General features: G+C 40.2%; 2 protein-coding genes across 2 annotated transcripts in view; one reads left to right on the forward strand and one right to left on the reverse strand.

The window, feature by feature from the left end:
• Window positions 1–2,654: 2,654 nt before the first annotated feature.
• On the reverse strand, window positions 2,655–58,399 carry LOC114360856 (alpha-1,6-mannosyl-glycoprotein 2-beta-N-acetylglucosaminyltransferase-like; the record flags this gene model as incomplete). The annotated part of the gene is made up of 2 exons (XM_028315688.1): window positions 57,318–58,399; window positions 2,655–2,825 (listed from the first exon to the last, which is right to left on the reverse strand). Coding segments are annotated over exons 1-2 (1,253 nt in total), but the record flags the coding sequence as incomplete, so codon positions are not given.
• Window positions 58,400–62,244: 3,845 nt separating this feature from the next.
• Window positions 62,245–72,089, forward strand: part of LOC114360857 (uncharacterized) — a gene marked incomplete at its 3' end in the record, with an annotated part of 46,472 nt that continues 36,627 nt past the window's right edge. Inside the window, exons 1-9 of the mRNA XM_028315689.1 lie at window positions 62,245–62,490; window positions 62,567–62,703; window positions 63,100–63,357; window positions 63,795–63,931; window positions 67,385–67,559; window positions 68,480–68,710; window positions 69,058–69,199; window positions 69,450–69,595; window positions 70,734–70,876. Coding sequence (XP_028171490.1) covers window positions 62,418–62,490; window positions 62,567–62,703; window positions 63,100–63,357; window positions 63,795–63,931; window positions 67,385–67,559; window positions 68,480–68,710; window positions 69,058–69,199; window positions 69,450–69,595; window positions 70,734–70,876 — 1,442 coding nt within the window. The remainder of the gene's footprint in view (window positions 62,491–62,566; window positions 62,704–63,099; window positions 63,358–63,794; window positions 63,932–67,384; window positions 67,560–68,479; window positions 68,711–69,057; window positions 69,200–69,449; window positions 69,596–70,733; window positions 70,877–72,089) is intronic.

Raw genomic sequence — 72,089 nt, forward strand, 5'->3', positions numbered from 1 at the left:
TGGTCTAATTGATCCCAGAGGTGAGCCCAAAGTAAGGTATTTTTTCAAGTTTTTCAAGTCACATTGATTGTATATGTTAATCGTTTATTAAGAAATTAAATGTGTTTTTCTTTAAGGATATTTATTGGGCTTTCAAATAACACCAATATTGTTGGGGCACCATGATTGTGTCAGTAGAAACGAGTTTTCCTGTAAAACGTAGGTGGGCCGATTTTTGTGATGACCAGTGTAAGTAGGTAAGTAAATAATTTTACAAGGTGGTAAAACAAATAAACTTGAGTGCCCGTGCAAACTTTATAGTTTTGTTCGAACGAATCAAGGAATACTTGAAGGAGATGCAGGAGTAGCGCAGCTGTGTCGCCTTTCACTGCAGCTGGAGGCGCGTTAAACATGCTTGCGGCCGGCCGCGTCCGCGTCCTGCCCTCGGGCGCCGCCCGCATAACAATGCAGCCGCGCGATGCGCTCTTGAAACAAATGAATCAAGAAACAATTTTACATTACAATATCGATATATTTCATTCAGGTTACCTATAAGTGATCACTCACACACATTGCGTTCAATCGATATTCCAGAATTTGCGCGTGCGCATCTCCGTTACAAACTGGTTTATAGCCCCGTCTGCCGCGGGTCTTAGGGTATAGCTGATTTTTTTCCGCACTAGCCTTAAGCACTGATATTGTGCTGTGTGCTATCCCTAAAAAATGAATAATAATAAATAAATGTTATTAATAAAATAACTAACTCAAAAATCGGTAAAGAAGCTATTTTATTTCTTTTTATTTAATTTTGATAGTGTTTACCTACTGCCTACTAGGATAAATAGTTGAATACAGAAAAGGTTTTTACAAGAAATATTTATTCAAAGCAGCGATATTGTTTACATAATTTTAATGGAAGTTGTACTAAAGAAAGCATTGCGTCACCGGGCCCGCGCGGCCGCGGCGGAAGCGGCGGATTACCCGCGACACCTCAATATCCGCCCGTTAATTTATTCCGCCGTATTTCACTTCCGATAGGGTTTCTTTTCATTTCGCGTAATTTATGCCCGAGCCGCCTTATTGAGCCGGCTCTAACCGCCGCGCGGCACGCGACCGCGAATGACTAACGTGTCTGCTGTGTTATAGTTTATGCTCGCTCGAGCGATACTATCATATCCTGGCAGAAAGTCTTCGAGGCGCGTGTGCGCTTTCCACAGTAAGCACTGCTATCATTTCGAATTCGAGTTCCGAATAGCATGCTTAAACCAATAGCCAACTTTCATGTTTTATTCACAACGAGGAAGCTCTTGAACTGCATCTCACCTGATGAGAAGCGATGATCTGGCCTAAGATAGACGCGAGCTTCACCCAGAATTGTTGCTATGGCCATAGACCTAGAAGATAGTGGTAGCAGCCATGTGGATCTAGAACAAGCCCAAACACTAACCGAACTGTGTAGAAAAATACCCCGTGGGAACCGAACCCGGGACCTGAATTTGAATTTCACTACAAAATAGAGACGGTTAATTTATAACCAGCGGCTGTAATATTAAATGAGCCAAACATAATAAGGTCCTTTGATTCCTGTCATTTGATTTTTCAAGGAGTATTCAAGACATTTTGTTAATTTTCCTAGTTTTGAGGACTATATAATGTTCAAAATACTGTATATTTTTATATTAGCAATGCAACGATACCTGAATGCAAAAATAGCAGAATCGGCAGCTGAGAAGGAAGTAAAAAGAGAGTATGCCAACCACCGGCCGCCCGCCCGCGCCCCGCGCAAATGAAGGGACCGGCATTTCACAGCTCGCCGCCTCCAATATCGTCACCGAATGAGCTGTTACACTGATATTGAAATTTCCAGGAAAATGCAATTTCTAATGTCGCTACCTTGTGCCCTTGTCATTTCACCCTGAAATTCTTATCCTATATTTTTTTCAATTTCGGAATTAACGTATTTTTACAAAGGCAATAACGAAGATGACAAGATTAAACTTTTTCTTACTTTTTCCTCGGCAAAGTACCTAAATGTATTTTACCTAATGTTTACCTGTAATATATGTATCCTTATGATACGTTCTAGAAAAGGAAATGTTTTAATCAGTACCTAATAAGTTAATTTACAAAACTGAACTAATAACTTTACGTTTAATAAATAAATAGACAAGTCCTACACCTAATTTGTACGCTATTAACGCTTAATGTAGGCGACAGTGCTACGGCTACTACGAGCAGTAGTTAACTTCAACTACCGAACGACTAGTAGGTAGTGCTACGTTGCTACGGCGCGTAGCAACTACGAATGGCTACGGGAATGATGCAATTTTACGATACCAATACCATTGATAGCTATCGTAGCTACGTATGCGTACAGCGTTGTTACATTTGGCATTAATTATTAAGTTTATCGTAATAATACAGTTATATTATCATTACATTATTTTTACATTGTAATAATAAAGTTATGTTTGCCAAATATTTTTTGTTTTTCTTTACTAGATAATTTAGTATGTACCTACGTAATTCATGTGAATTTTTGTAATAAACAGAACACATTTCAAAGGCTTAAAAATACTTCCTAAGAATATATAAGACGAAGAAATGACCTTAAAACTTTCAAAGTAACAAACATAACTCACAACTAGAAACCTAATTCGTCAGACAATGTTTACCTAACCACAGTTTCATCCGCAGCGTGGCTCTCAGCATCATCAATTTGCACACAATCTAAAACAATTCCATTATTCAGGCGTCGCTGGCGACCGGCGGCGGGGACTGGCAACCGCGGCCCGGCGGCCCGGCGGCCCGGCGTGCACGGGCCATGAACTCCGCCGCCGCCGAAACTAGATTCAAATGCAAAAAATAATCATTGTGGGTTCAGAATCCACAATTGGTCCGGTCGTCTGATAGAAAATAGTTCGGCCTCCGCCCCCTGCGCTCTCGCGGGGCACCAATGCAAATGGTCTGGTTTGTAAGCGCCATAAAAGACCGAAGGATATTTAATATTTTATTGAAACATAAAAGCGAACAAGGAAGCCGTTTTCTGTGTGAACATTGGGCATACAAATGCTCACAGGTTGGCTCCAAATGTTGCAATTTGATACGCCGCTTCAGAATTAGGGTTTCTGATTTCTCGACTTATTTTTTTTCTCGAGTTTCGAGAATTCTCGAGGCCAAAGTCTCGAGTTTTCTCGGGTCTCGAGTCTTTTAATGAAAAATGCTGAAATCGGTTGAAATTTAATAAAAACACAGGTTTTTTAAATCTAATATTACCTACTTTTATGCACAACAATCAATATTAGAATTTAGTACCACTTATTTTGGTAAGGAAAGAAACAAAAAATAAAATCTTCTTTCATAATTAATATTTACTAATAATCATAACAAAAGTCATAAAGTCTCGTGTACTTTAAGGATAAATAACAATAAAAATCTGGAGCTACAATTGAATCACTTGTTTTCTAAAGAACACAAGTCCAAATAGCAAAATTACGATAAATAGTTTTTTTTATGAACAAAAAAACACTTTTTAATAAATTTCTTACAGATATTTACTTGAATAAATTTTACGAGGAGACACGAGTACCTAACCTAACGTCTGTTAGGTAAGGTAACTGTCTAGTTAACAAGTTTTTCAGTCTTTAAATCAGTCAGAGTTAGTCAAACATACTTAATAAATATATTATTCATACTCGTTGGTGAACATTATTATTACTTAGTTTCGATTGAGATCATTACTTGCAAATCAAATCAGTTAAAAAAGGAATGACTAGGCCAGTCTTAAAGCAACATTGACCTATTAAATAATTTAAACCTTACTTTTGTATAAGATAATAGGCTTTCAAGAATATTAAAGCTTCAAAATCGAAACTCGAGAATTCTCGAGCTCCGGTAATTTTTTTCTCGTCTCGAATGAAGCCAAATTTCTCGAGTTTTCTCGAAGCTCGAGCAGAAACCCTATTCAGAATGCAATGTACTGTAACTTATTAATAATTGAAGAAACACCTATTTTTACTAAAGCTTTGGCCAACCCTGCTAATACAACGGGCGGCTTAGCTCGCATTATTGTATAGCTGCACCCACAAGACCGTATTGGATACAAATGATTATAGGCACGAGTGCGAAGTCGATAGAGCCCTTTATATCGAAGCCTGTTATTACGCCTACAAACAAGTTAATTCACTGTAATCCGTGCCATTTTGTTATGAAGCGAGGATGTTTGTAATGACTCACGATAATTATCGATAAGACTATAACAATAAAACCATGAGCGAGCATAGATTAAAATCATATTATAGGTATAGATATGGGAAAATTTAAGCCAATACTGAATAGCCTGAACAGCGCTTAACAGTAGCGATTCGGCTAACGGCGGCGATTGTCCCGACTAGGGCCCGCGCTCACTGCAAACATTTAAACTTATTTAAGTTTACTTCTACATTAAATGCTAAATGCTGTTGTGAGCAAACTTTATCCGAACGTCCGGCTCATTCCCACGGCAATCCAGTATTGCAGGATCGAGTAGTACTGCATAATCCCGCAAACGGGATTCGATTATAACACGCAATAGCAAAGCTTACCTCGATTTTAAGCTGTTGACATAAGAGATTCCATAATATGTGGAAATGTGGTGCAGAGCTCAGATGCAGAATACTAGTAAGGCCAACGCGCACGTCGTAAGACTTGACTGCGAGCAGGGCTGCCATGCCCATTGTCTTATTGATTAGTAGTGGAAATGACATTAAGTTCGTCTTATTGGCATTAATTTTTCATGCAAAAATATGGATAAGTACAGCTTAATCTTACTTTAATTTTAATATTTATAATTTTAAGTGAAATAGGATTATCTTCATGTCCACAGTAACATGCTAATATAAAGAAATCTCAAAATAATATTACCCCAAACATACATCACATAATTACATATCTGTATAATGAATAGTTTTACCAGGCCTGTTCATCTCCGCGAGTTTACATCGAAAACAAAACACGCACGATGGCCCACCTACAGGATACTATTCGACAAGGCCTCACATACGAGCGAACATTGACTCACGCACGCGTATTCTTGTGTATGATGGAAGAAAATAAAGAAAATGGTGTACTAAATACTGTGCAGTATTTAACTGCCTAAATAATAATAAAAACACAGAATGTACTTTTTTAAGTTGCGTCAAGACACTGAGAGGTAAATAAGTAGGTAATATTATTCATGATAATTCATGCTCATGTATTTCCTCCGCCATTTTCCGCAGTTGGGCACCTCATGTCACATCATTTTACCGAAGTCAGCCCTATAGCTTCGGCGCAGTGCCGATCACTGACGTTTGTCAACAAAATGGTGCTTGACTCTTGAGACAGGCTAAATTACATCATATTGTTAATGACATTGAGCATACATTTTTTTAAATACCTTCGCGAAGTATAACTTCTGTACGTAGTACTTATTATTATTCTGTGGTTTTACACACAGTTGCAGAACTAACCTGTGAAACGAACCCCGATAAACCATTTGAAAAATAATTGAAAAATGCGGGAAAACATTCCCTCTACAAGTCGCTTTCCGGAATGTCATTCAGGGGCGCATGTTTTGTTTTTGTCCGGGATTCATCAGCAGCCCTGCGCGGCAGACGGACTCGTAATTGTGTTTCGGCGCGGTCCGCCCGCTGGAGGCGCAATTGCAGCGCCTTTGTCAATTTGAAGGCGATTGCAGCGCTCGCCCGCACACGCCCGCGTGTGTCCGCACTCGTCCGTTTGTCCTCTTATTCAGCGATAGCCATATCAAGCAAAAACTGATTACCGGACTGTATAGGAAATAATGTAGTGTGACTCACATTCAATAAAATTAATTGAATTTTCTTTTAGATTCTTGTGTTATGTGGAGGATTTAGATTCTTGTGTTAGACTCTAATGCTAAATAATATTGCTATGATTTTGATTCCGATCACTAATACAATAGTGCACTCTGCAATTTGTTGGTTATTAGTTTACTTCAATATTTCATATGTATTTAAAATCAATCAAATCAAATCAATAATTTATTTTGCATGAAATATAAATGACATAACAATAACGTTTTGATGAACAAGTGCTCTTTAGAAAGTGGTACCCGCCAGTGCACCGCGGGGCGCGCCCGTGACCGCGCTCGTTACGAACTTCGCGCAGACATGAGTGCCGCGCGGCGAGCCTTCCTCCGGGACCATGTTGCAACTTGTTCTGATTGTTCCATTAATGGACTATGTTGTCCTTTGACATAGTTCCACGATATATCCATTAAAATAAAGGTTCAGCTTTGAGCTTTGTAAGCATAATAGGAATATGAAATCCACTTTGAAAACTTTAATGCTTAGGTGGCACGACTAACTACAACTAGAAACAAACAAGTCACATTACATTGCTGTTGTCTTGTTCGTGAACGGACAAAATATCATAAACATAGTACATTAGTGTTATGATATTGTTATTTTGTTAATAGTTAGCAATCGGATTATCTTTTAAGTTGTAGCGTACCTATTTTAAGAACGCAATAAAAGGATCTGCTTTCTTAGTGAAGTTGAAATATGAAATAATACGTAAATAAGATTTCCAATAAAACTAATATGGTTAAAGTCAATTTCCACGAAATGAAACCTACTTCAGAGCTTAGTGAGAACAAGAACAATATAATAGGTATAAAAGATTAAATGCGCAAAGTGACCTTCCTTGCTAATTTATTTAAACTAGGGCTAGAAGTTTAATACAAGAATTAAAAGCAAGGAAGGCGGATAAAGTAGGAAATTAATAAAACACCGAAGTTACGGGGGTAACGGCTAGTAAAGCTAATAAAGTTATTGGCAATTAAACGACGAGTGTCCACGCCCGCCCGCTGCGCTCGCCGCGCCCGCCCGTGCCAGAGCGGCGGGCTAAATTTTATGAAACGAACATGTTTTTGCAACTAAAAATTTATTATTCGGAATAAGTAACAATTAAAATCCCTGAAAAACAAATATATTTACTTACTGTGTTTTGAGGTAAAGTACCTATTGCATGATTATTTGTTGTTTTAGTATCCAATTAAAAGTAATATGGTTTTCGTAGCAGGTACATGTTCTGATCGACATGACTATTAATTATTTTATTAAGGTCACATTGGTAAGGGTTGACAGTACCTAAGGCTACTGACAATCGAGCTACAATTTTTCAATGAATATGTTATAAATATCAATTCGTATGTCAGCATCCTGTAAACGACATTATGGGTTCACTTTCATATTTACGTTAGCAATAAAAATACAACTGCCTCGTTTACAATTTTATTAGTTCAACATAACATTCTTTATCAATAAAATCTCCACTGCAGAAGCAAGACCTTCTCTAATTGACCAGAGGTAAATGACAAAATTAACAATGGGGAGAATAATCTACAAAGAACGGTGACTCACCTAGCCCAATGTTTAGACCTGTCGTTAAATCATTAGTTGTTCCAAATATGATAAAGGAGTTGTAAACTTGCAAATGAGTTTCCGTGGGAATTGGTGCCATTAAGCGCTGCGCCGCGCAGGTTTATGTTGTGAATCATTAACGAACCAACTGTGGATTACTTGCCGGCGGCGGATAACTCGTCAAACTGTTTATGCTGCTTAGGGACACCAATCCATCTAGTTATATTGCGGGAGTGATAGCGACATGACAACTCTATTATGTGTGCAAATATTATAACGTATATAAAAGTCAATAAATAAATGAAGACAGATGTTGATTAGTTAATAAAAACCCAATCATGTATTGTAGTGAATCCTATCGTATAAAATAAGAATAGCATAATCTTTTATTTGGGTCCATTATAACAATTACATAAAAATATTTATGTTTAAGTTAAGTTTAGCTTAAAATAGAACCAAAAAAACCTTGCCACGAGGCTGGTCTTAAGTGGAAACCATCAAGTTGGGTGAGCACTATAGGTACACAAGATTCAGAAATCTTATAACAGAACATACATAGATGTATAAATTATTTATGAGTAGGTATATTATATTGTATTTAATCTAATAGTGATCAATTTAATTAATCAATAGGTACTTTTCATTTGTAACTAGCTGACCCGGCGAACTTTGTTCCACCTTAATGGCAATAAATAAGCAGACTTGTTTTAAAATTTCGAACGGGATAAAAAGTATCCTATGTCCTTCTCCTGGCTCTAAACTACCTCCCTGACAATTTTCAGCTAAATCGGTTCAGCCGTTCTTGAGTTATAAGCGAAGTAACTAANATGGCAATAAATAAGCAGACTTTTTTTTTATTTCGAACGGGATAAAAAGTATCCTATGTCCTTCTCCTGGCTCTAAACTACCTCCCTGACAATTTTCAGCTAAATCGGTTCAGCCGTTCTTGAGTTATAAGCGAAGTAACTAACACGACTTTCTTTTATATATATAGATATAGATATAGATAGTGCTCCGAACATTCATACCAATATTCAGCTGTATACGAATTATTGCAGAGTTCATGTCTAATTATACCGGACTATAAGTTAATTATTCGTTGGGTTAAACGATACGATACGATATTTCTATCCTAATTTGTAGGTCCCGTTAAAATGATAAACGATGGGCACCCCAAGCCATTCGCAGCCGGCTGTAACGAAGTTTGTGTGGAAATCCATTTCATAAGCCATTCGCCACCGTTCGCGCCCAAACGAGCCAAAGAGCAAGTTAAATGCGCGCTGTGACCGCGCGGCTCCGTCCGGCGCCGCGCTCCGGCGAGCGCGACAGCCCAGTGGCATTCAACGCCCAAACTTTCACTCTATTACAATTTTCCGGACTCTATGCTACACCACGCACGATTTTGACACAAACGACGCAAATCCAATCTGCTTATACATGCTAACTGGCCGGAAAACTTCGTATCGCTTTTCATAAGAAATAATGTAGAATTCTAATGGTGAAAGAATTTCGAAATCGGTCCTGCGGTTCCGAAGCCTATTCAAATCTTTTCTCTTTTGGGGTGTTTCTGAAAATCCCTTCTTATCCGATGCCTACGCCATAACAAATAACATACCATATAGATACCCTCAAAGTTTCAGAATTCTTCGATCAACAGTTTAGACTGTGCGAAGTCAGTCATTCAGGACAAAGCATGTGTAGAAGATAGATTATACGGAATGTAGCGTAATGGAATCCCATCTTATTTTATGACTATTTATTTATTTACATACAAATAATAACAATATATTTAACACAACAACTTAGTACAATATTAAGTCTTGTTATCTACTAGAGTAAAACTGATTCTTTTAAGCGTATCCGATTCGATTCTCCATTCCAGGCTGCATAATCATTACCATTAAGTGAGATTTAGATTAAACGGAGACTCAGTTTGATTGAGGTAAAATAACAAACTTTTAACAAGTGTATCTAATATGTCATGTAGTATATATCTAGGATGCTACGAACATAATTTCTATATTTAAGCAGGTTAATTAACATAGGTGGCATAACTTTAAAGATTGTAATGTTTCCATTTATAATAATGATTAGGTACGTTAGAGATAAGGCCTCAAAGAAAAATGATGACAATATTAGGTAGGTATATTCGCAATCTTAATAAGAGCAAAATACTATACGACAGAGAAGATATCAAAGTCTGCAATCAGGATTCGCAGTCTTACGAAGAGCGATTGTCTCGAAAGGACGATGTATTTTCGGCTCATGTAAATGTTGGCTCGGAGACGTTCCCTTGTCCGCGATGTTGGCGGAATGTTTTTGGTCCATTTTTTGCATATCTCCATCCCTCGGGACCCCGATAAAAATGTTGAGGGCAGCGTTATCATTTTCTTTTGTTTTATCGGTACGTAATTTACAACGGTGATATTGTGTAATGGCTTTGAAATTTTATAATTATATTTCATTTTAGTGAAAAAATTACTTTTCCTAAAGGTACTAAGGACAACATTGTGGTTAATGTTAGTAAATATTCGTCCATATTATGCAACGTACACGAGTTGCTCAATGCGGTCAACTCGCCGCCAAAGGACATTAATGCAGTAGTCTTGATGTACTCACCTGATTAAAATCTCTCCGCCTTCAATGTGATGTGTAAAGCAGAAAAAAATAAGCAGCGTTTGCTTAATGTTAAAATGTTAAAAACGCAAGAAAAAAAAACGTTCGATGCAAACAGCACACAAGGTGACCGGTAATCCGATACATTCTTGTACGGAAAACTCATTTCAAAAAAATATTACTTTACAAGTTGTGGTCGGAAATCATAGGTATTCAGTTGACTGGAATATAGGTATTTTAGCGAATCTTAGCTAAGCGATTCTACTGGTCCTGCTTCTATCATACACTGCAATGGATTTACTAACGAGCTCATTGGCGCGGGCGGCCGGAGCCGGCGCGCGTGATGACGGATCGCGAGGGCAGCGCTAGCGCAGCCCATTCATGCTGCCGCACGGTGGTCCCGATTTAATAAAACATGGACATTGATGCTAGAAGAACGAAATTTTTTTTGATGGTTACTGCTATGATAACTAATAAGGCAAAAAAATATTACAATCCTACGACGTCTATTTCGTAGTAAAAAAAAATATGTAGATATTTTTTGTATGGAAGAAATTAATAATATATAATATAATAATAATATAAGCCTTTATTCAGACATACAGAGTTTAAAATTGATTGAGTTTAATATTATTCTAATTGACACTTGTCTGTGTGCCTTTTTTGGCAAAGGCCTCCTCCAACTGTTTCCACTCTCCTCTATCTCCTGCAACTGTTGCCCATCCACCTCCAGCTGTGGCCTTTATTTCATCTACCCATCTTCTTGGTGGCCTTCCCCGTTTTCGCTTAAAATGCCTTGTGAACCAGTTCATTGTAGATTTAGACCATTTCTCTTTTCCTCTAATTGTGTGTCCTGTCCATCTCCATTTCAACTTTCTGATAGTTACTGTTACATCTTTTGTTCTTGTACAATTCTTTATGGTGGTGGTTCTTACTCTATCAGAAAGTCTTTTCCCCATCATGCTTCGTTCCATTGCGTTTTGGCATGTTTCAAGTTTATGGATATGAGTTTTATTCAGCGCCCAGGTTTGGCAGCCATATGTAAGGACAGGCAGTACACAAGTATCGAAAAGTTTTCGTTTGACAGTCATGCTCATTACAGGGTTTTTCATCACTTCTTTTAAACTCCAGTATTGTTTCCATGCATTACCTATTCGCCTGTTGATTTCCTTAGATGTAAGATCCATTGGCGAGATTGTTTGACCGAGATAGATGTATTCGTCTACATAATCAATTATGTTGTTGTTCACGTTGATAGGTTCCTGGTTNTGTGTGCCGGCACAATAGCGTCAATAGCGCAGCAGTTTACACGCCGCATTATAATCAGCACTCAGGCGCTAAAGCTAAGGAATTGCACTGTCGAAAGCTTTGATGCCCGAATTGGAATTAAGCTCCACAAATTGATCATACAGAGAGTAAGTAGGTATAATACCAGATATGGTTTCTTGTAAATCTTGTGGATTGTCTACATCTGGAGGGAATATAAAAAAAAATTAACTTACCTTATTGACCGGAAATGTTTCCTGCAACAAAAAAACATATTTTATTGAATTACGAAATCCATAGCTCTTTTCAGATTATAAATGTACCTACTTTTATACGAAGTGTGTTTAAAAATAAAATAAAAACCTAAATCGTTGGCCTTCAGTTTCTAATAATTATAGTATGGTACACTTTCTACTAAGAAAATAGGTACATATTTAGGTTATTTGTAAAAGAACGGAAATCATGATTAATTTGGTATACCTACAAATCAAATTCTGTATAATGAAAAATACAATCTATAAGTACCTACATACGAGAACTTATGTCATTTTCATATACCCAAATATAGAAGAGCAAGTTAAGAAAAGCGCTTCGAGCGCTTCCAAATGTGAGGGCACGTTTCCACACCGACAACGCCTTTGTACTTATCAATATTTAGTTAGTTAGCATTCCGCCGCTTGCGATGCGTTCTCGCTGTCACGAGTGCTTGATGAGTGCAATTAGCGCGGCGCAACACCCGTCTAGGTACTCTTGGACCTGGACGCCAGCGCAATTTCAATTTAAAAATAACTAGTTCCCTGGAATGAAAGCTTCCACGAACAAAAGGTGGGTCAGCCGTGTTTTTTGCTAATTGAACGTCTCGCAAAGGCGCAGCCTGTAATTATCCCCGGCACTAGCGGAGCTGTCGTCCACAAAAATTAATTAAAAGACAAAACAAGACATAATTACGCACGCGCTCGGAGCAGCTGCGAATTAGGCCTTTATAGCGACCCACAAATGCTCCAAATTAATTTAAATTCTGACTTTTAACAGATCTTTAATTTTAGTTATTTATGACGGCCTGAAACACAATTAATTGTAAGTTTAAAAAGAGCTATTTACCTATTTTATAATAAAGTAAAGAATGACTAGAGGTTTGGAGGATTAGGGTTTATTATAACCGCAACCAACGAAGTGGAGACGGATTTGTATAAATAAATATCGTGTCTTTGGGTAGGTATGTACGTACATAGGTAAGTGAATGCTATAACGAATACGTGATTTATGTAGAACAGAAAACGTCACAACGACGTAAATCCAGTTGATGAATGTAATGAATAACTAAAAATTTCCGCCGCGCACACACGAGCTCGGAGGGAAGGCGGTCTGAGGCTGCGGCTGGTGGCGCTGTCACTCCGCGTTAAAGTTCGCGCGGACATTGATCTATGACTACCAGCCAGGGTTCAATTGCGGACCAGCCAATAGTTGAACTAACTAAAAAGGCAGTCGTCATTTGTTTAATACCTAACAATTCATTTGGGTACTAAATTCATTTAAAAATCAACGAGTCTGTATTTAATGATGATAATAATGAAAAGCTTGCGTGAAGCATTTGGAACATATGCATGGCTGATGCAAAGAATCTATTAGGTGTAGGCTTACTTTCATTTCGTCGTATTTGAAGTTGCTGCCAAATGAAAGCCTGGCATCATCCTCTCTGAGCATTTCGCATTCCGAAGTGGAGCATTTATATCTGTTCCGGTATAAAATAGAGGAAATGATAAGGGAAGCGATTTCCATGTTCCTTTGCTGTCGCCGCCGGTGCAGCGCCCGAGGAGTGAAGTTATTTCGTCGGGTGGCTTCTACAACTACTTCTAGCCAATAAGCTTCGTCAGCTCTGTAACACACTTTAGTACCTTTAAATGTAAAACTGGCCAATATGGGCTTTATCGTGATCATACTTATGAGGTAAGCCGCTTGCTTTATAATTAGGAAGAAAATGTAACAAGGATATAATTACATATGCAAATTGCAAGAAACGGATATTACGTAAAAAAAACCCTACGGAATCTATTGCAGGGATGTTATGGATATCTGTAACCGTAACCGAAACTTTCGGATATCCGAAAAAAAAAATATCCGTAACCGTAACAGAAACTGGTATAATATTATTCATATATCCGTAACCGTATCCATAACCGAAACTACATTATCCATAACATCCCTAATCTATTGCACCAGTCATCAATTCGTAAAGCTGACACAATCGTCATTATGTGTGACACATAATGGACAAAATGTAATCACTACATATTCGGCTTCTATTAAACTAGAGGTGTGTTTATTCTCTTAATGAGCTGCACTCATGGGAGGTGTCGGTGCAGGTGGCGTAACGCGCGGGTGGCGTGAGTGCGCCGCCACAGCTGCGCGCTCCCACGCTAATGCCCTTCGGATGCACGCTCGCGCGGCTCACGGCTGCTGCTTCGCGCAGGCAACACGCTAAACACTACATTACAATTTACAGCAAACTTCTGAGAAACACGTACTTGTGTTGCAAGCTTATTATTCGACTTATTCGTTACTTTTGACCCAGGAAACGTAGTAATTCCTGTAAGCAACCCACAATATTAAAGCATGGATGCAGGCTGCCACCAACCGGCCATTGTGGAAATCATTGGGGGAGACCTATGTTCAGCAGAGGACGTCCTATGGCTAAAATGATGATGATGATGATGATGAATTAAAGCATCTTCGTGCTTTAAAAGCTCCCGTTAATATGGATCACATTTTTAATGGTTTTTTACTCTTTTTATTCATAAGTTATAACTTTTGGCTGTAGTTTATGAATTCGGAAAAATTGACACATTAAATTAATATCCTTAGTAGACCGTAACTTTACAACATAGGTACTCTAGCATGTAAATTAAGTAGGTAAATAGTTTTGTTTGTCATCTGAGCTGAGAATACCTACTTCGTAGCTCAACTGTAAGGTCGGGATCTTTCACGGAAGTTGTTCTTTCGAACAGCTCCGACGCCAAAGTCGGCGACATGTCAGAACAATTCCGAGACGGGCCCGCGCGGCCCGGCCGGCCCGCTCACTCCGATATTTTACAACTTTGAATATAGAATCTAACTCGAAGCGGGCAAGTTTGAAAGTTGTAGCACACGAGCTGCTTTGATAGTCTGCGTTACAAAACAGTTTTATTTTTTAAATTATTGGTTTAGGTACAAAACACAATAAATAAATAAGAGTAAGTATGAGTAGTAGGTATACGAGTAATAGAAATAATTTTAATATAATAGAACTTTCAGATGAGAGCACGTTACGACATTACGAGTATAGTTCATGTTATAGTCATGCAATGGAGGTGAAAATGGCAGCCGCCCTCTAGTCATGTTGCCGCAGAGTTCTAATGACCACACAGTGCATGCGAAACAGATAATTTCACCATCATCAAAATAGATGCTGACTTTTATCTTTCTATTGTATCAAAGTAACTTAGTGCACAAATAAAAGCTTGTAATAAAAAACAGTTATGTACAAAAAAGTTAATTTACTTCCTGATTATTTGTAAATTTTTTAAGGAACACGGAGGATTGAATTTGCATCGTGCTTTATCGAGCAAGTCAGATCGATTTATGACAGATGCCTGTGCAATGAAATTGAATATGAAAGTTTTTACGTTAAGTACTTAAATAATATTGATATTGCAGTAGGTCCTGAAACGCGCTAGAGCGGGTACAGTTGTGAGCGGGAAGCTGCGGAGATGAATATCGCTTGAGCGCCTGCAGTCCTGCGGCGCATGGCGGCGTCGGGCGCGAACGTCTTCACTGCCACGTTTCAATGTCTCAGAGTACAACACTAGCGGGAAAGTACTGAATGTTAGGCTTTGACGCTCAAGTTGCACAGTAGAGCTCGTATGTACCTATTGCTTAGAAAACAATTAATTTAATTCAAAGCACATCGTTCAAAGACAATCATTCTTGGTCTTTGGCTGGGTACACAATCAAAACGCTCATCTTAAAGCTTACAAAAGTAATCGAATTCTCGTTATTTCAGATTTCAATCAATATCAATTTAGTAATTTATGCTTCATGTATCATTCAATGTTGCCATTACTGGCACATGTCTCCTACATTACTCTCCTATTTATTGCAATTATGCTAAAACTAAATGTTAACGACCACACACAGAATGAAACATAGAGTGCTTGGGTGTGCGGCGCCGCTGCATTAGAGCGCCTCCGGCCGATACAAAGTTTCCGGATCATTGGCGCAGGCCGTTCCAGACTACGGTAATAGGCACGCCGCTCGCTCCGCCTGCATCGCTCCGCTTATTTAGAGGCCGCCTAAAGCCGGCGAGTAAATTTGTTTAAGCGGCGCGGGCGCTGGAGCGCCGCCAGCGCCCGCCCTCGCCCGCTCGCTCGAGGCCCGAATAAAGAAATATTCACCTTAATCCGCGCACAGAATCTGTTTAAAACAAGCGATAGCTGGCGCGCGGCCAACCGTCGCCGTTCCGACGAAACAGAATACTTTTAAGCGGCCACGAAATACCACCGAATTATAATACGGATTCAAATACTACTTAATATTCGAGCTCTAAATCATGGCAGAGCGAGCGTCTGAAATTATTGAATGATCAAACGAACTTGCCAAGTGAAGTTCGATCTAAATTGTCCTGTTTTCGCCGAAGAGATTTATTTTACCATGTAGTACCCCTGTACAACAAGCCAATCCGCACACAATATTCAGCGCAGTAGTAGTAAAAAACAAAAGAGCGGGCAACCCCACCCCTACCACGCTGTGGGCTCGGTGTCCGAGCGGTCTCATTATATTTAGAGAAGAGATGACATTGACGTTTAACTCCAGGGAAGAAGATATAGAAATCTTCGGGTTGGGAGGGACCTTAAATCTCTTCGGCGAAAACAGGACAATTTAGATCGAACTTCACTTGGCAAGTTCGTTTGATCATTCAAAAAAAATGGCTACTGGGTAACATCTCGCATTACCTCGGAGCAAAAGAATGGCTACTGGGTAACATCTCGCATTACCTCGGAGCAAAAAAATGGCTACTGGTTAACATCGCGCGTTAACTTGGAGCTAAAAATGGGTCAAAGTTACGCGTCGTGTCACAACGCTTATAATAAAAATGTACGAGCACTTGCACAAAATAGTTGTTACAACCAACCTTGTGTTGGGTCTAATTCTCGTCACTACACTGCACAACTTAAAATAATTACGTTTTTTGTCGGTAAAAACGTCCTGGTGACGTCACTTAAGCATTTTTCTTATACTGCGTGCGGTCGTTGCGCGTGCGCACAAAGGAATGAGACCGCTCGGACACCGAGCCCACAGCGTGGTAGGGGTGGGGTTGCCCGCTCTTTTGTTTTTTACTACTACTGCGCTGAATATTGTGTGCGGATTGGCTTGTTGTACAGGGGTACTACATGGTAAAATAAATCTCGGAGGCGAAAGCAGGATAATTTACATTGCGCGGCTGTTTCTTTAATTCATTATTAGATGATTTTTTTTTTATTAAAGGGATCACCAAATAGGTTTTATTAAATTTTAAAGCTTTGTGTTTCAACAATCTTACTTGTTCCGGAGAGGAATACACTAGATAGACAGACATTGGCAAGACAAAACTATAACACAAGTTTTGAGTTGCTGATCCATGGCCGAAAACAATCTCGGTGCACTTTTTGTTCAAATCATTATCATTATCAGAAGACTCAGCCAAAACACATTTGTAATTAAAAATACCCTGTGCACAAAAGCACAACTTACTATACTCGTAATACTGTGCTATCTTCATAGTCGTGTTTATCCGAGAACTCTAGCTAGGTAATCTGCGCTGTTCGCTCGCTGTAGCGCCGCACAAAGCAGGAGGTGCAGCGCGGCTTAGCGCGCGGCAGGATTAGCGCGACAGTAGCGCCGGCTCGTTAACGACGCTGCCAGCGGCTTGGGGGCTATTCCGCACAATATTATAGAAATAGAGGTTCCATACTTCACTCTTACTCGTACCGACATCCACTGGGAGTGAGTGAGACGAGATTCATATAAGACAGCTGATCGTATAGCCATCGCCTTGCAGAATGGAGCCTCTACAACTACTCGACATAAGCTTAGACCTCGCAATAACATCCGTTTTAGAACGCACTCAAACGTAAAAAGAGAAACTCTATAGCCGGTGTGAGCGGTTTGCTTTCAGATCGTGTTTGCGGAGATTCTCTTTCTGGACACATTCAGTACTAATGTAGTGAGCTGCGCTAGCCTTCACACGTCGAGGTGACAATGAACTCAAAAGTATCTTATTCGCTTTGACACTAGCTGACCAATATTTTTCCAGAAACTTTGCCCTGGATTGTTTCAATTTACAGTCTTCTTTTCATCGCGTTAGGTGTACTGTTTAACGCGGTGCAAATAAGTAGCAAATGTATTACGTAAAAACAAAATGTAACGCTCGGGCATGCGCTCGCGAGCCAGCTCGGCGCGACTTAGCGCTTAATTAAAACATAACTTTAAATACAATCTTACGCCTTCATTTTCTCTCCGGTACTGTAATATTTATTTCACAGTATTACGCTTTTCCAGTGTGAAATCCTTTGCAATTACTTTACGTAGGTACATTATGTATCTTCTAAACTCCTATCGTCCATCCGTGACTCAGGGATCTTTTGACCCACGTTAGTCAAACACCCACGTTGCTAAAAAAGGAAAGTATATGCCTAGGAAAACAATATTTGCACTGATACAATTTTAAAGTTAAATATAAGTATACCCAGTTTAAATTTTATATGATCATGCATTGAATATAAACTGCTATAAGCAATTTTCTCTGCCAATTTTAAATTCGGGGAGTGCATTGCGAAGGCCGAGCTTGGTATGGCGGACATACAGTAGTTACGCGCAGAAAGCCCATATTGTATAAATTAAAGTAAATTAAACTTATCCAAATCGTTGGCAGTTGCGCCACATCAGTAACGAAACTAAAAGAGCTGCCCCGCTATACTAGGGAATTATACATAATTAATTTAGCCGAATGGTGTTGGTGTTGGACTGCCGCGATGCTGATTCGAGAGTCTGTAGTTTGATTCCAACCAAGATAGAGTTTATTTATTTATTTATTAGGTACACCAACAAAGTCACATACATAATACAGTTCATACATTATATTATATTATATTGTATTATAGAGTTGTAAATATGTTTAACTTGTCTAGAAGGGTTAACAAGAATTTTACTTATTTGTGCACTGCAAATATTACTAATACATCTCTTAATGCTGGGCGCCATATAATGGGTATATGTTACATATTTCTTTATACGCGGCGTCTAGGTGTCCTTGTTTGGTGCAAAGTGTCGGGAGCGGACGCACTGCGCGCGGCCACACTGCGCGGGGACACCCGATGCAGTCAGCTTATTTATATTGCAACAAGAGTCGAGCTCGACTGCGCCCCGCTGTTCAAAGAATCTTCGTTTCTGTCGTTCAAATTAGTTTATAATTTGCTTTCCTTGAGAAAAAATTACTACCTTTTCAGTTGGTTTCATTAAAAGTTAGAAACTCTTCAAATCAAATTTATTCATTCATAAACATTGGTAAAAAACCGGCCAAGTGCGTGTCATTTCTGGATGCCTTCAATTTAACCTACGCAACATTCTTATGTGTGAAAATAGAAATCGAAGGTAAAAATTTCGTTATCACGTTAATTAATTCACAGTCCATTTCACACACGGACTAATCCGGACCGAGTTCCGCAATTGTCGGAGCGACTCAAAAGATTTAGAACAAGTCCCTCTTTCCTGTTCTCGGTGCAATTAAAAGTTTGATCGCCGCGTCCGCCGTGTGAGCTCGCTCGCTCAGCAGTTCCGCGCTACTTCGCCGGCGATTTCGCTCTCGAGATACCTCCGCCAATATTAACTATTAGTTCCATTCGCAAAGTTAATTTTTAAGTCAACATTGGAAATCTTTCAGAAATTCAATTCAGTTAACTAAATTGATCTTCGATATTTGATTTAGTTTTCAGTACACGAGTATTTTAGTTGAGAAAACCGGAGTAAGTTTGAGGAGATGAAATCAAATACCTGTTCAAATTATTATTTGTTCCTTGACGAATGGATAGTTAAACATTATGAATAATGGTACGCCACTCAAACGTCCAGCTCTATGTAAAACTCAGTCATAGGTCCTTGCTAGCCCTTTTCCACTAGCAAATGAACACAAGTATGTGACAGCTGCGGATCTGCCACGGACGTGTCCCCGAGGCATATATTGCCACGCGGGTCTCCGTGGACCGGCGCTATCGGCCGCACACTGCAGCTCTGACGGTTATTTGTCACGTGACACGCTGCACCATAGGCTGCCTTAATTACGCGATCGCTGCATGACATTTGAAATTTCAAAATTGGGTTATCGAAAGCTTATTTTCAGAATCTCTGGTATTGATATGGCTATTTCTCATCGTCACGGTTCTCATCGTCACCTTCGTGGCGAATTTTATTTCTAACTTATTTCAACTTTTTGTAAACAAAAATTGTAGCGCTTGATGTGAAGATTGTATTCTCAGTAAATCAGTAAAATAGTGAGTCTCGTTTGGAAGATTTAACGTTTTGAATTTTTTGATGCCACGAAAGTGATTCTGTACTTCACAGCAATAATTTTTTCAAACTTTACTACTGTAAATGACTCTTATAAAACATATATTTTGTCTTATTTTCATAGATAAATAGCAATAACATAATATAAATAGGTACCTACTTAAATACAAGATAAAATTTTACCGATTAGGTCACCTACTAAGTTACAAGATTCTACGCAATTGGTTTTAAGGGTGACACTGGTGGCATTCTGAAATGCTAAAGAAGCAAAAAACGGATTATCAGTACCTAAATAAAAAGAACTCTAACTGATTATTTTATCAGTCCCTCAGCAAAAATATATTTTTTATTTAGGCCAGATGGCTTCGTATTTTTGCTGTACAACTTTTAACTCAAACTTCAGATTAAATTTATCTTACAAAAAGATACACAGTCACATATACAGACATACATACAGTCATACAGACAGACAACAAAAATACGAGGCCCTTATTTATTTATTGATGTACTGATCTCTACTTTACCACGTATAATTTATTAGTTATTAAAATATTGTAAAAACATAAACACCAGTCACTATATTTTAAAATAAACCAAAGCAAGAAATCACTTTCGTGGCCTAAAATCACCTTCGTGTATAAAACACCACGAAGGTGATGCCACGAAGGTGACGAAAATTTTAGTTTTTTATGAATTATCCTTAAATTTGAATTTAACGGTTCAAGTCGAATACTACACAAATAAGTCTAACATGTTAAGTTTTCAATGGCAAAGTTTCAATTAAATTGTTTAAATTTTAGAGGTAGAAAATATTGTTCAAGCAAGCGACGGTATGTCTATGGACAATCACAAAAAGCTACGTATTTTTTTCGCGGAGCGACGATCGACCTATCTCACCTCCCCAATGGTCGAAGCGTGACTGACGTTAACCGAATAGAACACTGTGATTGGTTCCTGGTGTTCGGTTTAACGGCAATCTTGTATTATTACTCAAAATTTTAGGTACCTAAAATCGTGTGACCAACGTATTTCGCTTTCTCAATTCAAAATAATTATAAGAAGACTGGAAGGTGGCCATAGGAACTCTATAATAAAACGACTTAAATGCATCGAGTTTGGGCTCGTTCATTTTGTATTGATGAGTATTTTAATTCTATATAGTAATCGGGGTCTAATGATGGAGCTGGAAGGTAATTCGCAATAAAACGACACAATCGCATCAAGTTTGGATTTGGTTCAATTTTAATTTCTGTGATGGGTCTGGATGTTAATATGTATAATAAGTTTGTATTTACAAAAAAAAAATATTTAAGTATGTTTATATCCGTTTTCTAGTGAGCGGACGCTGTGAATGTACGTCACGCGGGGTCACGTGACCGTCGGCGGGACTCGATATCTAAGCGAACTTTGAATGCCTATAAAATCATAACTACTGGGTATTTTTGAATGAAATAAAAACTAATGTATTTGTAAATGTAAAAGCTTAACTGTAACATAGGTTTCAAGTGATTTTGCATACCTAGTAACATTCTCAATTGCTTTTGAAGTTCGCCGCTTACAGCGAAAAGCCTCGTTGCTGACTCCTACGCTCCAGCAATAAGAGCGACGTTTCGTCGGGCGACGTTAGAGCGTGTACTGTATGATAGCGAGTGGAGTAGTCCGGGGACTCCCAAAATTCTATGAATAAGAAACACTTTAGGGAGCTTCTTGCGATCGGCGCTTTTGCTTTGTCTTTCCGTAATAACTTAACTACTTAGCCTAAAAGTATACATGTTTGCACGGAAATGGCCCTTATCGCGACGGCTTAAGGTGGCGAAGATGAGCTGCGGGCGCGTAAACCCCACTTTACTGAAGTCGACTGGTGTTTATGGCAGCTTACGGTGTCACGCGTACCTGCGCTCGTACTTTTTTATGGTCATCCCTTTCGCGGTTATGACTTATTAAACGGCTAAGTGCATTCAATAAAGTTTGTGGAAGATCGTGGTATTTTGTGAACTTCTCAAAGAATGTGATGTCGGCGTTTTATGGTGGGATAAGTTGTCCCTTTGTGTCACATTAACATTATAAAGCATGGAATAAAATATAAATCTGTCAATTAATCACTAGGGTCCCTGAATAATGTTATTCTGGGTGAGATTTTCATGTGAGCGATTAATAATGTAAATAATGAATTAAAACAAATGAGTTGCAACATTTACGAGTGGCACGAGTAGTGTGACGGCAGTGAATAACAATTAGAGGCATTTGAATTATAGGTGTCTGCCAGCTGCAGTGAGCCGCCCTTGTCGGCGCTCCGCTAGCAAGCTGCGGGCCGCGCGTACGTAACGCCACATCTGATTTAAACTGAAGCACCAACTGGTTCTGCTGGTTTGAATTGAAAAAATATTTTTGTGTGGAATAGTCCATTTATCGGAAAGGGCTATGGCTATAAAACATCACGCAACAACCAATATAAGTGGAGCGAAAATTTAAAATGTTGCAAAAATGGGAAAAGTATTCTTAGGTACCTATTTTCACGCGTGCGAAATCGAGCAGATCAAGTTAAATAAATATATTTATATGTATACAATCCATTATTAAAACCGAGGTTCAGTGAGAAAATATTCATAAATCATCGTAGCATATACTACGCCTGATCGTCGTAGTCGTAGCTGTTCGTAGCACACGTTACGGCGCTGGAGCGTCGTAGCACACGAGAGAGTTGCACTCGTAGCCACTTAAGGTTCGGACAAACCAACGCGTGCAGCGATGGCGATGGCGATGGCGACCACTGCGCGTGCAGAAGTTGTTTCACACTGCCGCGACCGCGATGGCGATCACTGCGCGTGCAGGTTGTCACTGTCACCACAACTGTCACGCATATTGTCACTTTCGCTTATTGTCAATCACGCCTATTCGGCAAAATGGAAACTGAATTAAATGATTTGTTTGTAGCTTTTGATGCAATTGAGACAGTGGAAACACTTTCACTCAAGTTTATTCAGGCGGCCATATATTATAGAATGAGACAGGATTACATGCGGTATAGGTAGTAGGTATTGGTTACTCATAACCAAGCTATATTTCTGGCTTCGTTTGTAGTCCCTAGAGCCCTAACAATACCTTTTAATTAGATTTAAAGAAAGGTTTGATAGGAAGGAGGACTGCACTAAGGCTTTCTTGGCCTCAGTGGGGGAAATGAAACACAACGCGGACGGTTGATATCTGGTTTATTACTGTTATGCTATTGCTATATACAAGATTTACATAATGTACACAATTCAATGTGTCCAGTCCAATGTGCCGTCGGTGTAGAGTGCCGCCTACGGTGCACGTTCGTTCAGGGTTCATGGGCCAGTCGGCTAGCATGTTGTAGGTCGCAGTCGATGCTGACGTGCTCGTACAGTATCCTTGTGGGCAAGTAAGATTATAATCAATTCATCTTTTTCCTTGAGGGGAAAAAATTGCCCCCATTACCTTTTACCATTGTCGTTCTTATCGTTATATCGCACAAAACTACACAGAACTCAACACAACATCTATCAAAATCAATTTTCATTTTCATTTTTGGTGCAACAGTCATCTTGACATTTACTTTTTTTAAGGCAAAGGAAATTACATTATGCACCCAAACCACAGAGTACATAATAGTCCAAATATCTTTTTTGTCTTTAATAATAACCCAAAAATACAAAAAGACATCAGTTTTGGTCAACTAGGTATTTTTCAGTGGCACTAAATTAATGACTGAGACGTTTGATGACTTTAATTAGGTTTTTACTTAGAATTATACTTAGAATTGCTCTAGGGCCTTTGAGAAAGCTGCAGACATGTACATTCTCAATTATTTTGTTCTGCAGATAGGTAATATCTCAATTTTATTTATGAAGTTGAAGAAGCAGGTTCTCGAGAAAACTAGAAAAATTTGTTTATTACATAAAAGTAAATTCTGATATTGATATCTTATTCTAAAACCTTTTTTATTATTCAAGTAGGTCAGACTAGTGGTATGTTAAGAATAATTCATTTTTAATTGTGTAAAAACTTTTTAACAGATCCTACTTACTATTTATTACATCGATTTAAAAAAACAGAAACGTCACAGTGACAAATGTCGCGATGATCGCTGATCGCTGCGTGCAGACGCTGCATTGATCGCCGCGACCAATGACAGGACGCGTTGATGTGAACTCATCGCTACAAATTCATACACGCTGTCTGGTCGCCATCGCCATCGTCATCGTGCACGCCGGCTGCACGCGTTGGTCTGGTCTAACCTTTATGGGTATTGCTCGTAGCACCGTAGCAATATCGCTACGGCTCTACGGTGCTACGAGCTTTATTAAGTCGGTAGTACAATTATTAATGTTAGCAGAGGTTAATTATTACAACTTATTATAGTGTTTGCCTAGTTTTTTTATATTATGAATTCTTTTTCAACACTTTGAAATACCTTATTTTGCATTTCACGAAGTTGCTTTCAACCAATCTATAGCTATCACTTTCCTGGCATAGTGTCGAGTCCTTGTTAAAATAAAACAGTTTCAAAATATTTATTCAAGACAGATTTGGCTCCATTTTATTGCACATCGCACCGGACGCCGCGTCGCCCGCTGCTCCATCTGCGCCCTGCGTTTAGTGTCTTCGCTAACTTACAAACTATTTATTGCAGCGAGTAGTCCACACAAAGTTTTAATGCTTATTGTTCGGATGGCCGAGGATGCAAGTTGCGTTTTGTAATATACAATAATGTGAAATGTGTTGTACCTTTCGTTAGTATTTGCTAATGCCAGTATACTGTATAAACTGTTGTCACATCGTGAAGTGATTAAATGAATATGAAAATTATTACTAGACCGAGAAGGCTATTGGTAAAATTATCAAAGCAAGTTTCGGGGAGTAACCAATATTGAAGCCTGAAAGGGTACCCTCCGTAGTATTGAGATACAATCAGTTCCCCGGCGCTAATTTGTAGAACCTGTTGAATTTATTGATACCTGACCCGCATCCACTACGACCCCCTCCCCCCCTAAGCCCCGCAGCGGGCGCATATCAAATATTTATGCCGCAATTTTCATAGTTATTACTGCGAGCGATTGCTGTGCACTGCTGCAGTCATTACCAATTTTATAGCGCGCGGAGACGGCTGATGCTAAAATACTTCATGTCACCTATATGCTTATTTTTAAAACCATATTAGCTTTATATGCTAATTTTAGCAATATATTGCAATTACAGTCATCATACTGACCGCTAATTGGAGGCACGTTCACAATACTATAAACATGCAAGTATGCACTCAAGCGATTTTTAACCTAAAACACCATTAATAAGTGACTTGGGAGAAATGGGTTTTAGTTTTATGAGGACTTAAGAAGGTACTTGGCTACCGCACGTCATAGCTTGGCTGCCCACAGCTGAGAGGCCCTGCCAAGTGAGTTTATGCTCATAAGAATCACTTGCAAGGACAAAGGTAAACACCCTTACTTTTAGGTACCCACCTATGTCTACATTAACGACAAGCTTTGCTTAGTTTGAAAATTATGTTAGTAAGTAATGGATACGCAGTCAAGTAAGTAGGTACATGTCGAGTCATGAGACACGTCTCCAGTCAATAGCCGTATGTAAATATTTATTATGAGCTGTCAAAACTCTGTTTTCCTTCCGTTTTACTACAAATAAACCCGAATCACACTTTTAACTGAAAGGTTAAGTCAACAAAAATCCAATAGTGATATTTTATCGAAAAGTAATTTAGGGTTTAGTAATGATATTGGTGATTATAAATGTGACAAAGAGTCTTAATGCCCGCTTGGTGAGATTCGTAAAAAATAATGAAGCAGCTCTCGTATCACCCGCAGGCAGCCGCGTCGTGGTGAGTGCACATGAACAATTCTTCGCTGCCGCTGACAGCCAGGGCGACCTCCGCGCGCTTACATTACCGAGTGATTTAAATACCTGCTCGGCGAGGAGATGATATACCTGGCTGAAACTAATTTCCGCGTGTTCGTCACCTGCGATCTATGTATTTTTTAAATAATTTCTGGAATGTTTATCGGTATATAACTGAACTAGCTTTCTGCCCGCGGCTTCGCACGCGTGGACTACATTATCTACATATTTTACGGAACCCTATTTTTTTCCAAAATAAAATGTAGGTAGCCTATGTTACTTGTGGATAATGTAGCTTTCGAATGGTGAAAGAATTTTTAAAAACGGTCCAGTAGTTTTTGAGCCTATTCATTACAACCAAACAAACAAACAAACAAAGTTTTCCTCTTTATAATATTAGTGTAGATATGAATTTGACGACTTATTATGTTTATACTAGTGTAAGTATTTCTTAGGAATTAGGTATTTATCGGACATAAGCTTAAACCCTTGCCGCGTAGTACAACGACGTAAACATAATGGCGGGCTTTAAACAACTGCGATAACGAAAGCTTGCCGATTGCTGTTGTTGGAAGTTTTGTTTACGCGCTCCGAGCTGTAGCCTGGTCCAGTAGTACACTCACTAGGCTTAGCTCGGGGTGCCCACAGTGCGATTGTTGCGCAGTGCTAGGCCAGCGAGAGGAGGCAATCGCCAGTAATCCGCGCGCGCGATGACGCAGCCGGCGGCGTGTGCGGGGATTATGCCGCGCCGGCGCCGCTCGTGCAGCATACGTCTAGTGCTTTTATCGGCTTCAGAACTGTTCAAAATAAAACGACAATCAACAACTTGCGAAGTTAATGAAAAAAGATAGTGTCTGAGCGGCGTAACAAACTCACCACTGTCCATCTGCCGGTAAAATAAATTAAAGCAACGGTTTTAGGCACATTATTTATAGGCAGTTCTCTGAATTTTTCCGCATATTAATGTCAACTTATTTTGACAATATTTGCAATTATTAAAGTAACCACCCACAGACTCGTCAAAATCTCATGGAAAGAGTCAGTCAAATAGTCTGCATTAAATCTATTACCTAACTTGGAAACTAACGAACAGGGGAACACAAGTGCAGTATCACTTAAAAACAAAAAGATATAGTATATTTACCGTCCTAAGACCAACCGACGAGCAGCAGTTAAACTAGGTGCGCGCTACAGCTCGCGGCGCGACGACCAAACTTCGGAATTAAACTCCAGTTAAACGCACGCGCAGCTAACGAACTCGCGCCGCATATCGCGACAACTACTTTTTGCGCCGCTGGCGATACCCTAGTGTTGTCGCAGATGTATCGCAGATACGATGTTATAATATCGATATGAATTCTAATCGGCACTATATTGCGATAAATCATGTTATGGCCAATATGCAGGTTTAGGCGTTTTATACAATACGTAACTAGGCAAAGTGTTTTTTAATTCAATGTTTCTGATCGCAATAAATTATTCTATTAGCGAATCGCTATTTGGTTAGAGATTCCGTCGTCCAAATATTCAGTAACAAATAGTTCTGTTGGCGAATTGTTCTTAGGTAAAGGTTTTGGCACCGAAAGCGAAAGGATGTATCGACTAAAAGTCAAACGAAGAAATGACTAGGATATGTATTTCACAATCAATTGAAACTAGCTAAGATATAATCAACATATGTACATAGATTCTGAATCTAAATTGTAGCGAGTTGAGTCTACCCCTAAAATGAATGATCTCTTCACTAGTCCCAATCGCGGCAGCAAGTAAAAGTTCGCTAATGCACACAACTCCGCGCAAACAGCTGGCGGCCGCGCGGCTCGCAGCAGGCCCATTCCGGCGGCGAGCATTGTTCGCCGACAAAAATGTTTTCATTTTATTGTATGAATGTTTTATATTAAAAGAGAAAGAATCCTCTTTTTTTTTCGTTTTTCTTTGTTTTCAAACGAGACGGATCACCTGATGGTAAGTGACTTACTGTTATTTGTATGTATTATCAACTCCGTGATATATCATTTATGTACCTATGCATTTTTCTCATTATTTTATTTGTTCTCTACAATTTGAGTTGTTACATAACGTACTCCGTGCCGTATCTACTTTAAATCATGGTTGTGTATTAGCGGCACCTACTATAACATCGACAATATCGATCATACAGCGCCGTCCATGTTAAGGCTGCTTGCAGCATGCAGGGTGGTGCAGTAATTAATACCGCGTTAAACACTTCCTTTCCAATATCGAGGCTGGTATACGCCTGTAAGTACCCACTACTAATCACAGCCTCCGAGCTCAAGCTCACGACCCGACGATGTAGCTAATTTACATTTCTCGCTGCAAACACGCTATAAATAAATTGTAGTCTTCGAGATCTATACCGTGCCTGAAATTAAACAATATTTATCACTTACTATATACATCCTAAATTCCTAATTAATCACTACACAAACTTGATACAGATATCAAGTCCTTACAGCAATCACATTTGATCCATCCGAGCGATGTAGGTAAGTTGGCCTGGAACGTCATACTGAAAGGTTAAAATCAAAAAAGGAACAAAATATGAATCAAGTAAACACAAAGCGTGCTTTTCGTTGGATCCATTATTGTATCAAACACCAGGTTTTAGGGTAGTAAATAAACGTCGGCGAGTATACACTAATCACTAGCCGGCGCGGGCCGCCTGCAGGAGTGCAGGCTCACGGGCGAGGTGATATTTTATGCAAATTAATCGCTCTGCGCTTGTTCGCCCCTTCACTGATAACACGTGATAAATAATAGCTGCACTAGGCGATGGTATTGGAGGATATGTCTTATGAGAAATGCATACGAAAGCATTCGTAGAAATTTATTCATTTAAAACGGTCGAGCCTGAAGAATAAGAATAGGTAAGTGAAACTTCGATTACGAAAATCGATGCTTAACTTCAGCTTTTTAGCTTCGTTAGCATATGAAAATCCCACGATATGGTGATTGCAACTCCTAAATGCCCCTAGATCGCTAAAAGTGCAGTCTACTATTATGGTGCTAGTGGCCCCATTTAGTACTTTAAGTGAAAATGAAATTAGATATTAGTGTTTACAAAATTCACGAAGTTTTTAGACTATTTTATAAATAGACGTAGAGTTAGTCTAATGAATATAAATTTTGAATATTCATGAGTAATGTAGTAATAAGTACTATACTTACTACGAAATATAATGCTTAATAGGGTTTTGTTAGATACATTTTTTACTCGTATCGATATTGAGATATTATTTTCATTAAAATACAGAGCACTTCTGTGTTGTACCGCCAGAACTGCATCTTCAAAATTAAGAAAATGGTGTAATATTATTTGTAGGGGTCGTCAACTGGAGCGCGGAGCGGAGCAAACTTTAACTCGTTGTTTTGCGTTAAAACTTATGGAAACTTTTCTGGCACAGTACGAAATAAATCAAAACACAAAGCCATAAAATAATTAGTAAGACATTTGAATGAAAATAGATCGACCTTTTCACCTGTGTACCTATGCTCCTTTGTCACGAAACTTTTTACTGCTATTGGTTGAAAACCATGAGCCATGGAAGCTTCGGACACTAACGATCTTAATTGCGATGTAGTATTAAATAGTTTTAAAAGTGACATTTCTAAACAATATGGTAGAAAATTATGATGCAATGTTATTCTACTAAAAGGAATTCAAGTTCCACATTAGTTTGTGCTTGTTGCGAGTATGAGCGCTAGGCAGCCAGGGTATTTTTCATCGCGACGCGACGTGCCAAAGCGCGTAGTTTGTATGCAGACGGCGCCCGCGCCCGCGCCCTTTACACTGCCCGGTGCATCTGCTCCACGATCCCCTGATCGCTCTAATAACATTAATCATTATTTTGTTCTAACTTAAAAGATGAAAGAAAATTATGCAGTCATAAGTTTTCTTTAAAAAAACATCAGTTGCGCTAAGTTTAAATAATCTAAATCGGTAAATTATTATCAAAAGTAATGTAGGAAACAATATGTAGTACATTATCAAGCATTTTCATTTGATCAAAACGGCAAAGTAATCACATGGCAAGTCGAATCATGTGAAGAACGAAAACTAATATTGGTGAAATACAGCAAAATACGGCGTTCCCGCCGGAGCCGGCACCGACCCGTGATGAGATTGCACTCGTATGTAGTTCAGGAGGGCGCCGCGGGCCGCGCACAGCGATAACAAACTGTTCCGACTCGCGCATTGCATTGCCTCGCCCCCACTAAGCAGCTTGTGCTGTGGTGACAAAATAACAAATTGACGTAATAAAATAACTGTCACGACTCCGGTTATTGTCTAAGTGAAATCTTAGCATTTGGTGTCTTCCTGATCTAGTCATTTGTACTCGTAGTTCCAAAAGTTCATAAATCCTAGATAAGAAGCTACTAGAGCTTACCCATCTCTATCTATCTACCGTCTATTACTCGCATTACCCATTCTCCGGGCAGTTTGGAGACTGGTTTAGAGACACGATAGGTACTAACATCACGATTGTCTAAAAATAAATTAACCGTTTTGGTCGAGCAATAAAGTAGTGGAAAGAATTTGAAGTAATTCATTACGAAGCAATCGGGCACCGCTGAGTTTGTGCTGGGCGCGCGGGTTTGGGCGGGCGGCGCCTGTGCGGGCGGTGAACTCAAACGGGCCGCGAGCACGACACCGCTTACGTCTCACGCGCGCTGCAAATGCTGCTCGCCGCATCCGAGCTGTTTACGGTTATTTGTGGAAATGCTTGACCAGGTGCATTATAATACTGTTTTTAAAACCACTGTAGCAAATTGGACAATTTCTTTCTTTTTTGGTTTTTAAATATGAATGTTCATCGCTAGCTTATTTTTTGACGCATTGTAAATAGCTATTGTACCTATTGAATAATATCCTATAGACATATCAATATCAGGATAATTCCAATCCCCTTACTTGAAACGAGACTATGTATGTGAGACAATCCAAAATACACCCAAAAATACAGAATCGGCGTTAGAGAGTCGCCCCGCAAGAATCAGATTCTGACGTCAAAATGTGCCTTCCATACTCAAAACCGTTTTTCTCATCAGACACTAGTTAATGAATAAAAAAAATCTGTTGGCTTTTCTACAAAGGTATTAATTACTACAATGTTCTTGTCGTTTCTCAGCATATGCGGCTCTCCAGTATGCCTCAAGTACCCGTGGCCCGTATGTACCGCGGCTTGGTGCGAGCCGGCCGCGTCGTTAGCGCGACACGTGTAGTTGGTGCAATCTCATTTTCGGCCGCGCCCGCTGCGGCTGTGCTCTATGAGGAGATCCAATTCATTAAAACTTGGAAATCTGGGCCAACTAGTTACGGGCGTCACGGCGCCAAAGTAATTTGTAAGCCGAGGGACAGATTAGTTGGATGGCCTTCAAACAAAAATAATGTGGGAGATGCGTACATTTTGTGACTTTCAAAGAAAGTATCTACCTAACCTTCTTTGGTACACGTGCAACACTTACTATTTCAAAACTTACAAAATACATCTTTTTGTATAATGTACCTATTTAGAATTTGTAATAGAAAATTAGTTAGAATAAATTTTTCAAGTTTTGTAGACGCATATTATCGTAATACGTACTAGGTAATACTTAATAGGTAGTATCTACGACTAACCTAGTTTTTAAAATGTTGTCAATAAATATTTCAAATCTATGAACTCCGAGTATAACAAACTATGGTCATGGATAATAAGAAGTATTTTTGTATTTTAGTAAATTGCATTGACCTTCCAGCGATGCGGAAGGAGTATCGCTAGAAGTGCTGATTACTTTCCTCGTCCACCCTTCCTTAAAACGAACTAGTCGTCTAAATTGACTCCGGTCTGAGTGCACGGTGGAAAATATCACTTAACGTTATTTGTTATCAAGTGTTAAGCGGCGGTACCGCTATCTATGAGATCTGTAGGTATAAGTATGATAAGCAATTAGAAATTGTCTATGTTCTGGCGATAGCGATCAACTCGTGCGCGTAATTCATTTGGGTGCTCGTGTTATAACGTGTCGGCTAATTCGTTGTAAGCCGCCGCCGCCGCCGCCGCTGCCGCCGGCCCGTCGCCGCCTGTCCGCGATAATTGTTAACTACCAGGACTAGTGCAGCGGCACGTGAGCTCTCCCAGGGCTGCCGATTATCAAGTCCACATTTCACTACTAGTTTTACAATTAATTACATTAGACATGATTATTTAAAATTTTAAAAACTTCCCACTTGTTCTCCCTTACCTTTGAACTACGGGGACTATACATATTGTACTATACGGAAAGCGGATTAGTACAGTATTGCTATTGAGAGTCAATGTGGGTAGAAATCAAGCCATTGTACATACGTACATTGTATACCTGCTGTCGAAGGTGTGAACGTATTTATTACGCTGCATTTGACGATAACTATACCACTTACAATTACTACGTTTGAACCAAATAAACAATTTTTCTTTCTTTCTTTCACTTACACAATAAAAAAGTAAAGACATACAAAAGTTAGTCAGCCCTAACTAAACTCGAGTTCAGCTAAAAACCACTCAAAAGCGGCTGATAAACCGCAATTTACATGTAAATCGCTTCAGCGAAAAAAATGTGGCACTGAATATGATATGTGCTTAACGATGGCTCCGGGAACCGCTGCACGCCGCGCCGCGCCGCACCGCTGCAGCCACGCAATTACAATCGACACTCCTTACTGCATTTATCTACTCGTATGTCCAGATTTCATAACTAATAACTAATAACTGACTGAAGCGTTGGCGTCTTCATTGGAATCAACTCCCAAATCAAATCAAATCAAATCAGTTTATTTGCGTGAAAAGTGGTCTACAAGTTCTTACAATATTAAGATGTCCGCACAGTCCACCAGAAGCTGGCATGCAAATATTGTTAACATTATATTTATAACATTAAAAAATTACATTTTGGTTTTTAATTAATAACTTTTACAAGTCTATTTCAGATTCTAGGTACTCATTTACAGAATAATAACATTTAGCTTTTAGCCAATTCGTTAATTTCTTTTTGAATATGTTAAGAGGAAGTTCAGTTAGTGAGTACGGCAACTTATTATATATTTTTATGCAGGTTGGGTAACAGTTCCTTTTATAAAATTGGGTTTGCATTTTGGGCAGCAATAGCTTTCCCCTGTGCCTTATTGATTTGACTGCATAGTCATCCTTATTCACAAATAAATGTGGATATGTTTTTACGAAAACACAGCAGTCTAGTATGTACATTGAAGGAAGAGAAAGCAAATTTAGTTTTGGGAATAACTGCCTGCATGAAGTTTGAGGTGAAACCCTACATATAGCACGAATACACCGTTTCTGTGAGATGAAAGCTCTGGGCATATCAACAGAATTACCCCAGAGTAGTAGGCCATATTTGAGATTAGATGCTACATATCCGTGATACGCCATTAATGCAGCTTTTTGATGTATTTGATTCGTTAAGCGCCATAGAGCATAAGAAAATCTGTTTAGTTTTTTACATACTTTTTCTACATGCTGTTTCCAGGAACACTGATTGTCTATAATGAAACCCAAGAAATTAACTGTTTTCGATTCTGTTATATGTTCTCCATTAATTAGTATGTCAAGTGTATTATCTTTTTGCTTTCGATTGTAAAAATTTAGGTATTTAGTTTTATTAACACATTATAGTACCTATCTTGCTCCCAATTATTATTATAATAGAAAACCTATTGCGAGCAATTAAAACCAACAAGTAATCGCATGTACCGAGAGTTTAGTCCATCAAAATAATACAGTCGTTTGCTTTCCCACACAATACGCGATCGCGCACGAAGGCCGTTAAAAGTTTCCCCTAACGTGCACTTAATAATCAATTTGAGCAATCGCTGAGCCGCGCTCACGACACACGCGGCGCCACGCCACGCCACGCAGCGCCACGCCGCGCCACGCCACGCCACGTGTTATTCGGCCGCTCGTGTGATGGTTACACCATTATGTAATGAATGATTCACACGCGTGACTCCAAAGAGGTGTTAACCATTAAAGTTTTCAAGCATGCGACGTTAACAGTTGAAAAATCTAATAGGGCTATATATTTTTTTTGTTCAATGGCAACCAAACCTCTCTCTGTTATTTGCTACCTACCTTAGGCGCTATCCTAGTTATTTGCAACTGAGCATTGAAGCAACTGATTTTAATTGAAATTGATAAACCCCCTGCATGGAGATGCCTGGTTGGAATGATACAGCAATAAATGAAAGTTTCTCTTTGATCCTTCAATGCGAAAAATAAAACGGAATGATTACTCTTCATTTCGGAGCGCGGCTTTGTTTTACGTCCGCGGTTTATGTCGCTGATCCCGCGGCGACTGCGCTCGTTCTCTTGCGGATACTTATTTAGATTTTACTTTATGGCCGTTTGATGTTAATGTCTCTTTACAGAGTCACTGATTGCTATATTTGGCACAGAATACTTGTTAAAATATGTATCTACTTCCCGTGGTTGCTCAATAAAGTTTCGGGGAGCATAAATAAAACTATGTATTTAGACTGAGAGATAAATAGAAATAATATAGAGTTGTAGACCGTGATTGATACATTCTTTAATACGTCTCTGAAATACCTGAAAAATCATTGAGCCTTAGGTACAAGCTAAATCATCTTATCAAGTCCTCTAACATTATTGAATGTTAGTGTGATTTGGTGCCGGCTACTGCGCTTGCTCTGCTACGAGATGAGCACGTTGCTACAGCCGTAGCACTACTGTAGTACGAATAGGTACTACGATTCTCTAATCATAACACTTGTACAGAAAAATGATAAAGCTCCATTTCACGTTTCCCAGAGTAATGCAAAAATATATTTGGAGTATATTTCGAAAAAACTATTAATCTAAAGTAGTTAAATATAGTACATACCTACTATGAAATCAGGAAATATTTAATTAAAGATTCTTCTAATTAAATCGCCTGAAATCGAAAGAGCAAACAATCTCTAACTTTTGAGCCATATAAGGCTTACAAATAATAAACCACAAAATAAACATGGCTCTTAGAAGTTGAAAGAGCACAAACAGCGCTGTTTTCCTAATTAGCTAATTGATCGTACGCTAACTAAGCTGGGCTCGAATTATCGCCTCGCCCAAGCGCAGGCAGCGCACAAAACAATGAAAAACTGGATGTACGGTCAACAGCACGTCAACGTAAACACTGTGGTATCTTACGTAGTTGCGATACGGGCGACTTTGCAACGAAAATGTATAGCTTGATGTGCTGTCGACTGTACCTACTCATAAAAGGCAAAGTTACTAGTCTTTTAACACACATTCAAACTACTGAGTGGGTGGCGTTGAAATTCAGCATGCAGATAGTTATTAAAACGTAAGCATCCATTAAAAAGGATTTTCCATAATTGGGACCGAAGGTAAGTTGTTATTTAATCACAAAGAAGTATTATCGGCGTTCAGTGACCTACGTCAATGATTGAAATCAGAATCACAAATGAAATTTTAAGCATTCCTATAGTCGTCGTGGTTTGACGAGTGTCGTAGACTTTTACGTTTGGAAGTGAAGTTTCAATGGAACAAAAGATGGTCTGTCGTGGAACAAGTTCGAACTAGTCGGCATTTATTGGAGCACCTTTGATTGTTCAATCATTCCGACTAAAGACTGGGACTCCAGATAAAGTTGCTTGGAGAAAATTTACATTTGTTATCTGCTGCGGAGCGTCAGCGCTAGGCAGATTTACTTTCCTAAAGAAAAAACTTATCCAAGGAATATCAGACTCCCGATTAAGTGGTGGAGTACAGATTCATCTTCATCGTTGACAGAAAAAGCAAGGAAAGTGAAATGAACTAAGAATAAGCGACGAAGAGACAAGATAGATAGGGCTCTTATTCGGCGCAAAGTTAAAAAGCTTCTAGCGGGACACAGCACTTCTTCCGAGTAGTACCAGTAGTATCGATTAACTTAAGGCTTGGTATTTCTTCTAAAGTAGGTATTTCGCGCTGTCAAAATCTGCGCGCGCAATTCTTCGCCGAAAACAGCGCGTCAAAGAGCTCCCGCCACAATTTCCAGCTACACAGTATAGAAATACGCAGTTGGTTAGGTTAGGTTGACTTCCTTCCCTTCAAGCGTCACACTCACAACACTTTCTAATAGAAATCATATCCAAGTGATACAAATTAAAACACCTTTCAGACTTTTTGGGAATATATTCAAAAAATCAAAATCAAAATCAAAAAATATTTATTCAGTTTAGACCACAAGTGGCACTTATGAACGTCAATAGAAAATAATAAAAAAAGAAAAAGGTAGCCCTTATGGGGCACTTTACATGTCTCCTTATCTTTTGGGCCCTACCAGCGCTTCGAGACAAACATATGGCAAGTGCTGAGAAGAAACGCCGGAACAAACTCAGTCACCACTTATTGCCAGGAATTATCTAACGGTAAGAATAGTCAAATTTAAGTACATCAAATATGTGCAGACTGAACTGACCACGCATCCTTGTCATCAATATAGTCTCGAACCTTGTAGTACCCTTTGGACATAAGGGTATTTTTTATATGTATCTTAAATTTGTTTATTGGCAATTCGACAAGGTTGTGTGGTATTTTGTTAAATATGGTAATACATTTCCCCAAGAATGAATTACCTATCTTATGCAACCTAAATGATGGAACAGCAAGTTTATTCTTATGTCTCGTGTTAAATGAGTGGACGTCACTTTTCTGCAATATAAAAATTTCATCCGTTAAAAGCCCTCAAGTTATTTCTGAACTTTAGTTTAGTAAAAGATTCAGAATCTCAAATAGCTTATTTTAAAAATAAAACCATAATTAGAAAACGAATAGAGGTAACTTTGGGAATTTATTCTATCGAGTCAACTTCATCAAATCGTGTTTCCATCCGTTAATAGCCCTAGAAAATATCCTCAACTATGCCCAAAAAAAATCTTAGCCTTTTATTTTACTGTTTAGTACCTCAAAAATGAAAAATGAAAACCTCATTTTCGCCATTTTCTCTGTTACCCGGCCTTAAATAGATACTCGTAGATACCGATAATTTACATAATAGAATAATATGCAGGATTTTTTATTAGCACCCAGACAAACAAACATACATGTTTGTGCGAGACAGTATCGTACCAATGATCATGGTAAATAGAGTTTTAACTTGAACATAGCACAGGCAAAAGCAACTCTATTAAGAAAATGAAATACCTTTTTACACATTTCGGAAGGAATAAAAATCTAGCAAGAAGCCGCGTAAGAGCAACGACAATCTCGTTAATGTAATTTTTTCCGAACAGGTGGCGGAGCCTCCCTGGGAAACAAAATAAACCCGCCAGAGACAAGAGCGAAGTTTCGCGCAAATTGACTGGAGGTGGCCACCTGGCAAGAAACGACCGGCCTGCGGATGCTGGGCCAGTAGATCTACCCAATATGAGTTTACAAAGTCAAATCAATTGCTTTAGTAAATAATGTTACCCTTTATTTTGTGAGTGGTCGGACAAATTAATAAAAATAGAAAGAGCTCTCCAAATTTATTTCAAAAACGGTAAAGGTGGTTTAATATCCGTAACCCTATAACCCTAACTAGGAAAATATTTAAGTTAAAACAAAATCAAATTCGTAAATAATGACTACAAAATTAATTATTAGTATAACAGGTCAATTAAAAAGGTTCAAAAAGTTGCAAGGAACCCTAAAAACGAAGGTTAGCGACAAGTTAGCGTCCAGTTAGTGCTGTGTGCGACCACAACCGCGAGCAAGTTGTTTAGGGCGCAGGCACATTACAAACCGAACTATTGTGTTCTTTGTCCTCCATCATCTTCACGGTCGTCCCACAACCCAATCGCCCTAAATTATGGCTCGGTAGTCGGTAGTCTTGCACAGCCGTCGCGTGACAAGCTTCGGAATGCGTTGTTTCGTTTGTGTTTGAATTATCGTCGGAACTGTCGTTTAACTCTAATATTTAAAAGGCATTGACATTTCAAGGAAGCACCGTTATTTGGATATTATAGGATATGAAAAATTGGGATTGATGTCTTATAATCTGTTCGGCCACTATTGCACACATACGCAGCATGCAGCCATTAAAAGTATTGTTCTTATTTAGTTGTCAATGAACCCATTTAGTCGCCGCCCTTATAGCGTCGCGGAGGTCGGCAGGCGGGGCGGGCCGCAGCGCAGCGCAACTCCCAGCACCAGCGTGGGCGCGGGAAGACAAGGCGAAACTTACAACTTCACTTCCACTTTGTTTCCGAATTTGTACAATTTACTGTTCTTTAATGACACACAACTTTAAACGGGTTCAGTTTGTTTAACAAAACATTTGGTGTGATTTTCTCTTATTATTACACAAAAGTTCAAATGGAATAATCATTACTTTTGTACAAGCGGCATTTGTTGAGATTTTATCAGTATACAATTTTAAGCAGTAAAGTTGGTAGCTTCGGTACCTATATGCCGTTAAACTTTAAAGCTTATTTGTGTGTGGTTAGCTTTTACGGATCAACTGAGCAATATATTGCCTAGTCACAATTACATGATAACACCAGTAGAACTGAAATTAAGTGAGTTTACTGTAATAAAGTTTGCTATAAAAATGTTAATTTGACATCTAGTTAGGCCTGCATTAGAGGGGCGTTGCGGGCGGCACTGAGGCTTGTAACTGGCGCGCCGCATGAGATAAGCGGCGACGTCGCGGGCCCGCACCAGCCGCACCGGCCGCGCCGCGGCGCATGGCCGTTACATGAAAGACATCGCGAAGTAGGGTACATTATCTTTTCCTTTTGCCTCCGATAAATATTTGTATGTATTTAAAAAGGTGAATATGAAACCTTTGATACAGACACGTTTCGTGTAATACAGAAATGTTTACTTTAGGTTACGTAGCTTCTCGTTTGATTTGGCAGCCGCAGGATGCGCCATGCATGTCTTGTGTACTGCAAATCTCATCTTCAGTTTAAAGCCGATAAGTCAGCACTCGTGGCAGGCGGCAGGTGGCACGTCGGCGCGCGATATTGCTGCGCCGCCCAGTCGTGCGGTGTAAACGCACCTCAGGTGACTCAGCGATTTTATATTACACTCTTCCGCAATGCAGTTCGGGTTTTATTGTTCAAGTCACTTCAATTTTCACTTCAGTGTGTTCCCACTTCCATCTTTTTTTAGAGAATTGGAACGCGAGTTGGAAAACCAATTTTATTGGAGTCTTTTTTCCCGGGAAATATTCATCGATATGGGCATGAATGAGTGTTCTTTTGCGAACCATTGTTAATATTGAGTACCTGCAATTAATTAGGTAGCTACACATTAGGTAGGTTCATTGTTCATCTAGTATTTAGTGAGCCGTCCTGTCTCGTACAGGCACTTAACGGTGCGGGTAGAGCTTTGTCCCAGCTCACAGCGACTGACGCTGTGTACCGGCGCCGCTCGCGCGCTACAAAGCATCCTCCAGCGAGTCGGGCCGAAAGCCTCTCTAATTAATGAAGCCGCCGCTCAGACCCCCACCCCCCGCACCCCACGCTGCTCTCAAAATATGAAACTTTATATTCTTAGTTAAAAGTTCGCGGACGCTTTATATCGGCCCCTTTGACAAAGTTTGTCGGTTAAGATAATTTCGTAACTATGTGAAAGTTGCCTGCTCTTGCGAGTTTTGTTCGAAACTCATTATTGTAATGGCTGGATTGCGCGATTAAATCTTTTAATTAATAAATCTGGAGCACAACAAAATCTAGCCTGCGCAGCTGCGTGTGTACCTAAGTATCAAGTTGCGCACGATCGGGAGAAGGCTCGCACTTGTTAAAACTTTCACTACTATTGTTCTAACTGAAAAGTGCTGACATCGTAGGGTTAATCGTTTTGTGCCTTATGATTAGATCTAATATGTGTAGGTATGTAAGTGAAAGTTCACACATTCACTTACTGTCATGTTTGACCTAAATGTATCTACGTGGGACAAAGTTAGCTTGTAACTACTCATTAAAATACCTCATACCTTTTTAGTGTCCTGCAAAACGTTTAATTTAGAAATTGAAATAATTTAGTTAACAAAAACAAAAAAAGCCGAAATGAATTTTCTGAAATAATTCGCAGAACATTCTTTTGGAAAACGAAAAACCACTGTTTCCAAGAATTAATCTCCGGCGATTTTGCGGCACGCGGAGAAAATAGAAATTGTCTTTCGCTTCGGACGGGAGCGCGGGATCGAAAGAAAACACTCGGTTATGAAAGTGGGCGATTGGAAATTTTTAATTACAATTTTCTATTGGATCGCGATCGCTGGAGGAGACACTCAGCCTGGGCGTCGTGGTGCCGCTCATTCAGCCCGACCTTGACGTTGCGTGTCGAGCGGTTGCTACTACTAATAAAGCATTACCAATATGTAAAGCCATTCAAACTATATCGTCTACTCGTATCTATAGGTATTTTCATTTCTTTCTTAGGTACTTAAAAAAATTCACATGAACATCGTTTAGTTCTGTTTCTTCTTTTCTTCTTTCAACCGACACAGGGTGCAAATCTAAGGTGTCAGTCAATGAAATTGTATAATGAATTTGTTGATAAAAAAATTGTAAATACGAGTGTAGACATATTAGAGCCTGCCTGCCTGCTCTAAGTCTGTATTTTTTCCAGCTAAAATATTTCCAGAGTACCCGCGGCTTGCAGCAAGGGGTCAATTAAAAGCAGCGACGAGTCTCACGTCGCGTCCACCGCGCGGCTCTAATGAGCGTCGGCACACGCAACCCTGCAGCAGGTCTACGATAACTCTATATTTTCATCCAAAATGAAAAATGCACATGACAACTACTTATAAAATATATCAATAAGAAAGAAACTTTTTCATGCCCAATGCGCCATTCAGCAAGATTTCCTCGCTCGTCGTGTTCTTTGTTTTTGATAAAAAAAACACAGCTGATAAGCATTTCAGGACCGTTTGCAGAGTTTTCCTCCATTATCATCATTCCTGTGGCAGGGGCCGACGCAGATTCTCCGACTCGCCTCGAATTCCAATTGGGCAGCAATTTCGTTGCGGGCGCTCGCAGCGCCTCTACGGCTGTGAGAAAGGCGTAGAAGGGCCTTTTGATGAGTACTTCTTTTCTAAATTCACTTTTCAGAAAGTTTTGAATCCACTGATGTCTACCTTGTCGAAACTGAAAGAGCCACCAATGAAAGTTACATTAATCTAATCACGACTGTAGTAGAAAGTCATACGAATAGTCTTTTGATTACTTAATATTTTGTTGACAAATATGCAGTGGCGGTATACTGTCATCAAGAATATCGCAAGCCCACCGATGTAACATAAAACATACTCTAGTAAATAAAATTTTGTAACAAATAGTAATTTGAGATGAAATACAACTGCTACAAAGGACAATCCGTGGGTGGGTAAGAGTGGAAATACAAAATATTGAATTGTGAACGAACCTACCCCGCCTATCTACTTTGTAGGACAACCGCATGGGACCATTGATAATACTGTTAGTTCCTTCTGTGTGGCCTCTTTGCCCATAATAAGCCGTTCTGGCGGAATACGGATGAGCCCACGGCGGACGCGTATTATCAAACCGCTGCAGCGCTCTGTGATTCTTCTGAGACGTAATTTAAATAAGTACGGCGCAATGGAATTTAAATGCTTTACTTACTTTCTCTGGAATATCTTGGTTACTAAGGACTAGATAAGTAGATTTATGGCCGTTGTCACCATCAATTCTTAAAATTTAAGTGACGCCTATTAGTCTATGTAAACAAAATTCCTGCTATTTGTTACCATAGGGGTCACTTAAAAATTAGGGTTTGATGGTGAAAACGGGTATTAATCTACTGAATGCGCTACCTACATCTTAGAATCAAAACGCGTATTTTCTGCTACGTCTCTACCTCTCACTAACAACTACTAAGAAGTGAACCCGCGCGCGCCGCGTCTTAGGAAACAAACTATTGAATGTTATTCGCAGCAAGTGACGGGGACGCGGCACAAAGAGGGATCCATCAATCTCGCGCGCGTCGCCGAGGAGTTGACGCGCAACATCCGCACTCTAGTGCTGGGAACACGAAAAAGTGAAGTCTGGCGGCTAGGTTATACTCAGAGGAATGTAGAGTTCCACCGTGAACTGATGTTGATGAGTTACTCGAAATACTGTGGTAACATTAACAATACAACTTTGATCAAATAGTCTAAGGTATACCTACCCGAATAACATTGACACCGAACAGAATAATCTACAAATTCACATTGAATAATTGAGTTGCACATTTTTAATACTTACCTAAAATACAATTTTCTATAGAACTTATCGTTACATTTTTTTTTGTTTGACAAGTTGTTAAGGCAAAACCAAAACTGAAGCATTGAAGCACCTAACAAAGCTTTTAGAGGGCAGCACTAGCGCAGTCATCCATCACCGCTCGTAGTTTATTTGGCGCGGGCGGTATTCTGTTACCGTTCTCTTCGCGCGTCTCGGCTCCCGCCACCGCCATTACTTCGCGCCGGTGCTGCTCTACATGTGGCTTCACTACCTTCAATGATGGCTATGTTAGACATTCCTTTTCGGGCATTCCGTTTCATTGACATGCCAAGATACATTTATTATTATAATTGAAAACTCAAAATGTTTTCTTGAGATGACATGCAAATTATGCAAGTCATCTCGGCAAAAATCTTCAAAATAGTAGATATTATAACGCGCATATTGACAAAGGCTGTGACTACGAGCTAAAGCCTGGTCCGTGAGCACGTAGAATTTTGTCTAATGGGTGGTAGTTTTGTGTCTATCTATTGTGGGTGGGTAGCTTGGGGTCATTGGACAAAATTGTACGTGCTCACGGACCAGGCTTTAGTAACAATATTCAGTGGAAATAAGACTAGCTTGAATTAAGACTTGACATTTCATTTTGGAAGCCGGAAGACGAGAAAGAGAAACGTTTTGAATTATTCTTATTTCAATCATCGCGATCCTATTCCCAGCCGTAGGCTTGTAAGCTTTCGCTGAGTACATCAAATAAGATCTGCTGAATATTTATTACGGCACGAGCGAGCGCGGACTGGGTCTCGGCGCGAGATAGGATGTATCCGCGGATCCAACGTATTCAAAGCGGCGGGCCCGGCTTATCCGCGCGACATGATAAGGCTGCACGCGCCCGCCGGGCCCGCGCGGGCCCCGCATGCCAAGCAGGCGCGCTGCGACGGGGTATGACACCGATATACATGAATAGTATTATATGTAGCAACGAAATCAAATTTAAAAAGATTTCTTGCCAAATCACCCACAAAAGCCGTTTTTGTATGATATCAACAAGCAGTCTACAAACTTCATAAAGAAGGCTAGGGAAAATGCATATTTTTACAGTCACATCTTTAGAATTTCCCAAAAGATCGGCATTGCATGTCTCTCTCTTCGAATAGCAATTTTCTATAATTAACAAGTAACATTCTTTGAGAACAAATTTTATCGATGCCATTTAAATATCGATACATTTCCGATGCGAGCACCCCCGGGACAATGCGGCAGCGCGTCGGCCGGCCAGAGGTTACTCGCGCCGCGCCGCACTTGGCAGCGACTCCACGTTATCTCACTCGCGCGCACTTTCTACGTTTTCGGTTTATTCCTTTTCTATTGTTCGAAACTTTATATTATATGAACCACTCGTAAACGCTCTGATTTTCATTTTATTTCTTGGTTGGATTTATTAGCTAGACGAGAAAGCACTTTTAAACGATATCAGTCGGCAGACTTGGACGGATTGGAGCCAGAAGCGACCACTAGGAAAATATTATTTATTTATTTATTTAAAATCTTTATTGCACACATAAAAATACAGTGCCTACAACAGGCGAGCTTAATGCCATCTTAATGCAATTATCGAGATTTTAAAAACTTTTATAACACTCTGATATACGTATTATAGAAACTGGTGAAATACGAGTATTTTTCACAATTTCTCACCAGATAATATTACCTCTTATAAAACGTTTACATTTGTTTTTCACTTCTCATAGAATTAAATAAGTAGAAACTAATAATTAGTATTTAATATAAATAAAAAATCAAAAGTATTTTTGAATGATCAAACGAACTTACCAAGTGAAGTTCGATCTAAATTATCCTGTTTTCGCCGAAGAGATTTAAAAAAAATGGCTACTGGTTAACATCGCGCGTTAACTTGGAGCTAAAAATGGGTCAAAGTTACGCGTCGTGTCACAACGCTTATAATAAAAATGTACGAGCACTTGCACAAAATAGTTGTTACAACCAACCTTTTGTTGGGTCTAATTCTCGTCACTACACTGCACAACTTAAAATAATTACGTTTTTTGTCGGTAAAAACGTCCTGGTGACGTCACTTAAGCATTTTTCTTATACTGCGTGCGGTCGTTGCGCGTGCGCACAAAGGAATGAGACCGCTCGGACACCGAGCCCACAGCGTGGTAGGGGTGGGGTTGCCCGCTCTTTTGTTTTTTAATACTACTACGCTGAATATTGTGTGCGGATTGGGTTGTCGTACAGGGGTACTACATGGTAAAATAAATCTCGGAGGCGAAAGCAGGATAATTATACATCCATCCATTATTGGCTGTAAGAACAAAAATACCTGTTTGTATTAAAAAGAGCTTGTATTATTGTATTATTTGTTTATTATAAAGAGCTGTGGTTTTCTGAATAAAGAAAAATAAAAATAAATAAATAAATAGTAGAAACTATAGTGTCATGGTTCCAAAAACGGTTAGTCAGTCGTCAGGCTCTATTGTATTATCCTATTGAAAGGTTTTCGACAAACAAGTTCGCCATGGCCTCCGCCCGGCGTAGCAGCGGTGTTTGCGGAGGGCGGCGCAGGGCGGGCGGCTAACGAGCGCCGCGGGCTACAAACGTGCGAGACACTGCTGCACTCGCCACTGCTGGATTCGCTCTACTGCAACGGTGCCCGGCATACAATATTAAATCTAATTTACAGCGTAATTTATAAAAAGTTGTAAGTTTATAACAGGGGGAAACTAAACTTGTTAATCGCGCAAATGATGATCACGATGGTATATTCACTAAGCAGCCCCAGAAGGCAGGCAGCGCTTTGCAGAGTAACAACAAACCGTGTGGCTCGCATGACTGTAGGCGGCGAGGGGTTTCAGTATCGATACCTTTATCAACACTTGTAAACAAATTTTATATTTAGAAGATAGTTACTTAGCACTTCTACAATCTACAAGAGAGCCTGTAAGCACAAAACAGATAACTAGTAAGTTAGTACATCGATACAGGCGTTACGTGTGTGCTGCGCTCGCTAACAAGCCGCTGCGGTCGCCGCTCGCTCTCGGGCTGCAGCTAATGCACAAACAAGAACGAAACGCGAAATTATTAATGTGCACTTTGTTGTTTTGTTGTGTCAACTTTGTAGCTAAGAGCGTATTAACGTTGAATTATTACCGAGTTCGAAAGAAAATTAACACTACAATAAGTATTTTCTAACAATACAGCACAGTTTTTGCAATCGGTGTAAATTAATCAAAGTAAGTAGCTTTTTGCAATAAACATAAACCATTAAGAACCTAATTTTCTCGTTTTTAGATATGTCTAACAATAATTACAAAATAGGTCAAACTTATATTGAAAGTGCTGACCCACTTCTGTAAATGGTTACATAACAACCACGCATTCGTAAGTGACTCAGACAACTTCACACATGACACTTGGGAAAACTTGTAAATGTTTAGTTTACTTATGCCCGTTTTCACCATCAATCCCTAATTTTTAAGTTATCCCTATAAAAACAAAATTCCTGTTATGTGTTACCATAGGAGTCACTTTAAAATTAGGGAATGAATAAAGAAAAATAGTTTATTTGCTTCAAACAGGAATGATGGTGAAAACGGTTATTAGACGAGCAATGTTTTATTTTGTTGTGATTATGCCCTGGAACTTTCTAACGATTTTCATGATATTGACAAATAGAGGTTTATAAGGACGTGAATTATTACCAGTTATTACTTAGGTCCTTTCCTAAAATTAAATATCGAACAAGAAAACTTAATTTAAATATACGGAACAGAAACTAGAAACTCAACCATAATTATAAGTTATCATCCTACGTGGAACGTAGTTTAATTATTTTAGATTATTAGCAGTGCAATCTTGGCCAGAATGCAGAGCGACCCGAAGTCAATAAACAGCTGCAGGCGGCGCGGCACCTCGCAGACGTTCCAATATCTCGGATTGGTTTCGAATTAGCCGCTTTGCTTCTTGCACCGGGCGAGCACTTGCGTCACTGGTTTATGTAATACTAGATATCCGTGCCCATACACTTTAGATACAATCGATTCAAGATAGTGTGAATTTATATATTCGAAACATAAACCACAAATCCACAGCAAAGCGAATAACAGAAACGAAAGTGACTTGACTTATGGTCCTATGTCCCCTAGATGGGGCAGAGGGCGTCCACAACAGTCCTCCATCTCGTTTGGTCTTGAGCTTAACATTAAAAATAAAAAGATATTGCAAGAGGTAACTCTACTCTCTTACTACTGCGGATAAATTAGATATGCATTTCCTTTGCTTTGCACCTTTGAGAAACTTCAGAGCTTAAAGACAAAATTCGCAGTATGTGTTCCATTTTCAACAGTTGGGTTAAGTGCATATTGTGTAACCGCAATCGCTTCTCCGCGTTTGTACTTAAAGAACGTAGCAACATCTCGTGTTAGTGTGTTCCCAGCCGCCGCGCATCAAGACTTGAGATTAGCTCGCGTCCCCGGAGACGCCAGGTACTCGGCACGTGCTCACACAATCACGGCGAACACATGCACGTATGTATCCAAGTTTGAGACGTAGCCGCAGGCAGGGTTAATTACATTATTTAGTTCCAAGGGTCTACTCACTAAACTTATCGAAGCCTCGTAGAAGATTGTAGCGCGTGTCGTATCACTCACAACTTTATAAGCTAAACGAGTAACCCTCCTAAGTTCTGACGAGAGTATTTGTGTGACAAAATATCGAATAGTTTTCCTGTTATTTCTTTATACCTTGGTACTTTAATATAAATTGACTTTATTTACTTATTGTAGAGTATGATGATAGTAAGTATCTATGCGCATGAAACACAGTACCTCAGTACCTATATTTTCAAAATGCAGTCAATTACATTTTTAATAATTATTTGAGTAGTACATTTTCAAGCTACATATTAATGAAAATATCACATTTTGTGAAAAAGCTCATTGCTGATCACGTATTTCCCGGAACCGTATTATTTGTGGCGGTCGGAATTTACTTCGGCGTAATTGAATTTCCGCTGAAGAGTCTGTTTCAGCACCGGTGACTTATTCACCGTATTTTTATTAAAAAAAATAACACAGCTGAAACAAAAGTAAATGCTGCGAGCACCTTATTTGTACGAATTGATTGTGTTATACAGAATTGACTGTACTGTAAGAAAAAGTCAAAGGTATAGCAAGCCCTCTACATACGAGTCATAGTAATATATTTAATGTATCCCACTTTTTACAGGCCTATATTTCCTCCTTATCCTCGCAGAGAAAAGGTGTGCAGGCCTATTTCAGTTGTAGAGTGTGGCTTGAAAGCCGTGAAAGGCGGGATAAGTCCTCGAGCCCTTTGAGCCGCAGTGGCCCATTGACGCGGCTGCCCCGCTTGCCTCGTCAGGGCTGCCGGAGTTCACACTTAGCCACACTTAGCTACTTATTTACTAAAGTATTTAGCGACGCCGTCCATTGAGCCAAAGCTCTATTATTTAACGCAAGGAATATGTGTTATAGTCATACAGGCCTATTTGTAAAAACAGTTGCCAAGTTTGCTGCTGAACGATTCTCGTGATTTTTGGAATCAATCAGCGAAAAACACTACTAACTAATATACCTACTCCTACAAATAGTTGCTTTTCGATTCAACCGAAATCGAAGCTCTAGTAACCAATTTATGTATTTCCGGACAGAACATGCTTGAGTATCATATAGTTAGCTATTCATAGTGAACTCACCAGCACTGCATCGGAATAGGATACCTCAATATTTGCCCAATCTGAGTTATGGATGGCATAAACTTTGCAAGTGGCTCAACACCAGCCGGGACACACGGCTCCCGCGCAGTTACTATCCCTTAGACGTGCTCGAGGTGGCTCACAACTTCTGCACACACATAACTCAGCCCATCTTGTCGCAGAGGTTTGAACCGACCGAGTGTTATTGATGAATAAACTTAGCCGTAACTTGTCATAAGTCGCAACCCTGCGCGCGCAAACAGACGGCTATCAACATTGCATCAGCACACACGGCGCCGCATACGAGCTCGTCTACAAGCTTGCAAGAGATAGATACGCAATTACTTGTACCGACGGTATTCTAGGATTTCTAGGTGCCTATATCTTAAATAAATATATTTTTTTTGCATTCAATTAATGTGAAAACTAGTTTAACTGTCTTACTCCTTTGCAAGGTTAACTGATATAATACAGCTTCTTTCTTTTTTCTTAAAATATTGTAAAATGCTAATAAACTGGGTTAATAAATTTATTGTAATGTTAACCATACCATTCTCGCTTGAAGTCAAAGGAAGGTAAGCAGAACAACTCTATGATGATGATGAAATCTTTCACTGATAAAAACTGTAGTGTATTAACTGTAAACTGTACTGTAACTAATGGAGTTAAATCATAGCTTTCATGAATCTCATCTATTATAGTACGAGTACATGTACGTACGTAGTCTGAAATAAGTTCAAGCAACACTAAAAGGAAATTGAAAAAAAATTCATGAATCGTTATTATTCTCATAATTTAAATTAAAGACAAATCTAAAGTTTCTCGCAAGAAACATCGGCCGGCTTAGCGAAAAACAACTTTTCGTGTTTTGTGTAATTTTCCGTGTAAGCGTTGTTTGCGCGCGCTAATCGTTCTCAAATCGCCAACAACAACAGCGATTGTTTGCCGCCGCGTCGCTGCCTCCAGCGCAACTAGGGACAGTATTCCTATTCACTTATTTATTTATTTATTTATTGATGCCAAACACTTGTAAGCTTACAGAGCAGGTCCAAAGCGCTTACAAGCTTATTACTTGCGATATATCTTATGGCTACATCTACGGTCTACCCTGAAATGAATCGGACTATGAGTAGTAAGCGTACGTACTTCCGAGTATGATGACTAATTAGTTTAGTTATTTTAAAATTGATACAAAAAATAAGGCAACTAATCTTTGAAAGCCTAACTAAATAAATAAGTAGCCATTAGCTTGTTACAGCTAATAATTACTATGATTTGGCATACGGATCTTATGGGTACTTATAATCAATTATACATATACATTAGGCCAACAGTTCTTCTGTGCCCTTCCTTGTTGTGACTTCATTCGGCCGTAGTTATCCCGCTCATTACAACTTTCATTGTTCTTTCCGCCCCCTGCCGCGGCCGCCTCCCTCGCACAGTAAATCATTAAATTTCCCAGCAAAAGCACTTTCCAAATACTTCCAAACAACTTTTAATAAACCTTATCATTCCCATTTGATAAATTGACGTCCTTTACATCTGTTCCACATTACTTTGCACCTTGACGATCGTGCTGCACACAAACGGCTCAAATGATTTATTATTACAATGGGCACGCAGTGACTACGTTTACAACGTGCTCGTTTAAAGGCAATATTGTTGCGAAATTGATTTTGTACCTTCGTCTGTATGAAAAATAAAGCTCGATTCAAAAACTACTCAAGGCGCGGCAATAACAACAGGTTCCAACCAATGGCTCCTCAATAATAACAAAACATCGGTCGTCGCGCGGCTCACCGTTGAGTCAAATTATAGTCCCATTATGCCTAGTTTTCAGCAGTTATAAACTACAAACTCCCAGCTTTCGTGCTAGCTGAGAATGACACTACAGACCAAACGGATTTAATACTATAAAAACTGCGCAGCACAGGTCAGACCGGTCAGCCGATAAATTCGTTAGACCGCGGCTCAGCGAAGCTAAAAGCCCCGCGCTACGTTTGCGGCGTTTTGCTGCTCGTGGCCGCCTAGACATCGACGTATGAACACCGATCTTGGTCAGTGATCTATTAATAACATGCAAAAAATTTTCACACTAAGCATAATGCCCTCAGAAGACACTACTCGAATAATTACAAGGCCCTAAGTAATTGGACATTCCGATGATTGGAAGTTAACCATTTAGTAACTATTTTTAAAAGTATTTAAATAAATTATGCAGTGATACGCGTAATAATAATGATACTGTGTGGGTATTTAGGTATGTATTAGGTACTCCGAAGCTACCCAGCTTTCATTTCTGTAATAGCCACCAGCACTGGTGTCCTCACTGGGCTACATGAGCTGGGGTCGTGGAGGCGCAGGGCGCGGCAGCAAACAGCGCTAAACGATGTAATGGCCGCTGCGGCTGCCACGCGTACGCAAACACACGGCACTTCGGCGGCGCCCATGGAGGCGTAAAAAGACAACGAGCACTTGCCGACGGGCGGCAACTTGCTTGTTTGCGTTTACAATAGTTGGTCTTGGTACATAATGAATGCAATAATTAAAAATATTGTGCATTAAAACCGAGTTCTCAATGTAAAATGTTGAGAGGTAAGTTTTCATATACCTAATTTATTTGTATTTGAATTAAAATGTATCCAGAATGGCTGTCTATTATTAGGTACTTATCTACAAAACCTTTGCGTCATAAAGATGACCTCCCGCTATTCATCCAGATGTTGCTATCTTGAAATCTATGGATCGGTCTGTCGACTAAGAACGACGTACACTAAATTTTAAGATGTGGTCTACAATTGAGAACCTAACGGGTTAGCTTTCGAATTAAAAGGAGTAGAACGCTCCTTTTACTTCGAAAGCTAACTTTTAGACAAAAAACCCCTTATTAATTTATAAAAATTTTGTTAAAAGCCAGCCAATAAATTACAGTAACCTTTTTTTGAAATATTTTGTAATTGTGTTGCGAGCAGCGTCACCGTGCGCAGGCCATTAGCATCCATCCTAATATCAACAAGAACTCCGCTAAATCCGAGTACTGGCTGAAACGTATGGAGCAGATGGCAGTATGCTAATACAGGTGTGCGGCACGCGTCCGTACGAGCGTAATCTCCGCTATCAGGGCGCCGCCCGCCCTAGCCCGCCCTTATCTCCGCTCGGAGCGGACGGCGGACGTGACGAGTTTATTGCGCGCTGCCTTTCCGTCCTCTACGTGTCAAGACCGGCCGGCTTGGGTCAGCTGAACGGAATAATGACTGACGTAAATTAAGATTAAACATTTCCATAACACATTAGGAAAACCCCATTTGTCGTTCGTCTCTTAGATATTCTTTATTGGAAACCCGTTTAACCTGCCTACAATTGAGTGACTAATGCTTTTGTTGACAATATTATTTATATTATATTCAATTGCTACTTCATTTTTGTTCGTCATTAGGCACTCATTATCATACTAGTAAGCAAGACTTCGTGAGCAATCGGTGTAATTCTACTTTTGTAAAAAACAGAAACACGTTAAGTACTTATGTATATGTTACGGCTAAAGATAGTTGTGAACATAAACTTAAGTTTAGCCGGCTAAACTTAAGTTTATCTTCGAGAAGCAGCTAAAGTTCGATAGCATGTTAGTTTGCGTCGTGATATTCCATCTTTAGACGGCTAATGTGCACATTAGCCAAAACGAAACGGCTAAAAATGTATTCGATGGGCGCGCCAGGCCGGCGGAGGGCTTGAGGGGGCAGTGGGGAGACAACGCGCGCGCAATTTTATTTTGTTTTATTTTGTAATTTTAAATACCTACAGAAGATTCAATTGTAATGACCAAATGGCTCCTTATTATTTTATTTTAATGATTATTATAGATATTATTATAAGTGACTAATATTTTGTTATTGTAATAATTGTAATTTTGAATACCTACATAGGTACGGTACATAAAAGTATGTGTAATGAAAGTGATTATTTTTTAACACGTTCCGCCGCGGTAACGGCACATACAGTAAAGGTGGAATTCATTCATATTATTCGGCATGTGACGATGCACAGCATCTGGTGAGAGATGCGTCTACTTCCGGTGTAGTTTTTTACCTTTTTATACCTTAAATGACGTCATTTCCGCAATTATTTAATAGGAATTGATTTGACTTACTTCCGTTTGCCGCCATTTTAGTCACCTGGAGGCGAGCTTGCTCGGAGTTCTTCATAGCGTCTTTAACTTCCAAACTAGCAACATCGTAAGCAGAAACTCTGCTCAGATTTTTACTGAAATAATTTATTTCTCAACGTTCTTATACTAAGTTTAAAATTAAAAAGTGCAATTGACCGCGCGTGTGTGACCGCGAACGACATTTGTACATGATGGTGGTTGGCGCCAAAGGGGACGAGTGTCTTCCGGACGACGAGCAGGCGGACCCAGAGCGTCGGATACCGGAGAAACTCGGACCCCGGCGAGATCCATAACGGATGAAACGAGGTACGTGGGATTCTGATAGTTTTAACACTCTTTTCGATCAAATGATCATTCTCGCGAATCTCTATATTGTATAAATAGATTGAATAACGTACAATAATACAAGTTTTATTGTTTTGTAAAACTTGTACTATTATGGCAGTACGGGTCTCGCCGTTTTCACGAAAATCAATCTAAAAACACTACGGCAACAACCGTCGATTTTACATTAGAGTTTCATAGAGAGCAGACTTGTTGTTGCAAAATATTGTGAACAACAGTACGGGTATAGGTGTATGAAACATTTATGTGAAGATTGTTAGTGTCATATTGGACTGGAGTACAGGGTCGGAACGTGTTAATAAAGTTTTCGTGTCAAAATAGTAAACATTATTACATTGTTTCCTTTTCCATTTCCTTCTACATTTTTAGCCAAGGGCCTGCGGTTACACTTAAGTTTAGGCGGCTAAAGATAGAAGAAACTAACATTAACACCTCGTCGAAGATAAACTTAAGTTTAGCCGGCTAATCTTAAGTTTATGTTCACACCTATCTTTAGCCGTAACATATATACACATTGGTTTACGTTTTTCTTTTACCTACAATTTGTAGATACCCGTATGCATGTATTATATTAGAACTTCGAAGTATTTGTATAGTACTAATAGTACAATACAATATAGCAGCTGAATATGGTAAGCCGTGTCGCGACAGATCAATTAACAGTGGGCTTAGGAGATTAGCAGATAATTATCTCCGGTATAATTAGCTGGCAGGTGCAGCCTCCCGGAGCTGCGGTCAGCTATGATACACAATCAATGTAGCCATATTAGATTAGATAACATTGTCAATACAATGTCAGAGTGGAAGCCGAGAAGCAATTTCACGTTGGTGAAAATTCATCGTCTCATGGACTCATGTTACACATTTCAAACAACTCCACATGTTGATTTGATCGTAAAATTTTTGGTCTGATTTAGTGAAGTATAAGTAAGTAGGTACCTATACTTAACTGTGTTTTAGTAACGATATAACGTCCTGCCTGCAGACTCATTGACTCATGCGATTGGATTGACTGTTAAAAAAGTCAAGCAAAAAATGGTCAATAACCTTCAATAATGAATTAATTAATTGTAACTGGTTAATGCTTTGGGATAATTTCTAATTTTGCTTTTTGTTTATTTCATTGTTCAGCTTGTTTCAATATTGTCTTTTGTAAACAAAAAATAAATACCAAGTTCCTACATGTATGTACCTACTGCTGCTACTGCGCTGTAAAGGGGTTACAAAATTACTAATTTGAAACCTGACGAAGGCATGCTTTCTTAATAATATACAAATGGCACTAACCTTTGCACATGGCCTGACGTTTCCCCTCACCGCGACCGGACCGCCGCAACGAACTCTCAGCATCAGCAGTTTCGTTGATCACCACAAAAAGGATTAAGATAATCACTATACATAATTAATAAAATTCACGACAGCACATTTCACTTAATCACTAAACACTTTCCAAACTAATTATTTTTCACATCAATTTGTCAGCGTTAAAACATTACACAGTATTTACTAAGACCTAACAAAATTTTAAATTTGGAACGCTGTGTATGCCACAGATAATATCGACGAGATACTTTTTAATGTCGTGTGACACCGTGCGCGTGATCATAATAGGTGTATAACGGCAGAATAATACTTGATTCCTGGGACAGTTTACTTTTTTTTTACAGTATGCATTTGTGCAAAGCAAGCAAAACAAGCGATTAATAATTACCTAGGGGTAGGTACCTAGGTAAGTAGGTACTAACAAAGTAATATCTGGTACATCTCTTATTATAAATTATTATAAATTGAATATTTTTAAACAAATAACTATTTAAGATTTTTTGTTTAGAAATCTTGTTTAAGGTTTACTTGGATTTTGTTAATAAAAGCTAGCTAAAGCACCTACTCTATGTAAGTTATTTATAAACTTAGTAATGGTAGAAACTAGCCTGAAAATGTATGGAAATTGTACCCCATCCTATTAGTTATTTATACTTTATTGGCCATAACGAATACAAACGGCGCTCTTAATGCCTCTACCAATTACATCCTTCAGCTAATGCGACCGGAGCCATGCGTCGAGCTGAGCCAACATCGCAGCGCGCAGGTTCCATGTATCCAGTGGTGTGTCTTAGGTGGATTTATTTTCTAAATCCAGTTTTAAGACGGCGACGATTATGACCTGCATAAAATTATGTATTGTATAGGTCAACTTACAAAACAAAGCATAGGTCGTATATTATGTAAAAGTTTCATATTTAGTAAACTAAATAAGGATATCCTGGTCAAACCCTGCTCAACTTATATAATATTATATATTTAAGACCTAATGTACACTATGAAATGCAATAAAGATTTGAGTATTGAAAAAAAAAAAACTTAAACGTTTGTTCGATAACTAAGTACCTCTACATTACGCTATCGCACGCGCTCACTTACGTGAACAAGAAACGCGTTTATTGTCCTGAAAGCGGGGGCGCGGGGCGCGGGGCTGGGGCCGCGGTCGCACATGAATATTCAGCGGCTCATGCACAAACGGACCACGCTCGCGGGACAATGCGAGGCGCGACCCGCCCTACCCACACTAAGTATCATTCTCGGCCAAGATGAAATGGCTCAGCATCATTAACGCTCTAGTTGCTTTATTCAATTACAAACTTTTATTTACTGTACAACTAATATCAAGTACATAATCAGTGATCACTCATAATCCTAACGGCGACTAAGTTTAAAAATAAATTACTTACTCGTATCTGAGGAAACGCAAGCAACTACGAGTAGGAACTCGTAACTTTTAATAGTTTTGTAGGATTCGTTCTGCACGTGGTTTATTTTAAAAATTCATGTACACCTGCTCCTTGTAGATTCTCTAAGTTTCAGTTGCTTTAAATTTTATTTTCCTTCTCCAGGAGCGGCCACCTCGCATCAAAGAGCAATGCAACAGCGAGGAGCAACACGCAATTTCCCAGTGAAACGAACCACCGCACTTGTACTCGTATTTCGCCAGCGAGAAGTGCCATAAAGCTCTGCTAGACGGCTCGGAGTACAATCAGCAGCATACCAGAAATGACAATATACTCCTTCTAACTACTACAGGCAAAGAGGAAACGAGTGGACGTGGACTGCGGATGCCTGTACTTGTAAGGCACGATCCATGCGGGCTGCACAAATGAAATTCCCGGATTCCCCACCGTAGATTCGTAGTTCACCTGACGTGCTAGACTGGCCTCAATTAACATGTTCAATAACCCTTCAACTTTATCAAGTGGTGCATAAAGGCCATACTTGTTTGGCATTGGGAGGGTTTTAGTAGAAGCTTTTGCTGGAAGCCTGGAATGGATTCGTTTCCGTCGACGAAACATTTCGTTAGGATATACTTAAATGAAATGAAAATGAAAATCACTTTATGTAAAGGAAGTTACACAAACAAAAACAATTTAAAAAAAATGTAGAGATCAATAATTAACTAATTGTATGTGGACTTGATGTATAAAATAAAATTAAATGACAGTAAAAAATAGCCAAAAAATAGGCGCATTATAAGTATAATCTACTTCACGTGCGAACAGGAAGTCGGCCGGGTCTCCTGTTCATTGTTTTATTTGAAGTAGGATGCCTCGCGGGACCACTTTAACGTTAAACCGAGCACATCAATACAGTGACAGTTACTTACTTATATGAGAGCAAACAACGAGCCGGCACACCTTGCGGCGGGGTCCGCCGGGACCGGGACGCCGCGGAATACGTAATGGCGCAATGCATATTTGAGGAGCTTCATAGTTATGGCCGATCGGAACAAAAATCGCTACAAAAATAACAGACACGAATCAATAAGGACAATTATTTTATCTTTCGATGCGGAACACTCCGAAGTGAGGCTATTGTCTTTCTACTAATTAACTTTGTCCTTCCAAAGTTGCTGTGCGCCTGTGCCCTGACTGCGTCCATGTTTTGTAACCGCTTGAGTTATACCACCTATAATATGAATAAACTCAAGAAATGTGAATGTGCTAATGTGGTCAAGCAATAACTGATTGATATGAGTAATTGATTTGCACAGTAAAAAGTATCAAACAGTAACCTTGCAGGAATCAAAAATTTCATAATAAAAACAGTATAGGTAAACAATAAAATGCAGTGGTTAGGGACCTCCATTCGCCAATTCCAAAATGCCTGACAGGACAATAAAAATATATTTGGTGAATGAATAGAGTGCTTTACGGCCATAAGCGGCCAGTGGAGTCGGACTTGATTTCTGAATAAAAATGAGGCCATTCAAAGAGATTGGTCGAGTTCCCTGAATTCTAATGACGCACAGATGGAAATTCACAACTTTATGTTTAGAACTTACTTCAGTAGCGAACACTCAAGAGTTTCTCAAAATTATGAGATCATTGAAATTTCAGAGTGACTGTGGGCCGTCATACATAATGTATTAAAATTATTATGATGAGAATCATAATATATGTAATAAGTTACATAATCGTGATCGTTCAGTTCCATTTGATTTAAATGTGAACGAGCGTTGACTTTAATTACAATATTTTGAATAAATAAATTGTGAATAAAACATCTAAAACTAGATTACCGGGCTTTATTTATTTAAACTGCGACTGATACATTAGACCAACTACCTACTTGCGATTGTGACGGTCCTTTTCGATGGAAATGATGAAAATGTCAACGAGTAGAGAAAATTTTGACAATTTGTAGTATTATTTTTTATCCACAACAGAAAAAGCTTTTGCCCTGCATCCACCTGATGGCAGCTGGTGGAAAATGATGATCAATTAATAATAATTTAGCATACATCTACAAAAAAAAATGTTTTTAGCCAAAGCAAACTCATTTTACAAAATAAACTTCAAGAATTACTTAAACCATATCGTAATATTTTTGAATTTTCGTTTCGATGGCAGAGTGGTTTCGATGGCTGCATCGTTGGCGGTGGTGGCGAGCGGCTTGAGGCACAGCAGCTGGTCGCGCGGGTCGGCCCAGCCGCCGTTGCCGCGCGCCGGTCGCCACGCGCGCCGCACGCGCCCGCGCTCGCCCACCGTCACGCTCGCGCGCGCCGCCGCCGGGAACAGAGCCGCCCGCGCCGCCCGCCGCGCCGCCCACCGCGCCGCGCGCCGCCCGCTCGCGAACACGCTCGTCGACAGCACGCGCGGCGCCGAGCACGCCGCCATCTCCGCGAACCCGTCCGTGAAATTCCTGAACAGGTGCACCAGCGAGTAGCTCCAGCTGCAGTCGTCGTAGAAGCAGTACAGCGAGGCTCGCGCTGCGATCTTGCGCCACGTGGTCTTGTTGAACGCCAGCCCGCGGTCGTAGGGCGGGCTCCAGGCGTCGACGGTGAGCATGTCGTACTCGAGGTCGTCGGCGGGCGGGCGGCCCAGCGCCAGCAGCTGCACGGCCGGGAAGTAGGGCAGCACGCGGCGCGCGAACTCCAGCATGTGCAGCAGGTCGGGCAGCGCGTAGCTGTCCTCCTCGAGGAACACGGTCATCTGCTTGCTGGAGCTCCACTCGAGCGCTTCGAACACGTAGTTGGCCGTCCACCACCAGTGCTGCTTGCGCTGCGTGCGGCGCGCGTCGCGCTCGACGCAGTGCAGCCGGCCCGGCGAGCCGATGTCCTCCAGGAGAGACGTTGCGTTACAGTCGGTGGGGTCGATCCCCGGGAATTTGTTCGGGTTCAGTTGCAAGGAGTGTGGATAGAAAATTTGCATCACTTTACAAAAATCGATGCTTTTCACGAGATCATTTATTACGGTTTCAAAGTAACTGTGCGAGAATATTATAAGGACCTGGTGAATACCGTGCACTTGGCCCAGAGATATGATGAGGTGCTGCAGGCGCTCCACATCCTTATGTACGAGTATGACAATTATGGTCGTCTCCGAGTTCACTGGGCGATACTTATCCCAATTGATCACTTCGACGTGGGCGTTCAGCTGTTCCACTTTAAGCGTCAACTTCTTAAGCTCGGCCTTGCTTAATTGCTTCTCTAGAATCTTATAGTCTTCTGGAAACAGTAAGTACTTCTGCAAGTGACTAGGTACGTAGGAGGACGTGGACTCGAGCCCGCCCCAGCACAGCCACACGAAGGCCACGAGACACGCGGCGAATACGACATGATCCAATCTAATACGGACAGCACTCACAGCGACTTGTTTTAATTTTGTAAATACATGTCTAATAGGAAACATGACAAGCACGACTGTTTCTTTGTACTAATACCATTGACAAACGCGAGTGCATTATGGGTGACACAATGGGTGACACTGAGGAGTGACGTCACTGGCATAGATGAAAATTTCAAACTTCACAAGATGCATGATCAAATAAGGATCACTAAGATGATTAACGATGATCAAATTCTTATTGCCTTTACTTTTAGATTAGGAGACATTAGGAGACCACTTTAAAATGCAGAGTGATCCAATAAAGCCGTGAAGTGAACATTGGTTCAAAGCGAAAAAGAGTGTTGTAAACATTGAACCGTGCCGTAGTCGAACGGCTAATGGAAAAAATCTGTCGTCGGAATCTGCAATACAAACAGACTCGGGTTTAGAAGTTCGCGCGAGTTTGCGACACAACTCGCTGCTCCTTATTTTTTCCTCAGAGGAAATTCAATTTGACTAAGTATATCGTTTAAGCACTTTTTGCATTATGGGCTTACAATTTCCTCTTATTCTTTACGAGGCTAATATAAAGTTTTAAAGGCGGTTCAAATGGAGATTCGGCGCTCATCCGGCGGATAAATAATACTCTCGAATAATGGACTTTATATTGACGTTCGTTCATTTTTACTTCGTCAGAAGAACGCAGCAGCAGTTGGGTATAAGGTCCTAGTTTCTTTTAAGATTGTAACACTTGATTGTATGTCGCTGTACCTAGGTGTTAGAGATGGTATGAGGTATACCTACAAAAAAACTTGTCTGATGTGCTGTCGACTGTACCTAATAGGTAAAAGCCAGCCAATACAAATGAAAAACTATTTGAATAGTCTACCTACTTAACTGAGCTGTGCATGGAGTAAGCTGAACGCAATTTGGGCGCAGCTCTGTTTCCCGCCAGTTTGGCCATTACTGCTTAAAATGCTGACGGATTCCGCGCGTTGTTCCGAATGCTCAAAACTGAACGAATGCACAGTTGGTCGTCCTATTCCGCTAACGACCTTTAGTCTTTTCGACTGTGTAAGTTTCCACGTACTCTCTCGCTCATCCTGTGATGCTATTATGAATGAGAGTGACACATAAGTAGAACCGATAATATCGAAATCGTTTTGCAGAATAAGGCCTTAGCAGCCCGCGCCTACTCGCTGCCCCGAGCCAAAGGCACGGCCTCTTGAACAACTATTTTTCAATCCGACCAAAAATTTTATTTGCTGGGAGTGTTCCAAACTACTTAACTATAGTAATTTCAATATTTTTGTACAACGCTGTCTGAGCTAATACAATTCCAGAGCTATGCATTGTTGGCAATTGACTTTTAAAAACATTAGGTACTTATACTTATACCTTCCTACTTACTTTCGTGTCACTAATAAAACATTTAATTTTTTTAATTAATAACGACATTTTTTTTAAACTTAGGACGTTAAAAAGTTGCATAGGTAGGGTACCTACTTAGGTATTAACTTACCTACCTACCAAATCACAATGTCATTTCCTTAACATAGGTTGACCATTAATGCGAAGTATGTTATGTTGTACCTACTTGTGATAGTAATAATATGTTTAACAATAAATCCACGTCGCGCAGGTATTTACGGCGGTGGCTACACGTCTGTCCGTGTCAGAGGTGAGGCAAATTGTCGACCCTCGTCATCCGGCCAGATTAAACGCTCCTATATTACCTGAGGGACTCCCCGCTCCCGGCTGCGAGGTATAAAACGGCAGGTGTAAGCAAATTAATTGCATGTGTTACAAGCTCAGGAGAGAGAAGCTTCCGACCGCGGCATTTATCATGCTCTACGAGTATCTATCTATGCTCACACAATTTTATCCGCTTAAGTACTTATCTAAAAGTAGTGAGAAAAAAGGAAAATGTAGTTTGTCTACCTACCTACTTAACTGCAGTTATTTGTATCTGCTATTGTATCCTTTGATTGTACACAAATAATTTAGTATTACTCGTATGTTATCTGCGCGCAGCTGCTCCTTCACGAATGTTTTTTTAAATTGATAATTGTTAGTACCTAAGTTAATACCCGTTCTTTGCTGACCTTACGAAACTTCGCAGCTTCGTTATAAAGTGATTTAGTTTTGGTATAAATCGTATTAAGAATATCATCACGCCATCTATTGAGCTTTTGACTAATACACAAAAAATATAAACCTACCGCAAGGCCACAAGAGGCGCTTTGGCGCAGGGTTGCTTACTGCGCCATCTATTCGATGGATACAGCGGGTCTAGTCAAAACGCACTTTAAAATCGCAAACCCATCGCAAACCAGTCGCAAACAAATAAACAAATCGCNTGCCGGCAAGCTTGTATTATACTATGAGACTGTCTGAATCTATATCCACTATACGAAAGTGACGTGACTGGTGAATACTTGAAATGTTGTTGTTTATGTGTCAACCTAGACACATTCTACTAAGGCACTTACTGATTCATCCGGCTCGAAGGACCATGTAGATTTTTAAGGCACAAAATAGTACAAGTTTTACAAAACAATAAAACTTATATTATTGAGCAGAGACGATGCACAGCATCTGGTGAGAGATGCGTCTACTTCCGGTGTAGTTTTTTACCATTTTATACCTTAAATGACGTCATTTCCGCAATTATTTAATAGGAATTGATTTGACTTACTTCCGTTTGCCGCCATTTTAGTCACCTGGGGGCGAGCTTGCTCGGAGTTCTTCATAGAGAGCTCACCAGGAGGCCTTCTTGGGATGCTGTGCATCGTCTCTGCTCAATAATACAAGTTTTATTGTTTTGTAAAACTTGTACTATTATTCGGCATGTGACGATGCACAGCATCTGGTGAGAGACTTGTTTATTAGCTCCTGGTGACTACTTACCAATGGCGCTATGTGATGAAAGTTTTCGAGTTTCTGTAACAGAACTAGATTAGAACATGATTAATTTCAGGGTATCCCCCCCTCCATGTCCTTGCCATGATCACAAATTATTGTGTTCCTACTAAATTTCTTCTAAATCGGTTCAACGATTCTTGAAATAACACCATTTTATAAAATAATTGGTCACAACATCATCATAACGTGATCAATTTTACGATTTGGCCACGATATAAATGCATATTAGTGTTAAATTTGACTTATTACTTATTAATCAATAAACTTAAATGAGAAAAATTCAATAAAAATAAAGAAAAGATACCAATTGAAATAATTATAAAATTATTTGTTTTCACCCGGTGTAAACACCCACGGGTGGAATGAAACGGGTTTTTATTGGGTTTTTACCCTCATGTGGGTTTTTACCCGGGTGGAAACCCATCTCTACTGGTGACGCGGCGACTGACATTAGTGAAAACTTCCCATTGATTTGCGATGGCATTTTGACTAGACCCACAGAAGTGTATTTCTATTTTTAGTCGGGCAACACTCCTCCTGACTTCGTTCAAAAATCAGTATTCTGGAATCTGGATAAACAATTAAAATGCTAAGTGATTATTCATGTGGAAATTTTAATTTAATTTCCACAAATAATAATGATTAACTAATAGTTGCAATAAATAACAATTAAAATTAAGTTACGTCCCGTAGAACTATCGAAAAACTAGCTTTCCGCCCGCGGCTTCGCCCGCGTGGAATTTTGTCTGTCACAGAAAAACTTTATCGCGCGCGTCCCTGTTTCAAAAACCGGGATAAAAACTATCCTATGTTCTTTCCCGGGACTCAAACTATCTCTATGCCAAATTTCATCAAAATCGGTTGCGAGGTTTAAGCGGGAAAGCGTAACAGACAGACAGACAGACAGACAGACAGACAGAGTTACTTTCGCATTTATAATATTAGTTGGGATAAATATTTTTATTCGTTCAGAAATCGTATCGAACAGAATGCAACCTGTCAGCTGTAAGTAAAAGAAGCTGTCAAATGGTGAATAGCAAAGCAGGAGCGGTAGTGTGAATATTTTTTAATAAATATGTCTTTTTACTTGCTATTCTACAATCATAGGTAATCACCACACCTAGCCTCGGGCCTGAGCACATTCGCAGACGGGAGCGAACATCGTCACCGCACAAAGATGAATCCGAAAGACAAGGACACGAAAATACTTCAAGACATGTTGAAAGTATTCTTCAAAAAGGGAGGAACGGGTGCGTATCGGGGACGGGTCGGGCGGGTCTTGCGGCGGGTGGCCGGGGCGCAGACTGACGGGCGCGTGTGTTGCAGCGCCGCTGCCGGCGCGCAGCGAGCTGGTGGTGTCGGCGGAGCTGGAGCGCGAGCTGGGCGCGGAGGCGCCGCTGCACCGCCGGCTGCGCGCCATGAAGGAGCTCGGCGAGAAGGCGCTCGTCATCCGCATCTCGGAGGTAGCAATACAAACTGCATACATTTTTATTGTCATACCCACATTAATATTTCTCATGTGATGGATGCATTTTATTGTGGCACACCTTGTGTTATCATTTAATTGATTAAAAAATCGCATCAGTTATTTTGATGTGCATGGAATTCACATTCAAAATAATGTTTCATTGCTCAACATCAAAACAATGCACTGTGTTTTATCATTGTTATCTGATTACGAGTACCATTTCAATCCTAAAGAAGTTTGATATTTACATAAAAAGAATGTTTTATGCAGAAACTGATGCCGACAAACCGATACTAAAATGTTATTAATGGAAAAAGTACACTTTAAATAAAATCAAAATCTTATGCAATAGAATCACACATTACAACATTTGTTATTTCTATAAATAAAGGGTTCAGTGAAAAAGCTGTGGTCCTGCACCAGAGACCTCCTGGATGACCCGAACGCAGAGAACAGGCACGCAGCGCTGGCGTTCCTGCGCTGCCTGGCGGAGGGGCAGGCGGACGAGCTGCTGATCATGCGCACCATCCTGTTCCACTACCTGCGCGACACGCACGCCGCGCACGCGCCCGAGGACGCGCCGCTGCGCTTCAAGCTGCTGCACACGCTCACAAACACGGGAAAAAATATCAAATGCTTTGAAGAACTGGTGAGTCGCTTTGACTTTGTCCAAACGATGGCACGTCAACCTGAACACTGTGGAACCTTAATGTAATTGTAATAGGAGCTATCTTGCAACAAAAGTGTATAGTTTTATGTGCTGTTGGCTGTACCATATCTATTGATTATTTTTTAATATTTTGTTAGACTGTATAATGTATCTAATTTAGCAAATCTCGCCGTAAAAACCATCCTTGGATTCAACAAACATTAAAAAAAATAATTGATCCAGGTGTTGTTGAGTTATGCGCTTACCAACACATTTTGCAATTCATTTTATAAGATTTGACATTCTCAATTAAAACTTTTTATGTTTCATTTGTGGCAACAATAGTAATAAATTAGTGCATTTCTATTATGAGTGTATCTTTGCGCTACTAGTTTTAAAATTATCACCCAGCTTCTAATACAAGATTGTCATTCCAGATAGGAGCATTCCTCTTGGAATGGCTGCCACAGATCCAGAATCCGACACAAATTGTAGAGTTCCTCCAGCTCATAATCAACGTGGTCAAGTTTAATGCCACATACCTTGATGAAGAAATTGTACATGGAATTGTCAAGTAAGCATTTTTATTTATAGTTATTAGAATGTGTCATTAAATTAATATTTTTTTTCTATCCAAAACACAAATTATGCAAGTCTATAGAGACCATTAGGAATTGGTGATAGATTCAAAATAAAATAATTATATTATACAGATGATAATACACACTGTTATTTTGCCATTCTGGAACCACACAGGCTTATTTTGTAAACTAGCTTTAGTGCTACTGCACAATTGTAATTTTATTAACAAGATTCTCACAATGGCCTATAATAGAATGATGTTTACATAAATGTGGACAAAGAAAACAATATTCAATGTGAATGTTGTATTTTTTTGTAGTGTGTGAGTTCATTGGTTTAAATAATAGTGAATAAGTTCGAAATAGACTAGACTAGAGTAGATTCAATGCGATGATAGCCTGAACGTCAACAATAACAAGGTGGATTATGTTTACCTACGCGAGATGTATGCAGAGTTATTTTTGAGTGTTTGCGTGTCGCTTACGCCCTTCGGCCGCGGCTGAAGCTGAAGGAAAATATTGATGGCGGCAGACGGCGACCATTGAGCGCGGCCGGCGCCCCAAACCGACTTATGCTCTCAACTTGTCTCTGTTTCGATATTGACAATATTTTAGAAAGAAAGAAAAAATGTTTATTTGGCACCAAATTACATGCACTTTAATTTTATATAAAAAAATTAAGTAAAGTATTTTATCTGTAGTTTTGGTACCTACCCAAGATTTGTTTTGAGGGATTGGAGGCGTGTGTGAAATATCTTGAATATTATTATAATCATCTTTAGAGATTACATGCCTAATGTTAACATTTTTTAATTTCTTTTGTTATTATTCTGTATGTGGGTATATTATTGTAATTTCGAAATTGTTTTAAATAACAAACATGGTTTTCTGTAAAAATACAATAAATGTATTAATTTACATGGTATTTTTGTCCTTGCATGTTTTTAGGTGTGAGAAATAAGTTTTGTTATATTCCATCTACCCACTTCTGTTGCTGAACAAAAGCGCCATCGTTCTCCAGTCTGTCAAAACCTATTCCTGTGTGCCAACACTTCTTATAGACTAAGAGCTGGTGAACGCCAGAACTACGTCATTTTATAAAAGCTGAAAGTTTGCCATCATATGCTCCCAATATAGGATAGAAAGTTGGTGAATCATGAAGTTTGGGTCATCGTGGCTTTGACAGCTATCCTAAAAATCTGTCTGGCAAGGAGTTGGAACTGTCAAAACTGTCTGGCTGATGTGGAAACAACTTCTGAAAATCTGGTTTTTATGCATAATATTTGGGCAATGATTAGAAGTTGTTTCCACATCAGCCAGACAGTTTTGACAGTTCCAACTCCTTGCCAGACAGTTTTTTAGGATAGCTGCCAAAGCCACGATAACCCAAACTTCATCATTCACCAACATTCTATCCTATATTGGGAGCATACGCTGACAAACTTTCAGCTTTTATAAAATGACGTAGGTCTGGCGTTCACCAGCTATTAGTCTATTACTTAGTTAAAGTTATATCATAAACGATGTCCAAGTCAGCAACGATCGCGATACGATGCGACGCAATGATCCGTCGCAAACTGGGAACGTGCTTATCGCGTCTCGTGGCTGACTTAGGTCAACGCGTTAAGCCTTGTTCGCGCCAGTCGAGTAATTTAGTAAAGTAACTCGCCTTTATTAACTGAACTACTCGCTACTGACCAAAAAACCGTTCGCAATATGGTCGAGTACGGTTTACAAGTGATTAAGTGTTTTTTTTTATATGAACTCGACTAAATTGACCGGTTCGGACTCGTTTAGCCGGTAAGTAAGTGGATCTCGATCGATTTAGTAACTTACTCGACTAAATTTTTAGTGTCCTGACACATTTAGTTGCTAAATGGCAATGCCAGATTTTGTATGGAAAGTGGCGTCTTTTTTCTTTCGCGCGGTCATCGACCAAACTTTGTTTTTTGATTACAAAATAGTGTAATAAACCAAACTTACTATGGCATGTATACCTCTAAACTCAGTCTGAACTGAGGTACGAGCATTAGAAGTTTGATGATTTTATTTATTTATTTATTTATTAGGTACACCAACAAAGTCACATACATAATACAGTTCATACATTTTAACATGGTTTAACACATGATACGTATATGACCTCAATTACAGGTATACACAGCATTTCTTTTAACAATGTTAGGGTAATTATACACTAGTAAAAACAAAAATCAATTGAATAGAGTCTAGAGATTAAGCACCGAACAATATAAATTTTATACTAGATTTGTTTTTTGTGCGCAAGTTTTGTAAGAAATTGCAACAAAATATTGCGCTATTTTTTTCTTGCGCTGATTCTGCCCCATACTGATGTCTGGAGCCTTTAATGGATGATATTGTTTGTTTACACATACAATCTCACTATTTTGTTGCAATTTCTTACAAAACTTTGCGCGCAAAAAGCAAATCTAGTATGAAAATCATCAAACTTCTAATGCTCGTAACTCAGTTCAGACTGAGTTTAGAGGTATACATGTCATAGTAAGTTTGGTTTATTACACTATTTTGTAATCAAAAAACTAAGTTTGGTCGATGGCCGCGCGAAAAAAAAAAGACGCCAATTTCCGGCATTGTCTTTTACTCACCACTCGCCTAAATTACTTGACCAGTGCGAACTAGGTTAATACTTCAGTAAGTATAGTTGTTGCAATTCACAAAAGGCGAGTGAGCTTTACTTACATGTGCCACCTAACCTCACTACACGCTACTGTTCGTTATTCAAAAGTTTTGATATAGTCTGGTCTGCGAGCACGTAGAATTTTGTCCAATGACCCCAAGCTATCCATCCCTATCGCTCGCACGTAATTATGTTGCTGTCGCGCTCGCATACTGACTGCGGGCGCCCGTCGCACAGTGGCGAGAGCAATATTACGTGCAAGCGATAAGGATGGGTACTAATGGGTAGCTTGGGGTCATTGGACAAAATTGTACGTGCTCACAGACCGGGCTTTAGACGTACACATGTAAGCATGTGTTGCAAGAAGTATATTGACTTCTTGGAATCTGAAGCGTCATGTTAGCGGTTTTGTTTTATTTCCTCAAATTCGTGTTTAGGCGACTATTAATGTGTAATAATGGTGGGTTATTAACCATTGAGTGGTCGTGAACGTGCATGAGTGTGGGCGAGTGAAGCAAAACAGTGCATCGTGATTCTTCGGGTTCTCTCAAGTTGTCCATAGGAGGTATCAGTAAAGCACCACAACTTTACTGAGACTCATAGGGTGGGAAGGGGTATCATCTATCATCCTTCATTATATCATTACTTGATTTCATTTTGTAACTCGTATCACTTATAAACTTGAAAATGGCAAAAATCAAGTCGACGTCGACGTGTATTGCCAACATCATCAAAAAAGAAGAAGAAAAGAAGTATACTTGAGCGGGGCGTGTGTCGCACGTTGCAGCAACGCGTGCTACCTGTGCTCGTACTCGGCGGAGGCGAGCGTGGTGCTGTGCGGGCTGTCGCTGCTGGAGGCGGTGGTGTCGTACTCGCTGCTGCCGCGCGCCGCGCTGGCCGCCTTCGTGGCCGCGCTCTGCCGCACCGTCAACCTCGAGCACTACTGCCAGAGCAGCTGGAAGGTACACCTTGGCACTACTTTATGTCATTCTTTCGTTCGTTCGTTTCAGCCGAAAGACGTCCACTGCTGGACAAAGGCCTCCCCCAAGCATTTCCACAAAGACCGGTCCTGCGCCGCTATGTTATTCTTTAGCTGACACTATTTTGGCCTTCAGACAGCGACAGACGCGCGGTTGCTGGCCAGTTCACGAAAATCTGCATCAACCGCCTCTGTGATCTAGTGTATCGACCTGCTTCAGACGCAGAGGTCCCGGGCTCGATTCCCAATGAGGGCAGATTTTTCTGTTCGGTTTGGTTGGTGGTAGAGCTTGTTCTAAGTCCGCCTGGCTAGCTACCACGATCTCACCTAAGTCATAACAACAATGTTAACAGCATTGTTGTGGTTCCGGCAGTTAGAGGTAAGATAGCCAGTTCCTCCGTGGTTGAGGATTCCGGGTGAAGCTCGCTTCCACCTTCGGCCTGATCATCGCTTACCATCAGGTGAGATACAGGCCAAGAGCTTCCTCGTTGTGGTTAAAAAAAATCAAACCATAATAGCACAGTTACCGCCTTGGTATCTCGCCGATGAGAACCACTCCGAAACCTGGTTATGGTAATAAAAAATACTTGATTTTAGCTCTAAAACATAGTTCACAATTAATTAGTGCAGTCTTTGCCAAAGTGGGCGATAACGCCCCCTTGTGGGCGCTGCAGGCTTAAAGGGGGGCGGTAAGAGACCCAGAAAAAAATTCGGGACGTTGTGTAGAGGCTTGGGAGGCGTCATCTACTAGGAGGACTCTTAGACATCGACCGAGCTCGACTCTTGACTACAAAAATGGGGGGCGCTAAAAAATAATTTACTCTCAAAGTGGGCAGTAGACTAAATAAGTTTGGGAACCACTGAATTAGTGTCTTCAACCCAATGACTGTTCTCTGTCCTCAGCTAATGCGCAGCGTTCTTGGAGCCGACATCGGGCACGCCACGCTGCAGGAGCTGGTGGAAGTCCTGAACAACGCGGGCGAGGCGGGGGGAGGGGCGGGCGGCGGCGGGGGCGGCGGGGACGCGGGTCTGGTGCGCGGCGCCGTGTTCTACATCAGCATGGCGCTGTGGGGCCCGCGCCGCGTGCACGCGCTGCACGTCTCCTACCTGGCCGTGCTGCCCGCCTTCCTCAAGGTGATACTCTTTTCTTAAAGGTTTTAAACCTTTGTTTGTCACCTGTCATCCGCTTTGCAATGGAGGGAAGTTGAACCTTAATTTCGAACTCCTGATTCATTTCGTTGCGGGTCCAATGATAGTTTAACTTACCCCCGGGACAAACTTGACCTTCATTGGTTGGGTTTTTATGGCGGTCAAGCTGTAGATCCTGGCTACACAGGAGTTGCAGCGGTGGGAACGAGAGGTGGGAATAGTCCCGTTTCTCAAGGTGAAACTCAAGACTCCTGTGTACTTCGTGACTGTGTAACTTTGTGTGCTAACCTCAATTTGTATACCTCACTAATGCGATGTGTTTCTGTCCCCAGGCGCTAGAGATCCAACAGCCCGTAGTGACGTACGAGGTGCTGCTCGCCATCCAGAGCCTCGTGACGCGCGCGCCGCAGGAGCTGCACGAGCCCGCCTGGGACTCCGTGCTGCACATCATCCGGCGCGTGCTGGAGCAGGACAGTCAGTACACTGTATACATATACTCCAGCGGCCCGTAGTGACGTACGAGGTGCTGCTCGCCATCCAGTCATTGCTGTCGCGGGCAATGTTTTCTGTTTTTGGGCATATTGCTGCGACACTGGCCCCGCCCCCTTTTCACATCTCCCTTTAGTTTCTGTGATATATGGAGGATACATTTCAGACATTGCTAAATAATATCATAAACTAGGATGAACACCTTTTATTATTAACCATGGCTCCCCGTCCGCAGAAATGTTCGAGCCGCCCAACGAGCTGATCCACACGTGCGCGCACGCGCTGCTGACGGCGCTGGAGCAGCTGCAGGACGGCGGCCACTACTGCGGCGACCACGACGCGCTGCTGGACCTCGTCGACTACTGCGGGCACGACCGCCCGGTAAGTACTCTCGTCTCGGCCCGTATTCCCGGCCCCGGTGTAATATACATAGGTGCTGCTTATGAGGTGAACCACTGTTCGTTCGTTCAGCCAAAAGACGTCTACTGCTGGACAAAGGCCTCCTCCAAGGATTTCCACAAAGACCGGTCCTGCGCCGCTCGCATCCAGGTACCTCCCGCGACCTTCACCAAATCGTCGGTCCACCTAGTGGGAGGCCTGCCCACGCTACGTCTTCCAGCTCGTGGTCACCACTCAAGAACTTTCCTGCCCCAGCGGCCATCAGCTCTTCAAGCTATCTGCCCCGCCCACTGCCACTTGATTTTAGCGATTCTGCGGGCTATGTCAGTCACTCTGGTTCTCCTACGGATCTGCAGCACGCAGAACGCAGCAACGTAGCACGAACCACTGTGCCACACGCCAAACTCAAGATATCAAATGAGGCTGTCAGCGCAAAAGTGGCCTAAGCTTAACATATTAGTATGGAGCCTAAACTTGGTTGGGCCACTTTTTTACTGCTTCGTAGGCAAAAACAATGCGCGCAAAAAGAATGTTCACAACGCCCCATCTCTTAAATAAGGGTGAAACTAGGGATTGGCCGCTTTAGCATCAACATTTATTAGGTTTTGAATAAATTGCTATAGATAAGTACGAATATGAAAAATGTGGGTTAGGCCACTTTTGCGCTGACGGCCTCAAATGACTGTTCGATTAGGCTGAGCTGATAGTCCGGTCGGTTTCTATCTTATGCCGGTTAAGTTAAATCACGCTACTGGAACTCGAATAGCTTGACATTGTGCACTTAGATAACTGCTACGTGTGCACTTTGGTCGAAAATTTGTACCCAGATTGACTGTGATACATAATAAACGTTCTATAAGATTTAAATACACTTTGCATTCTATAGTCTGGTCTGCGAGCACGTAGAATTTTGTCCAATGATCCCAAGCTACCCATCCTTATCGCTCGCGCGTAATTATATTGCTGTCGCGCTCGCACACTCACTGGGGGCGCCCGTCGCACAGCGGGGCTTGGGGCAGCAGTAGCTTGGGGTCATTGGACAAAATTTTACGTGCTCGCAGACCGAGCTTTAGTTATTTATACGACATACTAAAGCGAGAGATGTGTGTTATGGCCGCAGGAGGCGTCGGCGATGCGGATGATCACGGCGCGCGCGGCGGCGCTGAGCGCGGTGGGCCCGGCGGGCGCGGCCGCGGCGCTGGCGCTGGCCGAGCGCTACCTGCGCCGCGAGCCGCGCNGTCGTATTATAAAGCTGAAGAGTTTGTTAGTTTACTTGGACGCGCTAATCTCTAGAACTACTGGTCCGATTAGAAATATATTTTTCTGTTGGATAGCCCATTTATCGAGAAGGCTTTAGGCTATACTCGTATAACATCACCCTAAAGCCAATAATTCAAATTCAAATTCAAAATATTTATTTATAGCAAAATACATATTGCGTTGAACAAGTTACAAAAATACAAACAAGTTGTAAAAATAGGGGCGGAGCAGTAAAGAAAAATGTTGCAAAAACGGGAAATATTATTCAAACTCTTTTCACGCGTACGAAGTCGCGGCACAGCTAGTATGGTATAAACATTTAAAGGAATAGATAAAACAGTGTTTTATGCTTGTGATTTATATCAAAATAAGCTAAGCTAATTTAAAATCCAAATCAAACTCCTACTCCATGCTTTTAGGTCGCTAACTGTTAGATGTCCTTACTGGTTCCACCTACTTGATGTTATCGAGCTACCTTCGTATGGCTCGGTTTGGTCTGACAATATTAAAGATTGTTGATAAAGTATAATCCCTAGTGTATACGTTTTATATGCAACATGTTGCCGTATAAGGTACACGTCAAATGAAAACAGATGTAAGTAGCAACCGTTTTGATCTTAAAAAATAGTCAAGAATTACTATAATGAAAAATCTATTGTTATATTTACTTCTTGTTGATATAGACCATTAAATCATCATTATCATCAGTCATTATTATAAAAGACAAATTATGGAGGACTTTCCGCCCGCGGTTTCGCCCGCGTGTAATTTTGTCACAGAAAAACTTTATCGCGCGCGTCCCTGTATCAAAAACCGCAATAAAAACTATCCTATGTCCTTTTCCGGGACTCAAACTATCTCTATGCCTAATTTCATCAAAATCGGTTCAGTGGTTTAGGCGTGAAAGCAAGACAGACAGACAGAGTTACTTTCGTATTTATAACATTAGTATAGATAGTATAGATTAGGCCTATACTCTCCACGCTGGCCAAACGGGTTGGAGAGTCCTGATATTCGTAAAGTCTCCTCTTACGACATCCACTGGAAGAGTGGTTCAATTCTACTCTTCCAAAACCACTCGACTTGGCATCTTTCATTAAGACACCCCGCAGGCTATAAACTTTAAGTCGGCCGATAGTTTGGTCGGGCTTTTAATCAGTATGTTCCTTAGAATTGCGCACATTACACCAATTTGCTAACGGCCGATCCCTCGTAC

The sequence above is a fragment of the Ostrinia furnacalis genome, unplaced genomic scaffold (assembly GCF_004193835.3).
Source record: "Ostrinia furnacalis isolate ACB-3 unplaced genomic scaffold, ASM419383v2 OfSCF5195, whole genome shotgun sequence".
NCBI classification, from domain to species: domain Eukaryota; kingdom Metazoa; phylum Arthropoda; class Insecta; order Lepidoptera; family Crambidae; genus Ostrinia; species Ostrinia furnacalis.